We start from the raw sequence: 72,089 nt of genomic DNA on the forward strand, positions 1-72,089 counted from the left end.
CTACATAAGAATTAATAATGGCTTACATCAAGTTTGGGGCAGTGGAATTAAAAACACATGGACATATTCAAGAAATATTTTAGAGGTAGAGTTAGCAGGAATTGATGATGAATTGGTTGTGGGAAGTAAAGGGGAGATATTTATCATTTGACTCACAAGTGTATGGTTTGTTCAGATGGGTCATGCTGGAGAGATGGAGAAGACTAAAGAAAAAGTAACTTTGGAGTGACGAACATAAATTTAATTTCATGTATATTTTAATTTTAATTATGAAAAAAATTATAAAGTGAACTATCTTAATCCTTTTTAAATGTACACCTCAGCAGTATTTACTATATTAACATTTTAGTGCAAAAGATCTCTAGAATCTTTTCATCTTACAAAAATGAAACTCTAAATCCAGTTAACAACTTCCTATATCCCACTCCACCTAGCCCCTGGTAACCACCATTCTATTTTTTTCTATGAATTTGATTACTTCAGATACTTCATATAAGTGGAATAACACAGAATTTTCTTTTCAAAGTCAATATATGTGACAGGATTTCCTTCCTTTTCAAGGCTAAATAATATTCTGTTGCATGTATATACCATAATTTGTTTATCCATTCATTTGTTGATGGGCATGTGGGTTGCTTAACTCAAGATCTTTAAAAAAAGTGTTTTTTTTTTCTAGTTTTATTGACATAAAATTGACATACAGCACTGTATAAGCTTCAGGTGTACAGCACAATCATTGAGTTACATACATGATGAAATGGTTATCACAATAAATTTTGTGAATATCCATCATCTCATGTAGGTACAACATTAAAGAAACAGAAAAAAGTATTTTTCCTTGTAATGAGAACTCTTAGGTTTCTTCACTTAACAACTTTCCTATATAACATGAAGTGGTGTTAATTATATATATCATGTTGTAGATTACATTTATCAAATTACTGGAAGCTTATACGTTTTGAATGTCTTTATCCAATGCCCCCTCCTCCTATACCCTGCCCCTGGTAACCACAAGTCAGATCTCTTTTTCCATGAGTCTGTTTTTGGAATGTTATTGACCTACAAAACTACATTAGTTCCTGTTACACAACATACTGGTTTGATATTTCTATACATTTCAAAATGATCACCACAATGTCTAGTTATGATATAACATATGACACCGTACAAAAATATGACATATTTATTGACTATATTTCCCAAACAGCATTTCATAAACATGGCTCATTTCTTTTGCAACTGAAAGAATATAACTCTTCATATGCTTCACCTATTGCTTCCCCCCACACAATGACACTCCACTCTGGCAAACACCTATTTCTTCTCTGTATCTAAACTTCTGTTTCTATTTTTTATATTTGTTTATTTTATTAGATTCCACATATAAGTGATATCATACAGTATTTGTCTTTCTCTGTCTGAATTATTTCACTTAGCCTAATACTCTCTAAGTCTATACATGTTTTTGCAAATGGCAAGATTTCATTCTTTTTATGGCTGAGTAATATTCCATTGTATATACACTACAACTTCCTTATTCAATCATCTACTGATGAGCACTTAGGAGACTTCCACATCTTGGTTATTGTAAATAATGCTGCAGTGAACATAGAGGTGCATATATCTTTTCTAATTAGTGTTTTTATTTTCTTCAGATAAATACTTAAGGGTGGAACTCCTGGATCATATGGTAGTGTAATTTTTAACATTTTGAGTAACCTCCATATTGTTTTCCATTGTTGCTTTTCTCTTGATGCTTTTAATATTCTCTCTTTATCTTTTTTTATAACATCTTTATTGGAGTATAACTGCTTTACAGTGGTGTGTTAGTTTCTGTTTTATAACAAAGTGAATCAGTTATACATAAACATATATACCCATATCTCTTCCCCCTTGCGTATTCCTCCCTCCCACCCTCCTATCCCACCCCTCTAGGTGTTCACAAAGCACGGAGCTGATTTCCCTGTACTATGAGGCTACTTCCCACTAGCTACCTATTTTATGTTTGGTAGTGTATATATGGCCATGCCACACTCTCATTTTGTCCCAGCTTACCCTTAGCCCTCCCCGTATCCTCAAGTCCATTCTCTAGTAGGTCTGTGCCTTTATTCCCATCTTGCCCCTAGGTTCTTCAAGACCATTTTTTTTCTTTTAATTTTTTTTTAGATTCCATATATATGTGTTAGCATACAGTATTTGTTTTTCTTTTTCTGACTTACTTCACTTTGTTTGACAATCTCTAGGTCCATCCACCTCACTACAAATGACTCAATTTCATCTCTTTTGATGGCTGGGTAATATACCATTGTATATATGTGCCATACCTTCTTTATCCATTCATTGGTTGATGGACACTTTGGTTACTTCCATGTCCTGGCTATTGTAAATAGTGATGCAATGAACATTGTGGTACATGACTCTTTTTGAATTAAGGTTTTCTCAGGGTATATGCTCAGTAGGGGGATTGCTAGGTCGAATGATAGTTCAATTTTTAGCTTTTTAAGGAACATCAATACTGTTCTCCATAGTGGCTGTATCAATTTACATTCCCACCAACAGTGCAAGAGGGTTCCCTTTTTTCCACAGCCTCTCCAGCATTTATTGTTTGTAGATTTTTTGATGATGGCCATTCTGACTGATGTGAGGTGATATCTCATTGTAGTTTTGATTTGCATTTCTCTAATGATTAATGATGTTGAGCATTCTTTCATGCGTTTGTTGGCAATCTGTATACCTTCTTTGGAGAAATGTCTATTTAGGTCTTCTGCCCATTTTTGGATTGGGTTATTTATTTTTCTGATATTAAGCTGCATGAGCTGCTTGTACATTTTGGAGATTAATCCTTTGTCAGTTGCTTCATTTGCAAATATTTTCTCCCATTCTGAGGGTTGTCTTTTGGTCTAGTTTATGTTTCCTTTGTTGTGCAAAAGTTTTGAAGTTTCATTAGGTTTCATTTATTTATTTTGGTTTTTATTTCCATTTCTCTAGGAGGTGGGTCAAAAAGGATCTTGCAGTGATTTATGTCATAGGGTGTTCTGTCTATGTTTTCCTCTAAAAGTTTGATAGTGTCTGGCCTTACATTTAGGTCTTTAATCCATTTTGAGTTTATTTTTGTGTATGGTGTTAGGGAGTGTTCTAATTTCATTCTTTTACATGTAGCTGTCCAGTTTTCCCAGCACCATTTATTGAAGAGGCTGTATTTTCTCCGCTATATATTCTTGCCTCCTTTTTCAAAGATAAGGTGACCATATGTGCATGGGTTTATCTCTGGGCTTTCTATCCTGTTCCATTGATCAATATTTCTTTTTTTGTGTCAGCAGCATACTGTTTTGATTACTGTAGCTTTGTAGTATAGTCTGAAGTCAGGGAGCCTGATTCCTCCAGCTCCATTCTTTCTCAATATTGCTTTGGCTATTTGGGGTCTTTTGTGTTTCCATACTAATTGTGAAAGTTTTTGTTCTAGTTCTGTGAAAAATGCCAGTGGTAGTTTGAAAGGGATTGCATTGAATCTGTAGATTGCTTTGTGTAGTAGAGTCAGTTTCACAATGTTGATTCTTCCAATCCAAGAACATGGTATATCTCTCGATCTATTTGTCTCATCTTTAATTTGTTTCATCAGTGTCTTATAATTTTCTGCATACAGGTCTTTTTTCTCCTTAGGTAGGTTTATTCCTAGATATTTTATTCTTTTTGTTGCCATGGTACATGGGAGTGTTTTCTTAATTTCACTTTCAGATTTTTCATCATTAGTATATAGGAATGCCAGAGATTTCTGTGCATTAATTTTGTATCCTGCTACTTTACCAAATTCATTGATTAGCTCTAGTAGTTTTCTGGCAGCATCTTTAGGATTCTCTATATATAGTATCATGTCATCTGCAAACAGTGACAGTTTTACTTCTTTTCCAAATTGTATTCTTTTTATTCCTTTTTCTTCTCTGATTGCCATGGCTCGGACTTCCAAAGTTATGTAGAAGAGTAGTGGTGAGATCGGACATCCTTGTCTTGTTCCTCATCTTAGGCAAAATGCTTTCAGTTTTTCAACATTGAGAATGTTGTTTGCTGTGAGGTTGTCCTATATGGCCTTTATTATGTTGAAGTAGGTTCCCTGCTGATAGCTGTGGCTCTCGCCTGTCTCTGGAGCTCCTTTAGGTGGAGCTCTGAATCCCCTCTCCTCGTGCATCCCAAAACCGTTGTCTCTTGCCTCTTCAGCAGCTCCAGAGTTTTTCCTGGAGTAACCGTGGTGCACTAGCCCCCTTCGGGCTGTGTTCACTCAGCCGACCCCAGTCCTCTCCCTTGGGTCTGACCTCCAAAGCCCGAGCCTCAGCTCCCAGCCCCCACCCATCCTGGCGTGTGAGCAGACAAGCCTCTCGGCCTTCGGAGTGCTGGTCGGCACAGATCCTCTGTGTAGGAATCTCTCCATTTTGCTCCCCGCACCCCTGTTGCTGTGCTTTCCTCCGTGGCTCTGAAGCTCCCTCCCACCCACGCCCAGTCTTCTCCCGAGAAGGGTCTTCCTAGTGTGTGGAAACCTTTCCTCCTTCACAGCTCCCTCCCACTAGTGCAGGTCCCATCCCTATTCTTTTGTCTCTGTTGTTTTTCTTTTTCCTTTTCCCCTATCCATGTACGTGGGGGAGTTTCTTGCCTTTTGGGAGGTCTGAGGTCTTCTGCCAACATTCAGTAAGTGTTCTGTAGGCGTTGTTCCACATGTAGATGTATTTCTGATGTATTTGTGGGAGGAAGGTGATCTCCACATCTTACTCTTCCACCATCTTGAAGCTCACCCTTCTTTCCTTATCTTTCAGTTGCCATTTTTTTACATACAGTATGTCTTGGTGTGGTCCTTTTTGGGTTGATCCTATTTGAGACTCTCTGGACTTGGATGTCTGTTTCATTTCCCAAGTTAGGGAACTTTTCAGCTTTTATGTCTTCAAATATGTATTTTGCCCCTTTCTCACTCTCTTCTCCTTCTGGGACTCCATAATGAGAAGGTTAGTGTGCTTGATGTTGTCCCAGAGGTCTCTTGAACTGTCCTCATTTTAAAAATTCTCTTTTTCTTTTTTCTCTTCAACTTCGATGGTTTCCAGTACTCTGTCTTTAGTTCACTGTTTTATTCCTCTTTATTACATAGTCTACAGTTGTTCCCTTCTAGTGTATTTTTCATTTCAGCTACTGTATTCTTCATCTCTGTTTTGTTCTTCATATTTTCTAACTCTAATAAACTTCTTTCTTCTCACTCTGTTAATATATTTTTTCCCAAGTTCTTTGAGTATTTTTAGATAAGTACCTTGAAATCTTTATCTGGTAGATTTCTTACCTTCACTTCACTTAGTTCTTCCACTGGAGTTTTATCTTCTTACTTCATTTGGAATGTATTCCTCTGTTTCCTCATTTTGCCTAATTTTTTGTTTTTATTTTTATATATTCAGTTACATTTCCCAACCTTGGAGAAGTGACATTTTGTAGGAGATTCCTGCCGCTAGGACCCTTGTAGGAGGGTCCTAGCCGCATACCCCTCTCTGATAACCAGAGTTATATGCTCTAGGGGTACCCCTTATATGGGCTGCATGTGTCTTTCTGATATGGTGGGCTGACTACTGTGAGCAATCTGGTAGGAGTTGCTGATCCCTGGTCCAGTTGATTGCTAGGCTCTGCCTTGTGGGGCCTGCTAGCCACTGGTAAGTGGAACCAGGTCACAAGGCAGCTGGCTGTGGAGCCCCAGGGTGTCCCATGGCTAGTGTCAGTTCACTGGTGGTTTGAACCTGGTCCCAAGGTCTCTGGCTGCAGGCCTCTGGGGATCCCAGTGCTGGAGTTGACATGCTGGTGTGCAGGACTGGTACCTGACATCACTGGCTACAAAGTCCATGTTGTCCAAAAGCTTGTGTCAGCTTGCTAGTGGCCAGGCCCAGATCCAAGGTCAGCTGGCTGAATGGCCCAATGTGTCCCAGTGTTGGTGTTGGCCCACTGGTGGGTGGTTCAGGGGCTCAGGGGGTCCTCATGTTGGTGCTGGCCTGCTGATGAGTAAGATAGAGTATAGCAGGCTGTGGGACTGCATTGTTTCTGGTGCTGTTAGCCTACCACCATTGGGTGGAGGAGGTGTCCAGGGGATCCTGGGGCTGGTGCACATCCACTGGCGGGTGAGGTCATGTGGGGAGAGAGCTGGCCACTCATTGGTGGAGCCATGTACTGAGTTATCTGGCTAGTTGTTGCAGAGGTACTGGCGCTGGCTCATCGGTCGACAGAGCTGGATCCTAGGGTCCCTGGCTGCAGGGCCCTCGGGGTCCTAGAGTTGGTATTGGCCATTTTATAGATGGGGAAAGATCTCCAAGCCTGGCTGTGGGACCCAGATAGTCCCAGGGCTAGTGCCTGTACATTGGTGTGCAGGTCTGTGTCCTGGGTGCTCTAGTGGACAGGGTTGTATCATGGGGTGGCTGGTGGGACAGGAGATCTCAAGGCAGCTGTCCTGCTGTTGGGTGGGGCTGTTTCATTCCCAGGCTAATCACTTGGCTTGAGGCATCCCAGTAACAGTGTGGGGCTGGTTGTCGGTGCTAATAAGCTACAGGGAGGATTCCAAAGTGGCACTTGCCAGTACCTGTGCTTTGTGGTACAATGAGCTCCAAAAATGGCTGCCACCGGTATCTATGTGAGCTCCTTTCCTCCTGCCTCTGGGAAGGCACTCCAAGATCAGCAGGTGGATCTGACCAAAGCTTCTTTTAAATAACTGCTTTTGCCCTGTGTCGCAGAGCATGTGAGATTTTGTGTGTGGTCTTTAAGTGTGGAGTCTCTATTTCCTACAGCTTTCTGTTTCTCCTGAAAATAAGCCCCACTGACACTTAAAGCCAAATGTTCCAAGGTCTTGTCTTCCTGGTGCAGAACCCCCAGGCTGCGGAGTCTGATGTGAGGCTCAGACTCCTCAATCCTTGGGGAGAACCTCTGCAATTGTAATTATTCTCCTGTTTTTGAATCACACACCAGGGTTTATGGGTCTTATCTATGCCCCTCCTACTTGTGTCATTGTGGTTTAATCTTTATACCTTTAGTTGTAGAAGATATTTTCAATTAAAATTCTTGCATTTCTTATCAATAGTTTCTCTGTAAATAGTTGTAAGTTTAGTGTGCCCATGGGAGAGAGTGAGCTCAAGGTCTTCCTACTCCTTACTCAGTCATCTTGGCCTACTCCACTCCTTCAGATATTTTAAGTTTGAGAATGCCTTGAAACTTTCAAATGGAAACACGAAGAAGGCAACTGTATATTAGAGGATAGATATTTTTGAAGGTACAAAATGAATGACAAAGCTTAAGGAAAACCCAAAGATTAGTTGTTCAGACTCTATTCAACAACAGACTCTATTTTTATTAGATATCTTCTGATAAATTTATTTCTTCTAAACTTAATCATATAGGTGACAGTGGCATGCATAGTTTACTTGTACAGAAATAAATCTTGCTAAAGCAACATTCTATGATGGTGGCAACTTACCTGGTTTTGTTTCCCTGCTTGTGAACATCTTGCCTGCAATAGTCATATAGGATTTAAATGTTACTTGGTGTTCTTCAACTTCAGATTTATTAATGATTAAAAGAGTATTATATATATATATATATATATATATATATATATATATATATACGAGTATAACTGAATCACTTTGCTATACCACTGAAACAAACACAATATTGTAAATCAACTATAGTTCAATTTAAAAAATACATTAACCTACATATTGATATGGAATAATGATATTAAAACTCTAAATGATATGTGATCATTAACATATAACTCATATATAACCATGTTGTACATATATATATATATATATATAATCTTTATATATATATATATATTAAACATATTTACTGGAGTATAATTGCATTAAATCTTGTGTTTGTTTATGCTGTATAACAAAATGAATCAGCTATACATATACATATATCCACATATACCCTCCCTATTGCATCTCCCTCCTACCCTCACTATCCCACCCCTCTAGGTGGTCACAAAGCACTGAGCTGATCTCCCTGTGCTATGTGGCTGCTTCCCACTACATATTTTACATTTGGTAGTGTATATATGTTAATGCCACTCTCTCACTTCGTCCCAGCTTACACTTCACCTTCCCTGTGTCATCAAGTCCAGTCCTTATGGCTGCATCTTTATTCCTGTCCTTCCCCTAGGTTCTTCAGAAACATTTTTTTTCTTTTTTACAATCCATATATATGTGTTAAAATACAGTATTTGTTTTTCTCTTTCTAACTTAATTCACTCTGTATGACAGATTCTAGTTCCATCCACCTCACTAAAAATAACTCAGTACCTTTTCATTTTATGGCTGAGTAATATTCCATTGTATATATGTGACACACCTTCTTTATCCATTCATCTGTCTATGGACACATAGGTTGCTTCCATGTCCTAGCTATTGTAAATAGAACTGCAATGAACACTGTGGTACATGATTTTTTGAAATATGGTTTTCTCAGGCTATATGACCAGTAGTGGCATTGCTGGCTCATATGATAGTTCTATTTTTAGGATTTTAAGGAACCACCGTACTGTTCTCCATAGTGGCTGTATCAATTTACATTCCTGTAAATTGTGCAAGAAGTTCCCTTTTCTCCACACCCTCTCCAGCATTTATTGTTTGTAGATATTTTGATGATGGCCATTCTGACCAGTGAGAGGTGATACTTCATTTTAGTCTTGATTTGCATTTCTCTAGCAATTAGCAATGTTGAGCATACTTTTGTGTGTTTGTTGTCAACCTGTATATCTTCTGTGGAGAAATGTCTATTTAGGTCTTCTGCCCATTATTGGAATGGGTTTTTTTTTTTTTTTTTTTTTTTTTGATATTGAGCTGAATGAGCTGCTTTTACAGTTTGAAGATTAATCCTTTGTCAGTTGCTTCATTTACAAATATTTTCTCCCATTCTGAGGGTTGTCTTTTCATCTTGATTATGGATTCTTTTGCTGGGCAAAAGAATTGAAGTTTCATTAGGTTTCATTTATTTATTTTGGTTTTTATTTCCATTTCTCTAGGAGGTGGATCAAAAAGGATCTTGCTATGATTTACATCATAGAGTGTTCTGCCTATGTTTTCCTCTAAGAGTTTTAATGTGTCTGGCCTTACATTTAAGTCTTTAATCTATTTTGAGTTTATTTTTGTGTATGGTGTTAGAGAGTGTTCTAATTTCATTCTTTTCAATGTAGCTGTCCAGTTTTCTCAGCACCACTTTTTGAAGAGGCTGTCTTTTCTATATTGTATATTCTTGCTACCTTTATCAAATATAAGGTAACCATATAAGGTGTGGGTTTATGTCTGGGCTTTCTATCCTGTTCCATTGATCAATATTTCTTTTTTTGTGTCAGCAGCATACTGTTTTGATTACTGTAGCTTTGTAGTATAGTCTGAAGACAAAGAACCTGATTCCTCCAGCTCCATTTTTCTTTCTCAAGATTGTTTTGGCTATTCAGGGTCTTTTTTGTTTCTACAGAACTTGTGAAAAAATTTTTTTCTAGTTCTGTGAAAAATGCCATTAGTAATTTGATAGGGATGCATTGAATCTGTAGATTGTTTTGGGTAGTATAAATATTTTCACAATGTCGATTCTTCCAATCCAAGAACATGGTATATCTCTCCATCTGTTTGTATCATCTTTAATTTCTTTGATTAGTGTCTTATACTTTTCTACATACAGATCTTTTGTCGTCTGAGGTGGGGTTTTTCCTAGGTATTTTATTCTTTTTGTTGCAATAGTAAATGGGTGTGTTTTCTTAATTTCACTTTTAGATTTTTCATCATTAGTGTATAGGAATGCAAGAGATTTCTGTGCATTCATTTTGTATCCTGCTGCTTTACAAAATTCATTGATTAGCTCACGTGTTGTGATAGCATCTATAGAATTCTCTATGTGTTGTATCATGTCATCTGCAGTGACAGTTCTGCTTCTTTTTTCATTTAAATTCCTTTCATTTCTTTTTCCTCTCTGATTGCTGTGGCTAAAACTTCCAAAGCTATGTTGAACAATAGTGGGGAAAGTGGGCAACCTTGTCTTTTTCCTTTCTTAGTGGAAATGGTTTCAGTTTTTCACCATTGAGAATCATGTTGGCTGTGGGCTTATCTATATTATGTTGAGGTAGGTTCTCTCTATGCCTACTTTCTGGAGGGTTTTTATCATAAATTGGTGCTGAATTTTGTTGAAAGCTTTTTCTACATACATTGAGATTATCATATGGTTTTGTCCTTCAAATTTTTAAAATGCTATATAGCATTGATTGAGTTGAATATATTGAAGAATCCTTGCATTACTGGGATAAGCCCCATTTGATCATGCTCTGTGATCCTTTTAATGTGCTGTTGGTTTTTGTTTGCTAGTATTTTTTTGAGGATTTTTGCATCTATGTTCATCAGTGATATTGGCTTGTAGTTTTCTTTCTTTGTGACATGTTTGTCTAGTTTTGGTATCAGGGTGCTGGTGGCCTCGTATAATGAGTTTAGGAGTGTTCCTCTCTCTGCTATATTTTAGAAGAGCTTGAAAAGGACAGGTGTTAGTTCTTCTCTAAACGTTTGATAGAATTCACCTCTGAATCCATCTGGTCCTGGGTTTTTGTTTGTTGGAAGAATTTAAATTTCAATTTCAGTGCTTGTGATTGGTCTGTTCATATTTTCTATTTCTTGAAGGTTCAGTTTCAGAACGTTGTGCTTTTCTAAGAATTTGTCCATTTCTTCTAGGTTGTCCAATTTATTGGCTTATAGTTCTTTGTAGTAATCTCTCATGATACTTTGTATTTCTGCAGTGTCATTTGTTACTTCTCCTTTTTCATTTCTCATTCTGTTGATTTGAGTCTTCTCCCTTTTTTTCTTGATGAGTCTGGTTAATGGTTTATCAATTTTGTTAATCTTCTCAAAAAGCCTGCTTTTAGTTTTATTCATCTTTGCTATTGTTTCCTTCATTTCTTTTTCATTTATTTCTTATCTGAACTTTATGATTTCTTTCCTTCTGCTAACTTCTGGGTTTTTTTGTTCTTCTTTCTCCAATTGCTTTAGGTGTAATGTTAGATTGTTTATTTGAGATTTGTCTCGTTTCCTGAGGTAGGATTTTATTGTGATAATTTTCCCTCTTAGAACTGCTTTTGCTGCATCCCATAGGTTTTGGGTCATCGTGTTTTCATTCTCTTTTGCTTCTAAGTATTTTTGATTTCCTCTTTGATTTCATCAGTGATCTCTTGCTTATTTAGTAGTGTATTGTTTAGCCTCCATGTTTTTGTAGTTTTAACAGTTCTTTTTTTTCCTGTAATTGATACCTAGTCTCATAGCGTTGTGGTCAGAAAGGATACTTGAAATGATTTCAATTTTCTTAAATTTACCAAGGCTTGACTTGTGACCCATGATATGATGTATACTGTAGAATGTTCCATAAGCACTTGAGAAGAAAGTGTATTTTGTTGTTTTTGGATGGAGTGTCCTATAAATATCAATTAAGTCCATCTTGTTTAATGTGTCATTTAAAGCTTGTGTTTCCTTATTTATTTTCATTTCGGATGATCTGTCCATTGGTGAAAGTGGGATGTTAAAGTCCCCTATTATTATAATGTTTCTGTTGATTTTCCCTTTTATGGCTATTAGCCTTTTTCTTATGTATTGTGGTGCTCCTATGTAGGGTGCTTAAATATTCACAATTGTTATTTATTCTTGGATTGATCCTTTGCTCATTATGCAGTATCATTTTTTGTCTCTTATAATAGTCTTTAGTTTACAGTATATTTTGTCTCATATGAGAATTGCTACTCCAGCTTTTTTTTTTTTTTTTTTTTTTTTTTTGTGGTATGAGAGCCTCTCACTGTTGTGGACTCTCCTTTCGGAGCACAGGCTCCAGACGTGCAGGCTCAGCAGCCATGGCTCAAGGGCCTAGCTGCTCCGTGGCAAGTGGGATCTTCCCGGACTGGGGCACAAACCTATGTCCCCTGCATCGGCAGGTGGACTCTCAACCACTGCACCTCCAGGGAAGCCCTTCAGCTTTCTTTTTTTTTTTTTTAACATCTTTATTGGGGCATAATTGCTTTACAATGGTGTGTTAGTTTCTGCTTTATAACAAACTGAATCAGTTATTCATATACTTATGTTCCCATATCTCTTCCCTCTTGCGTCTCCCTCCCTCCCACCCTCCCTATCCCACCCCTCCAGGCGGTCACAAAGCACCGAGCCGATATCCCTGTGCCATGCGGCTGCTTCCCACTAGCTATCTACCTTAAGTTTGTTAGTGTGTATATGTCCATGACTCTCTTTCGCCCTGTCACAGCTCACCCTTCCCCCTCCCCATATCCTCAAGTCTGTTCTCCAGTAGGTCTGTGTCTTTATTCCTGTCTTACCCCTGGGTTCTTCATGACATTTTTTTTTCTTCTTAAATTCCATATATATATGTGTTAGCATACGGTATTTGTCTTTTTCTTTCTGACTTACTTCACTCTGTATGACAGACTCTAGTTCTATCCACCTCATTACAAATAGCTCAATTTCCAGCTTTCTTTTGATTTCCATTTGCATGGAATATCTTTTTCTATCCCCTCACTTTCAGAAGTATGTTTTGTCCCTAGGTCTGAGGTGGGTCTCTTGTGGACAGCATATGTACAGGTCTTGTTTTTGTATCCATTCCGCCAGTGTATGTCTTTTGGATGGAGCATTTAGTTCATTTACATTTCAGGTAAGAATTGATATGTATGTTACTATTAACATTTTCTTAATTGTTTTGGATTTGTTTTTGTAGCTGTTTTCATTCTCTTGTTTTTCCTGCCTACAGTAGTTTGTTTACCATTTGTTGTAAAGCTAGTTTGGTGGTGCTGGATTCTCTTAGCTTTTGCTTTTCTCTTAAGGTTTTAATTTCTCCATTGAATCTGAATGAGATCCTTCAGATTGGGTAGGATGCTAGGTAGAATAATCTTGGTTGTAGGTTTTGCCCTTTTGTCCCTTTAAATATGTCCTGCTACTCTCTTGGGGCTTGCAGAGTTAATGCTGAAAGATTTGCCATTAACCTTATGGAGAGTCTCTTTTATGTTATTTGTTGATTTTCCATTGCTGTTTTTAAGATTTTTTTCTTTGTATTCAATTTTTGATAGTTTGATTAATATGTGTCTTTCCCTGTTTCTCCTTGGATTTATCCTGTATGGGACTCTCTGTGGACCCTGGACTTGATTGACTATTTCCTTTCCCATATTAGGCAAGTTTTCAACTATAATCTCTTCAAATATTTTCTCAGTCCCTTCCTTTTTCTCTTCTTCTTCTTGGAACCCTATAATTCAAATGCTGGTGCATTTAGTGTTTTCCAAGAGGTCTCTGAGACTGTCCTCAATTCTTTTCATTCTTTTTTCTTTATTCTGCTCATTCTGCTCTGCTGTAGTTTTTCCCCTTATTTTATATTCTGGGTCACTTATCCCTCCTTCTGCCTCAGTTATTCTGCTATAGATTCCTTCTAGAGAATTTTTAATTTCATTTTTTGTGTTTTTCATCGTTGTTAGTTTGCTCTTTCATTCTTCTAGTTCCTTGTTAAATGTTTCTTGTATTTTCTCGATTCTATTTCCAAGATTTTGGATCATCTTTACTACCATTATTCTGAATTATTTTTCAGGTACACTGCCTATTTCCACTTCATTTTTTTGGCCTGGTGGGGTTTTTCTTTGCTCCTTCATCTGTTGTGTATTTCTCTGTCTTCTCATTTTGCTTAACTTACTGTGTTTGGGGTCTCTTTTTCACAGGATACAGGTTCATAGTTCCTGTTGTTTTTGGTGTCTGCCCCCAGTAGATAAATAGTTCAATGGGTTGTGTAGCCTTCCTGGTGGAGGTGAGTGGTGTCTGTGTTCTTGTGGATAAGCCTGGATCTTGTTTATTTCTGATGGGCAGGACTGTGTCCAGCGGTGTGTTTTGGAGTGTCTGTGACATTATTATTATTTTAGGCAGCCTCTCTGTTAATGGGTGGTGTTGTGTCCCTGTCTTACTAGTTGTTTGGCATTGGGTGTCCAGCACTGGAGCTTTCTGGTTGTTGAGTGGACCTGATTCTTAGTGTTGAGATGGAGATCTCTGGGAGATTTTTGCCATTTGATATTATGTGGAGCTGGGAGGTCTCTTGTGGACTAGTGTCCTGAAGTTGGCTCTCCCACCTCAGAGGCACAGCACTGACTCCTGGCTGCCGCACCAAGAGCCTTTCATCCACACGGCTCAGAAGAAAAGGAAGAAAAAGTAGAAAGGAAACAAAATTTTAAAATAAACTAAAATAAAGTTATTAAAATAAAAATATACATATTTTTGGAATAAAAAAGTAATTTAAAAAGACAGAGAGCAACCAAACCAGTAAACAAATCCACCAATGATTACAAGCACTAAAAACTATACTAAGATAAACATAAAAGTCCGAAACTAGTCAGTCGCATGCAGTAAACCCCAAGTCTACATATGCTCCCAAAATCCACAGCTTCAATTTTGGGATGATTCATTGTCTATTCAGGTATTCCTCAGATGCAGGGTACATCAAGTTGATTGTGGAGATTTAATCCGCTGCTCTTGAGGCTGTATGGAAAGATTTCCCTTTCTCTTCTTTGGTTGCATAGCTCCTGGGTTTCAGCTTTGGTTTTAACCCTGCTTCTGCATGCATGTCCCCCTCTGGCATCTATTCTTTGCCCAGAGAGGAGGGGGTTAAAGGAGCAGCTGATTAGGGGGTTCTGGCTCACTCAGGCCAGGGGGAGTGAGGGGTACGGAATGCAGGGTGAGCTTAGAGGGGCGAGCTTGGAGGGGCAGAGGCCTTTTTGATACTGCAACAGCCTGAGGCATGCCGTGTGTTCTCCCAAGGTTGTTGTCACTTGATCACAGGACCTTGGCAGTGGCAGGCTGCACAGGCTCCCGGGAGGGGATGTGTGGATAGTGACCTGTGCTTGCACACAGGATTCTTGGTGGTTGCAGAAGCAGCCTTAGCATTTCATGCCTGTCTCTGGTGTCTACGTTTATAGCTGCAGCTATCGCCTTTCTCTGAAGCTTGTTTAGGCATTGTTCTGAATCTCCTCTCTTTGTGCACCTCGAAACAATGGTCTCTTTACTCTTAGGCAGGTCCAGACATTTTCTCAGACTCCCTGATGGCTAGCTTTGATGCACTAGCCTCCTTCAGGCTGTGTTCACGCAGCCAACTCCAGTCCTCTCCCTGCGATATGAACTCCGAAACCCAAGCCTCAGCTCCAAGCCCCCACCCGACCTGGCAGGTGAGCTGACAAGCCTCTCAGGCTGGTGAGTGCTGGTTGATACCAATCCTCTGTGTGGGAATCACTCTGCTTTTCCCTCTGCACCCCTGCTGTTGTCCTCTCCTCTGTGGCTCTGAAGCTTCCCCCCTCACCCCCCGTTTCCACCAGTGAAAGGGCTTCCTAGTGTGTGGAAACCTTTCCTCCTTCACAGCTCCCTCCCAGAGGTGTTGGTCCCATCCCTATTCTTTTGTGTCTGTTTTTTTCTTCTTTCTTTTGCCCTACCCAGGTGTGTGGGGTGTTTCTTGACTTTTGGGAAGTCTGAGGTCTTCTGCCAACATTCAGTAGGTGTTCTGTATGATTTGTTCCACATGTAGATGTATTTTTGATGTAGTTTTGGGGAGGAAGGTGATCTCCACGTCTTACTCTTCTGCCATCTAAGGTCCTCCCTCTATCATATATATTTAACTGTCATATATTAGTTATATTTAACCATTGTATATTATACATGTAACTTATGTTTTCATTTTAAAATAGAATGTGAACTCTACTTTAATTGTATAAACATAACTGATGAGATTCCATGGAATGATTTCCCTATAGTAGTGGGTGGAAATTTGGCCAAAAATTTAATGCATAAAGAGAAAAAATTAGAAAAGGAACCATAACAACAAGAAATTTGAAAAGTAGAGAAATGGAATAAACAACAATAGAAGAAGCTAAGCGAGGATTAAAGAAAGCATTTTTCTAGATCAGGAATATTGGAAGATGCTTCAAGTATGAAGTAAACTACCAAGATTACTGCTTAATAACAGGGTTACTCATTAGTCAACTTTTTATAAGCACATGGAAGAACATTTCCTTGATTCTGTAACTGATTTCTTATAAGTCTAAATCAGTGCATGACCATCAAGAAGAATGTGCTCTGAACTGAAAGTCTGTTCTAGGTAAAATTTGGGGCTTAGAAATTCTTTGCAAAGCCATGTTCCCCGGTAGGGTCAACAGAATTTTCAAATGTTTTTGGGAAACTTAGACTAAAGAAACAAAAGAAGTTTGTTTGTTTGTTTTTCTGTGGCTGGGGGAGAGCATATTTGAATCGCAAAGTTTTTATTAAAGGCTGCTGGATATGTTTGTAGCAGACTTTCAGAAGGATTCTAAAATTGAAAACTTTAGAGTTTTTCAAGTTAAATGTCTTTAAAGTCATTTCAAATTCTTTCTACTCTATCCATTCCTAAAATTATAATATGATATTGCATTGAGATAGGATGACGATAAAACAGTACCACTGAGAGTGCAAATCTGAGGCAACTATTTGCCACTTTTGTAGCAGTATTGCATGTGCAATGATTTACAATAATGGCATTAGTTTTCTAAATAGTAATGTGACCATCTCAGTCAGTTTTGTTATATTTATTGATGAGATTATTTTCCATATTGCTTTTCTTACTAATTCACATACATATATGGAGATTATTACAGCACAGCATTTATTATTTACTTTTTTATCAAGACTTCAAGAAAAATGTTGTTATATAGATGCACTTTTTAAATAAGGAAAATGTGTAATCTCCAAGATAGTTATTTTTCTTGTTATCTTTGCTGCATCTGAACTGAACTGAACACACATGCAATTCCAGTTTATAGTCAAGGTTTGTTTGAATATGTATTCTTCTGTGTTATATGATTTTACAGTGGAAATAAAACATGACTTTTGTCCCAACAGACTATGAATGTGCTCACATCATGCTAAGCATCTGGATAAAATGAAACAATTTCATCAGTTGTCTGGCTATATTGCAATATTTACATGTTGGCTGCTGGGCAGATGAAGCATCAGTGTAACAATAGATACTAAACGAGAAAAAGAGGTATATCTTCCTTTAAAAATTAATAAAAATTAGGTCTAAAGCAATTAAATTTTGTTAATAACTCAGTTCAAATAATAATTCAATTAGAAAGGGTTTTATAAATCCTCTAGTATACATTTAATACTATGGTAAGTATCATGGGAAACCAAAAGAAATATGAAAATATTAACACTAATTGTGTGCCGGGCCCTGTGTTAAGCTTATTACATGAATTATATCCTTTTATTTTCAAGCAACTCTATGAAGTAGAACCAAATATTATATTGATTTTAAAGATGAACAATTTAAGGCATAAAAAAGTACTTTTTTCAAGATCATACAGCTAGTAAGTAGCAGAGCCTGGATTCAAACTCAGTTAGTCTGACTTTAAAGTTTGAGTTATGATCTACTATATTCTTGTATCTTCAATCCTAAAAGCAACTAGTCAAAAATATGGGACTAGAGACCCACCCAGCAGAATATAATCAAGTGGAATATAATGTAGAACAAGCAGATATTCCTATGAGAGATTGAGTAGAGAATAGACCCTGAAATTCCCCAGCAGTCCAGTGATTAGGACTCCTAGCTCTCACTGCCAGGGGTCCGGGTTCAATCCCTGGTCAGGGAACTAAGATCCTGCAAGCTGTTCAGCACAGCCAAAAAATAAAAAAAATAATAATAGATCCTGTTTCTTGCTTTAATGGAACTGAAAGTCATGGGGGCAGTCTTTGGCTCCCTCAGAATTACTTTTGTGGCTTGTTTTGATTTATTTGTGAGAAATCTCATGATCAATGAATTTTTGGTTGTCAATGGAGGATGGAATTATCTCATCTCTTGTGTTTTATCTTCCCTCTCTCCTTGTACTAACATCTAACACAGAGCTGGTTTCTTTCCAAAGACCTATTTCCTCTCTTATTACCCAGAAACCAATGATAAACCTGGATTTAAAATGTATTATCCTGGTCCACCTTCATAACCAATCAGTTTCCAAATAATGATGCTTAATTTTTCCTCACATACCTATTCTTTACATTACATTCCTACTGTCACAGCACTGATTTGGGTCCTTTATAAGATGGGACCTTCTAATATTCCTTAATAGGTTTTCCTATGTATAGTATAGTCCATATCTTTCCTTCTTCCCATCCCATCTTATCTAAACTCCATAAATGACCATTCCTAAATACTCCTTATGAATGCCATTTTCCAAGATAAAAATCTTTCTGTGCAGAATTACACTTACTGTACTAAAGGTAAAAATTCTAAAATTTCAGTTAAAGAATTCTCAACTCTCAAAGTGTATCTTTGCATCAACAAAACTCTGGCGTAAACTGATGAACTCCCTTTGGTCAAATTATTGCACTCTAATAAAATGAATTTCTACAATACTATCCACTTCTCTAAAATTTTATCCTTCTCAAGGACAGTTTTAAATTCTACCTGTTCCATGACCAACCGAATACCACAGTTTTCAAATCCTATTCTGAACATATACAGTGTTTTACTGACTTTTTAATCAGTCACAGAATCACGTGGTTAGGTTGGAATTTAAAAGTCATCTAGTCTAACAATCTATTTGATGATCATGAAATTCTATAGCATGCTTAAATTTGGTCAGTCATCCAACTTTTATTTGACACCATCAGTAATAGGGAACTCACTACTTTGTGAGGCAGTCAATTTCATCTTTGTGTAGCACAACAGAGTTATTTCCCATATTAAGTTACAGTAAGCATCTCTGATGATCTTACTTACCCATGATCCTTGTTCTATCTTATGTTATCAACCATTAAAAGAGTCCACGAGATCACAGGTACTATGGATAAAACAGAAATTGTAAGTGTAAGATAGAAGTTAGCCTGTAGTGGAAGATGAAGTAAAATCAGAGACAGGCATAAGCTGAATCACTAAGTATGGTGATTTTCTAATATAGAAAGCAATGGATTCTCATTTCTAATTTTTAAGTGGATCATTTCTAAAAGAATGACTTTATTGGCTATTGCTGGCTCAAAGACCTGTTTTCAGACAAGGAGACTACTGTTGTAGCTTGAATAGCATTCCCATCTTTATGAAGCCTGCCTGTGTGACTGCTGAGAATTTTGTTGCTGTTGAAGAAATGAATAACCAATGATGTCATGTCTCCTTATTTTTCTTGTGTATCCATACAGTGAACACCTGCCAAATGATGTAATCTGAATGTGTAACTATCTGTTAGACATTTCAAATTGAATAGTAAAATCCAAAACCAAATAAAATATATTTTAGATTATAAACATTTACAATCACTTTGCAATGCTATTTCTGATTTCTGGTATATTTATTTTTTCTTCCAGATTTGTGCCTTCAACAGATTGAAAAACTATGCTTGTTACATCTTCTTTTTGTGACTGATAAAAAATATTGAGACCAAAAGATACCTTGAGAAACCTAATTCCTTGGTGATAGGAATCCATTTATGAATATTATGTAAGTCTGATAGAAAGACTATTAAAAAAAAAAACCTTCATAATTGAACTGTCATCCAGAGTGTATTTCTCCATCTTGATCAGCATCTTATATTAAAACTTGTTAAATGTCTTTCTGAATATGCTTAAAGCAAAAACAAGACAGTGCATGACTATTCTATGTAGGCATATCTTACATCATGTTAAAATACAATAAAGAGAGAAGTATGGGTTCTAAACTTAGATTTTTATGGGTTTAAATGCCAGCTGTGATACTTACCAGATGTGTGATCTCAGACATATTAATTACTTTCTCTGTGCTTTGATGTCTTCATCCATCAAAGAAAATAATAGATTCTACCTTATGAGATTGTTTTGATTATTAAAATAGTTAATGCATATAAAACCCTTACAAATACACTAGAAACATAATGGTTTTTCAATGTTAGCTATTAACTACTACTTCAATTAATCTGTTAGCTCTATGAAAGTGAAAGGGTATAAATTGTAAACCTCTTCATTCACTGTTCCAACTTGAATAGTGTTGGTACTTAAATAGTGACTGATTGATTTCTATTCAATGAACATTTGTTCAACAACTAATGCATGTAAAACACATACAGAGGGGATTTCATTAGTAATTAGCATGAATCCACTAGGGAGTAAGTCAATTTAGGTTTACCTATAAACATGAGGTAGAAGGAAAGAACACAGGAGGATTAGAAGAGGAAATAATGTTATCCAAGAGTCTTTATGAAATAGACGTTGTTCAAGACAATTGAGAAAAAGAAAAGGATAATATCCTACAAATAAAAATTTCTGGTAAATAAGGAAACCATGAAGAAAGTTTTGGAAACTTTTGTTAATAAGCTTAAGCTAATTAAATATCAAATAGTATTTAGTGAAACAGCTATCAGGTTCAGAGTGTTTGGTATGGTTTCAATAATATTGTATAGTAGTATATGGTAGTGAAAACCTAGAAACAACCTTAAAGCTTAACAACATAGTATTTATTCAATAATAATATTAATAGTAATAAAATATCCACAATCTGTCGGGAATACATATGTAAATATGGTTATAGCTATTGAAAATTGGTCTCATAGTTAAATTAAAAAATAGGTAAAAGGGGCTTCCCTGGTGGCACAGTGGTTGAGAGTCCACCTGCTGATTCAGGGGACACAGGTTCATGTCCCGGTCCGGGAAGATCCCCCATGCCGAGCATCTGGGCCTGTGAGCCATGGCCGATGAGCCTGCGCTTCCAGAGCCTGTGCTCTGCAACGGGAGAGGCCACAACAGTGAGAGGTCCGCATACCACACACACACACAAAAAAGTAAAAGAATAGCATGCATAGTATGATTTCAGTTTCCTTGTGCAGTATACATGTGAAAGGGTCTGATGGACACAAAAAAAAAGGGATTGCAGTGAGTTAATACTTTCTTCTGTTTGCCCGTCCATGTATTATAATGTTTTATAGTAAATATCTATTATTATTTATGATTCGAAAATTATTAATTTTATTTTTTAGATAGTTACAGTTATAGAACAATTTTTATTATTCATATATATATTGTATATGTATATATATACATATATATACAGAGAGAGAGAGAGACAGAGAGAAAACATGTTGGAGTTAATTACATCAATGATAAGCAGAATGATTATATGATTTTTTGTAAATATTCCAGGATGCACATACTTTTATTCTAGTACTGTTTCTCATGCTTTTTTCCCATTTCCTAATTACCCTGCAGTAAGAAAATGTATGTTTCACAGAACAGTTAGCCTGCAAGTGAACTTATAATTTACCTTTAGTCACCTTTCTTTCATTTTTATTCAATGAGAACATCTTACAGCCTCACGTAATTCTAAAGAGTAAATTAAGATGCTTAAAGGAACATTAATTTTTTTCTAACAATAATTTGGTGCAACAGGCAAGCAATTTTCTAAGTGATACTATAGTAAAAATGATTTTCTTCCAGAAATAATCTGTCTATTCAGACACACAACACTTTTCAGTGCATATATTTGGAAAGCAAAGGAAAAATGGGTTATATAAAAATTGTATCCTTGTGACTGAGTTTAGTCTTGTATTTAATAAATAATTAGATATTTTGAGCCAACAGGTTATAGACAAGATGGAGTATACATACTTCTTATTTCTCTCTTCAAGTACAGTTATAAAAAACCCTGGATATTATATATAAAAGAGATATGAGGAGACTCTTAAAAGATAAGAGAAACAGTTAAAGTAGCTAGGGAACTATGAATACAAAGGATAAGACTATTGTTATACCCTTGGGTTTTCTTTTTCACCTCATATAACCCAGACTGTATGCTAGAGATTGCAGCAGCCCAGGAACACCAATATATGTGACAAAAATAGTCCCAACAAAAGTCTATTCTCAATAGCTAAAGTACCATGGTGGAGAATTTAATAAGAAAACTTTGAGACCACATTCATCCTACTGTAGCCAAACAATATAGAAAAAACAAAACAAACACACAAACAAAAAACAGTAGTCTTACCCCTACTTAATCAGAAAAAACAAAGAAGGGGACTAGAATTACACCTTTGCCCTGCTACAAGGAGGCAAACCTCTCCCTCACCATACAATCCACCAGGGTTGTGTCAGAGAAGAACTAGTGGTAAACTGGAACTTTCATCTCTGCCAGATGGTAATGGGGCACCTCCGCCACCTGGACCATGGCATCAGTGGAGAAGATGTGGAGAACCTGGATTTCCACACCATGATTGGCAGTAATGAGGCACCACTCTACACCACTGTGTTGTCAGAAGGGGCATAATGAAGAGCTATAACATGTACCACTGTTAAGCAGTAATGAGATTCACCTCTTTGCAATGACAATGGAGGCCATGTGGAGAGCAGTAAAGAAGTATCTCTCCCTCAACAAGACAGGGTAGTGTCATCAGAGGCCTAATACAGTGCCTGAACCTTCAACCCCACCCAGGAGTAATGCGGTGCTCCTCCCACCCTGAAGTATCAATGAAGGCTGAACGAGGAATCCGGACTTTTCACTCCCACTTGAAAGTAAAGAGACAACATTCCTTCTTTCCTTTCTTAGCCAGTGTTATTTTAGAAGATGCCTGCTAACACAGAGGATTTATATTAAGTGTTTCATGGTATAATATCCAAAATATCCAGGATACAATCAAACTCAATTGTCATACAAAGAATCAGTCACAACTTGAATGAGAAAAGCAATTAAAAAGATGCTTTGAACTATAAAGATAATACAAATATTGAAATTATCTGACAAATTTAAAACAGTTATAAAAATGCTTCAATATGTATTTGAGCAAGACTGAAATTAAGTGACAAAGTAAATCTCAACAATGAAACACATCTCAGCAAAGAAAAAGGAGATATAAAGAAAAACCAAATGTATATTGCAAAAACTGAAAAATACTTTAACCAAACTAAAACAACTCAACAACAGACTAGAGAAGACACAGGAAAGAGTAAACTTAAAGATAGAACAATAGAAATTACACAATCTGAACAACAGAGAGAAAATTATGTCAGAGAATACACAGTTGCAACGAGAAGATGAATAAGTTCTGGAAATCTAATGCACAGCATAATAATTATAGTCAAAAAATGGTATCATATACTTTAAAATTGCTAAGAGACTAAATCTTAAATGTTCCCACCATGAACATGTGCTAGATGTGTTAGCTAACACTATAGTCAAAGTCATACTGCAATATATAAATTTGTCAAATCAACATGTTGTACATGTTAAAGTTACACAATGTTATATATCAAGTATATCTCAATTAAAAAAGAATGAATAAATAAATAAATGAATGTGTAAATCAGACATCAGAATAATTTAACACCCTCCAGAAAAGAATCAATCAATCTTGAAGACCTAACAATTATAAACATCTTTGTACCAGACAAAAAAGAACCAGTGTCATTTGCAGAGATGTGGATGGACCTAGAGACTGTCATAGAGAGTGAAGCCAGAAAGAGAAAAACAAATATCACATATTAATACATATATGTGGAATCTAGAAAAATGATACAGATGAACTTATTTGCAAAGCAGAAATAGAGTCACAGATGTAGTGAACAAACTTATGGTTACCAAGGGGGGAAGAGAGGTGTGGGATGAATTGGGAGATTCAGACTGACATATATACATTACTATGTATAAAATAGATAACTAATAAAAACCTACTGTTTAGCACAGGGAACCCTACTCAATGATCTGTGGTGACCTAAATGGGAAGGAAATCTAAAAAAGAGTGGAGATATATATATATATATATATATATATATATATATATATATATATATATATATATATATATATATATATATATATATATCTGATTCACTTTCCTGTACAGCAGAAACTAACACAATATAGTAAAGCAACTGTACTCCAATAAACATTTTTTAAAAAATAACCCAAACTTACAACATTGAAGGTGCAAGTAGAACATTCATGAAGAATGTTTGGACATTTTAATACCCCATTTTCAATAATAATTAGAACAACTAGGCAGAAAATCAACAAAGTAATAAAATACTTGAACAATCCTATAACCAACTAGACCTAACAGACCCCTATATACACTCCATCCAACAATAGCAGAAAGCACACACAGGTTATTGTCAAATGCACATATAACATTCTCCAAAATTAACTATATGTTATTCCAGAAAACAAATCTAAATACATTTATAAGAATTGAAATAATGCAAAGTATGAGCTCTAACCACATTGGAATCAACCTAGAAATTAATAACAAAGAATTTTTGGAAATTCACAAATTTGTGGAAATTTAGGAACACATTGTTTAATAACTAGTGGTTTAAAGAAGAAATCACAAAATAAATAAGAGATCATTTTCAGAGATATGAAATAGAAACATCATAGACAAAATGTATGGGATGCAGCAGAGGCTGTGCTCAAAGGAAAATTTGTAGCTTAAATAAATATATTTTAAAAGAACAAATATCTGAAATTAATAACTTAATCTTCTAACATAATACTAGAGAAGAAAGAGCAAGCTAAACACAAATCAAGCAGGTGAAGCAAAGTGATAAAGATTTGGAAGAAATAAAATATGGACAGAATAGGAAAAAAATAAGAAAACCTATAAAACAAAAGTTGATTATTTCAAAAAATTAGAAAAATTGACAAAATGCTACCTAAATACTATGAAAAAATGCATTTCAATATATTAGATAACATAGATGATATGAAGAATCCTTGAAACGTACAAAATAACAAAACTAGCTCAAGAAGAAAAAGAAAATCTGAGTAGATCTATAAGTACAGAAATATTAAATTAGCAATAAAAAATCTCCCACAAAGAAAAGTGAAGGACCAGATGATTTTACTACTGAGTTCTATCAAATGTTTAAGGAAACACTAACAAAAATCTTTCACAAACTCTTCCAAAACTGAAGAAGAGGAACATCTCTCAGCTCATTCTTTGATGACAGTATTACTGATATCAGTATCTGACAGCTATCACAAGAAAACTATAGATCAATATCCCTTATATAGATCAAAAATCTTCAACAAAATATGAGTAAATAATATCTAGAAACATATAAAAAGGATTACACACTGGAACCAAGTAAGATTTACCCTAGGAATGCAAGGTTGCTATCACATTTGAAAATCAATCAATGTAATACAGTATTTAATAGAATGAATGGCAAACCCCCTTTGTCATATCAATAGGAGCAGAAAAAGCATTTGACCATATACAACAAATTTTCCTGATTAAAATGCATTCTACAAACTAGGAATAGAAGACAACTTCTGCAATTTTATGAAAGGCATCTACAAAAAACCCACAGCTAACATCATAGTTAATGATGAATGACAATGCTTTCTTCATTAGTTCAAAAAAAAAGGATATTCATTTTTGCCACTTTTTCTCAGCATTGTACACTCCTCCCTGAGTACCTACAGGGTATTGGTTCCAGGATACCCTCTGGATACCAAATTCCACAGATGCTCAAGTCCCTTACATTCAGTCCTCAATATCCATGGATGCGAAACCCACCGATATGGAGAGCCAACTGTACTAGCAGACCTATCCAGAACAATTAGGCAAGCAAGAAAAAGAAATCACGTTCATCTCTCTCTCTCTCTCTTCCTCTCCCTCCCTCCCTCTGTGTGTGTGTGTGTATAGATAGATAGATACAGATATAGAGATAGAGATATTATACATATTATAACATAATGTATAAATATATAATATATAAAGATTAATGTATATAAAACAATTGTTTTTCTTTACACTAGTGATGAACAATGTAAAAATGAAATTATAATAATCTAAGTTACAGTAACAGAAAATTAGGAATACATTTAATAAAAGAAGTATAAGTGCTGTACCCTTAAAACTACAAAGCATCTTTGAACTAACTTTTAAGAATCTAACTAAATCTAAGAACTCGCCGTGTTCATGCACAGAAACACAAATTGTTAGAACGGCAATACTCTCGATTGATGTAGAGATTCAACATAATCACATGAAAATCTCAGCTGCCTTTTATGCAGGAATTGGCCAGCTGATTCTGAAACACATTTGGAAATTCATTAGATCCAGAATAACCAAGAACAGACTTGGATCCATGCCTCACATCCTATACAAAAATGAACTCAAGATGGATTATACATCTAAATGTAAGAACTAAAACTAAAACTTTTATAAGAAAACACAGAAGTAAATCTTCATGACCTAAGATTAAGCAATAGTTTCTTAGATATAATACAGTAAGCACAAATGAAAAAGGAAAAAACATAAATTAGACTTCATCAAAATTTAAAACTTTTGTGTTTTAAAATACCTCATCAAGAAAGTGAAAAGAAAACCCACAGAATGGGAGAAAATATTTGCAAATTTTATGTCTAAGGGATTTATATTCAGAATATATAAAGAACACTTACAACTCAACAATAAAAATATAACAAGTTTAAATAATAGGCAAATCATTTGAGGAGGCATTTCTCTAAAGAAGATATACAAGTGGCCAAACAGCACATGAAAAGATGTTCAGTATCATTAGTCAATGGGAAACAGGTTAAAACATGATGAAATACCACTTCACATCCACTAGGATGGCTAAAATAAAAAAGGCAGACAATAAGAAGTATTGGCAAAATTGTAGAATTGGAACCCTCATACATTGCTGACGGGAATGCAAAATGGTGGAAAACAGATTGATGGTTACTCAAATAGTTTAACTGATTAACTAAACAACCCAACAATTCTGCTCCTATGTATATAAACCACGGGTCCACACAAAAACATGTACACTGATATCTGTAGCAGCATTTTTCATAACATCCGAAAGGCAGAAGCAAGCTAAATATCAACTGATGACTGGGTACACAAAATGTGGTGAATCAATACAATGGAATACTATTTAGCAATTTAAAACATGAAGCTCTGAAACATGTTGCAATACGAATAACCCCTGTAAACAGTATGCTCAGTGAAAGAAGTCAGAAGGAAAAAGGCACATATTGTACAATTCCATTTATATGAAATGTCCAGAATAAGCCAATTCAGAGACAGAAAGTAAATTATTGGTTGCCAGGGCCTGGGTTAAGGCGTGAATAAGGAGTGGTCCATGCCTCTCATGGGCCAGACTGTACATTAATGAATGTAGCTGGGCATACACTATCTTAACCAGCATCTCACCCCAAGAAAATTATCTGCCACAGTGTAATGAACCCAACAGACAGATCTGATCTGAATTTACTGCCAGAACCAGGATCTAAGGGGGGTTAGGAGCAGTAAACAAAGAGCAAATTGCCTTTTCAAATAATATGAGACGCTCCCACAGGTTTTCGCTAATGAACTCACTACATAAACAAAAGGCCAGAGTCCAGGCATCTGTCCTGCAGAGAGCATCAATTCCAGATCACAACATAATACAAGCATACCTTGAAGATATTGCAGGTCTGGTTCCAGACTACTACAATACAGCAAGTATTGCAATAAAGCAAGTCACATGCAAGTGTTTTGATTTCACTGTGCATATAAAAGTTATGTTTACACTATACTGTAACATATTAGGTGTGAAATAGCATTGTATCTAAAAATACTTAATTAAAAATACTTTGCTAAAAATACACTAACCATCAACTGAGCCTTTAGTGAGACATAATCTTTTTGGTGGTGGAGGGTTTTACCTCAATATTGGTGACTACTGACTGATCAGGGCTGTAGTTGCTGAATGTTGGGGTGGCTGTGGCAATTTCTTAAAATAAGACAACGATGAAGTTTTCCACATTGGTTGACTCTTCCTTTCACAAAAGACTTCTCTGTAGAATGCAATGCTGTTTGATAGCATTTAACCCACAATAGAACTTCTTTCAAAGTTGGAGTCAGTCCTCTCACACCTTTATCAACTTTATCAACCGAGTTTATGTAAAATTCTAAGTCTTTGCTATCAACTCAACAGTCTTCACAGCATCTTCCTCTGGAGTAGCTTCCATCTCAAGAAAACACTTTCTTTGCTCATCCGTAAGAAGCAACTCCACATCCATTCAAGTTTTATCATGAGATTGCAGAAATTCAGTCCCTTCTTCAGGCTCCACTTCTGATTCTAGTTCTCTTGCTATTTTTACCATATCTGCAATTACTTCCTCCACTGAAGTCTTAAACCCCTCAACATTATCCATGAGAGTTAGAATCAACTTCCTCCAAACTCATGTGGATGTGGATATTTTGACTTCTTCCCTTGAATCACGAATGTTCTTAATAGCATCTAGGATGGTGAATTGTATCCAGAGAAGGTTTTCAATTTACTTCACCCAGATCCATTGAGGAATCACTATCTATGGCAGTTGTAGCCTTACAAAATGTATTTCTTAAGTAATAAGACTCGAAAGTTGAAATTACTCCTTGATCCATGGGCTGCCAAATGGATGTGTTAACAGGCATGAAAACAACATTAACCTCATTGTACATCTTCACCAGAGCTCTTAAGTGACTGGTTGGGATTGTCAATGAGCAGTAATATTTTGAAAGAAATTTTTTTTTTTCTGAGCAGTAGGTTTCAACAGTGGGCTTAAAATAAACCATGTTGTAAACAGATGTGCTGTTGTCCAGGCTTTGTTGTTCAATTTATAGAGCATAGGCAGAGTAGATTTAGCATAATTATTAAGGGCCCTAGGGTTTTCAGAATAAGCATTGTCTTCAACTTAGTCACCAGGTGCATCAGCCCCTAACAAGACAGTTATCCTGTTCTTTGAAGTTTTGAAGCCAGGCATTGACTTCTCTCTGTCTGTGAAGTCCTAGATAGCATCTTCTTTCAATATAACACTGTTTAAACTACCTTGAAAATTTGTTGTTTAGTTTAACCACCTTCCTTAATTGTTCTAGCTAGATCTTCTAGATAACTTGCTGAAGCTTCTACATTAGCACTTGTTGCTTCCTCTTGCACATTTATGCTATGGAGATGGCTTCTGTCCTTCAAATTTATGCACCAAGCTCTGCTAATTTCAAACTTTTCTTCTTCAGTTCCCTCACTTCTCTCAACCTTTACAGAATTGAAGAGAGGTAGGGCCTTGCTCTGAATTGGCTTACGGGAATGCTGTGGCTAGCTTGATCTTATATCCAGACTACGAAAACTTTCTCTATAACAGCAATAAGGCTTTTTTGCTTTCTTAACATTTGTGAGTTCATAGAATAACACTTTTACTTTTCTTCAATAATTTTTCCTTTAGTTTCATAACTTGGGTAAATGTTAACACAGGAAGCCTGGCTTTGGGTCTATCTCAGCTTTCCACCTGCCTTCTTCACTAAGCTTAATTATATCTAGCTTTTAATTTAAAGTGAGAGATGTGTGATTATTCCTTTTGCTTGAACAATTAGAGGCCATGGTAGGGTTATTAAATGGCCTAATTTCAATTTTTTTTTTTTGTCTCAGGGAATAGGGAGGCCTGAGAGTAGGGAGAGAGATGTGGAACAGCCAGTTGGTGGAGCAGTCAGAACACAAACATTTATCAGTTAAGTTAGCTGTCTTATATGGGCACGCTTTGTTGTGCCCCAAAACAATTACAATAGTAATACCAAAGATCAATGACCACAGATCACCATAACAAATGTAATAATAATGAATCACATTAGAATATTGTAAGAATTATCAAAATGTGAGTGACACAGAGACACGAAGTGAGCAAATGATGTTGGAAAAATGGTTCCATAGATTTGCCCAATACAGTGTTGCCACAAACCTTCAGTTTGTAAAAAGAAAAGTCTATGTGAAGCACAATAAAGTGAAGTTCAATATAAAATGAGGTATGCCTGTAATCACAAATATAGATTACAGTTAGTCAGATAATACTTTTTCAATTTTTCCACTTCCTTTTCCTCTCCACCCTGAACCTGGAGGAAACAGAAATAGCAGATCAAGTTGTAGAAGGGGTATAGCAGGATGATTAGATACAGGCCATTCTCTCTTTTTACTTTAAGTTGTTGAACCTGATTCGGGGCAATATCTCTCACTGTAGGAATACAGTATGAAATTATTTTGAGATTTAAGCTTTTTATTCAGATTAAGCCTGACTTAATATACGTGAAATTTACCATGTAAGCTAGGAGATCATCTGAAGAAATTGTTCAAGGAGGATGATCTTCTTGAATGGACCTTATTCAATTAATTATTCTACTGTTATGTTTTTTAAATATTTCAAAATTGTAAAAAATTGTTTTTAAAGAAAACTATAAGGCACTACATCTATTCAACTATTATTTGTTTCTTTTCGAATATGGCAAAGTGGCATATATATAGAAAAGCTCTTCTGTGGGTTATTATAAACACTTAGAAGTAGATTTTACTGAATTAATATGATATCATTATGCCAAATGTGTACTAACTATATTTTTGGAGAAATATTTATCCCCTTTATAGTCTAAGTCAGAATAAATAAAAAAGATTGTTAAAGATAAGGCTATTTGGGAGCAAAATTAGATGTGGTCCATGTGAAGCCAATCATGAGGATTTTATCTGGACTTACTCCAAATAAAATATCAGAATGTATCTATTTTTAAACTGTCATTTTTTCTCTTCAGAATTCAATCTGATAAGAAGAAAATAACACACACATTGAATGATCTAGTTAATTTATTTATGAAGAAGTCAATATATAATGGATAGCATATTCTCTGATCAAATATACATGCAAATGTTTATGTATATAATGTGTTCTGAAGTTTAATACATTGTATTAAATACTGAGTATCTTTAGAACAGTGCCTGTGCTTCTCATTCCCAGCACATCACTGAGACCCTGGAACACGATGGGTGCTACAGAAATGATTTAGAGTGAATGAATATATGGATAGATGACTGAAATCATTCACTGAATATTTCTGCTTGAAGACAAGAGCCAGAGTGAGATAAATATCAGAAAAGCATTATTCTAAGATGATCCCAAATCTTTAACTTACACAGAAGTCAGTATTCCTGTAGGATCAAGGGCCATTTTTCACTGATCATCGTACCTACCTCAATATCTAGTACTGTGCTGTGAACCCAGAAATTCCTCCATAACAGTCTGTGAGTTGTGTTAAATTTAATGGAGTAAATACAGTACAGTGCTCTTATCTCTATGGCTCATATTGCTCTTCAAATAGACTGTTCGGGGCTTCCCTGGTGGCGCAGTGGTTGAGAGTCTGTCTGCCGATGCAGAGGACACGGGTTCGTGCCCCGGCCTGGGAGGATCCCACATGCCGCGGAGCAGCTGGGACCATGGGCCATGGCCGCTGAGCCTGTGCGTCCGGAGCCTGTGCTCTGCAACGGAAGAGGCCACAGCAGTGAGAGGCCCGCGTACCGCAACTGCTCTATTGTACATTAGCTGGAGCTCTTCCAGGGTTCACCCAAGTATGCACACCAGGGAGAAAGAAAAATAAATAATATAAACCAATGTCATCGTGATCAGCAGGATTCAGGTTATGATCCTTTTCAACTCTTGTTCCTTTTCATTTCATAGCCCAGTCAGAGGCTATAAATTGCATCCAAAATGTTTTAATGTGAATATTGTCACTAGAGTAAATCAGGTGCTCTCAGATTCCTTCATTATTCCCAAGTTACTCAGCCTAGCCACAGAGGTTCAGATTGAGAAATAAATGGCATGAATTCTACCCCTGCATTTGTCACTAAGTCATGGGGAGACAATCTTCTATTGTCTCTGTGCATCTGCTTTTCAGCTCACAAAGTAGGGAAGCACTGCTTTCTACTCATTTCTTTCATAAATATGTAAGGAGGATTAACACATTTGGAAGCCAGATGCTAGCCATTGAAATATCTTTTCACACATCACCTTTTTATTAGCTTGATTCTACATTGTTCTAAATACTTCCCTAGTAGCCCAATGTGCCCCCTGAGTATCCTTGGAGTAGCTTCCTCATCTAGCAGATTCTTGCTCAATTTTTGTGGTATATAATTAGTGAATGATTTGCATTCAGCATTAATAATTGTCATTCTTGGACCAGTACAAACCTGAGGGAAGTTTTTCTTGGGTTTATGCAGCAATATATGAAATGAAAGGAAGCTGGTAACGAAAGAAGAACCCGACTTAAATTTCACTGATCACAGGGCTTTTGAAAGCCATACACATTTTCTGAATATTTTTCGGTGGTGATATGACAGTCCTCCAAGCCACTTATATGAGAAATATTCAGATTGGCACTGAAAATAAGTGTTGGTTGAATGGCAATATATCTCTATTTGTGTTCCTGTTTTACATGTAAAGTCCAGGCTGGAAGAGCTAGGGTGTGTTTGTAAGAGTGTGAATTCTTTCTTCCATGCCCCTTGGAATGTATCATTCTATTTTGCAAATCTAAAATAAATGAGATTAATAAAATTTTTATAATTTTTTAAAATTGTTTAAGATTTCACCTATGGTACAAAAATTGATTTAAATATTGCCATTTGAAAACAATGAGCCAAAATTCATTCTTCAGTAATCACAAGTGGTACTTGGGGGAATAATTTGGCCCTATAAAGCATTCTATATTACTTTTAATTTAATTAGGTACAATGATGTATATATTTAGTTGTCATCTGAAAATTAAGTGTTAAACACAAAGAAGTATATATCTCTCTTTGACCTTTCATACCATTTAGTGTTGGGCTTCTGTTAACTTACAAATCAATTAAAGGGACTACACTTTTATATCCTGATATCTCTTGAGATTCTGCCTTTTAAGACTAGCTTATCCTCAATGTTTGTGGAGTTCCTTTTTCTCTGAAGACTCACATTCTGGCAGATTAGGACTCAGATGAATTACTTCATTTTTAGTTCTTGGCAGAATTATACAAATATTATAGACCTTTCAATCTATATAAATAGACAGATGATAGATAGATAGATAGAAAGAAAGAAAGGAAGAAAAAGATGAATATATTTAACATTATCCATTGATGCCACTCAAATATAAAGACTTCTCACATTTCTGACCAAGGGAAGTTTAAATATGGGTGCTTTAAAGAATGCCATAACCACAAACCACTACTTGTAACACAGCTTTCAGTAAACCTCAATGCATGAAAAAGTGTTTCTTTATTCAACATTTTAATTTCCTGCTGTTTTTCGTGTCTTAGAGGTTAATATCCAGTAATTTGATATGAAACGTCTAGTAAAAGTAACTGTTATCTGAATCAAAGAACACAAAATAATCCTAAGTGACTAACATTTTTCTCTCTGAAATTTAATCAAGAATTTATGGAATGTTGCTATTAATAGTAAAATCATGCTGGATTGACTAATACTAAAACGTACCAAAGTTAACTAAGTTGAATGGTGGGTTGCTGGAGTAATATCCATGCAGATTGTCATGACTTTTCAAGTTCAGATTCCTTATAAAAAAACACATAAAAACATAAACACTTAAGAATACTATCCAGCCTATCCAATCTCTTCCTTTCCATCCCTACGCTTTATGTATTGGACTCAAATAAAAGCCCAGGAATAAAAAACAATTAAAATACCAGAAACTATTGGAAGTAACAGTACATTATGTTACATGATTTCTAAAATTCTCAAAACTTGTTCTGTACTATATTAAAGTGCAACCTATATAGGTGTGCTACAGTACCTTACCCTGGATATAGGTGTGTGCAAATTGCATTCTTTGTGGCCAGTTTGGATGAATTTCTAGAGGAGATATTGAGTTAATTCTTTAACATTAATATTATGTTCTGAGCTATTATAAACTCAAAAAATATCCCTGAAGGTTATTATGGGAAAGAGAAAGAATAATAGTGGACGCCTGATTTTGTTTGAAAGCTCGTATGAGGTCTCTTATGAAGATGTGATATGTAAACTGAAACTAGTAAAAATAAGTAAGATTTATCCAGCCAAACAGTGAGAGAAAGTATGCTGTAGACATTTGGCATAAATAAAGGTACAAAGGTGGAAAAGCATCTGGCATACTCTGGAAATTGAAAGATTATTAATATGACTGAAGGGCAGAGCATGAAGATGAACAGTAGTTTTAGATAAAGTCAGAGAAGTAGGTTACAGCCAGATCCTTAAGCATCTTGTGTAGGTCATATTAAGGATTTTATATTGTATTCCTAGATGTAATGGGAAACAATGAACAGGTATTAAACAGGGACTTGGCATTAAAATACTTTTTCTGGCCACAGTGGTAGGATGGACTGGGGAGGGCACACAGAAGGATTGTGGGGGCAAGCAATAAGAGTACACTGCTGTCTTCCAGGCCAGAGATTCTGATTACTTGAATTAGAGTTTTGATAGAAGATGTAGAGAAAATTAAAGTAATACAAGAAATACTATGAACAAATAGTCATCAGGATTTGGTGATAGATTAGGTAAGTGGAGATAAGAATGCGGGGTGGGGCATTTAAAAAAAAAGGCTCCAGTGGACAGCACAGGGAACAGCAAATTAAGGACCTCTGAAAATCCTCTCCATAAAAAAAAAATAACATTGGCAAAATGTATGAGTCAACATTTTTAGAATTCTGGATACTAACCAAAGACGTAACAATCCATGAAATATTTACTCAAGAAAACTGGCTTAATCCTGATAAGAACAGTGAGATATGTGGCATTTTAACTTGCTCTATGTTCATCCCCACTAGCCCAGCTACACAGAAGACTTGAAAATCGGCCCTGTGATGGACATATAATAAAGATAACAGAATAGAGAATCTATGAATAGCTCACATATTGATGAGCCCATTGATGTTGACAAAGGCTTCAAGGAAAACCAATATGAAAAAAATATATTTTCAATAATTAATAGCAGAATTTATATGTCCACACACTAGAAATGAATTTGACCTTTACAACACATACAAAAAGTAACTCAAAATGTATCATAGACATAAACATAAAAGCTAAAACTATAAGACTCCTAGAGGGAAACATGGATAAATTCCTAATAACTTTGGGTCAAGAAAAAAGGTTTTATTTATTTATAAAAATTTTATTGGAGTATATATATTTGCCTTACAATGTTGTGTTAGTTTCTACTGTACAGCAAAGTGAAACAGGTATATGTATACATCTATCCCCTTTTCTTGGATTTCCTTCCCATTTGGGTCAACACAGAGCAATGACTAGAGTTCCCTGTGCTAAACAGTAGGGTCTCACTAGCTATCTATTCCATACATAGTATCAATAGTGTTTATATGTCAATCCCAATCTCTCCATTTATCCCACACCCCCTTTCCCCCTTGGTATCCATACATTTGTTCTCTATATTTGTGTCTCTATTTATGCTTTGTAAATAAGATGGTCTATACCAAATTTTTTTCAAATTCCACACATATGCATTAATATACAATATTTGTTTCTCTCCTTCTGACTTACTTCACTCTATATGACAGTCTCTAGGCCCATCCACATCTCTACAAATGACCCAATTTTCTTCCCTTTTATGGTTGAGGAATATTCCTTTGTATATATGGACAACATCTTCTTTATCCATTCCTCTGCTGATGGGTACTTAGGTTGATTCCATGTCCTGGCTATTGTAAATAGTGCTGCAATGAACATTGGGATGCATGTGTATTTTTGAATTATGGTTTTCTATGGGTATATGCCCAGTAGTGGGATTGCTGGGTCACATAGTAGTTCTATTTTTAGTTTTTTAAGGAACCTCCATATTGTTCTCCACAGTGGCTCTATCAATTTACATTTCCACCAACAGTGCAAGAGGGTTCCCTTTTCTCTACACCCTCTTCAGCATTTATTGTTTGTTGATTTTGTGATGATGGCCATTCTGACCAGAGTGAGGTGACACCTCATTGCAGTTTTGACTTGCATTTCTCTACTAATTAGTGACATTGAGCATCTTTTTATGAATTTGTTGACCATCTGTATGTCTTCTTTGGAGAAATGTCTAGGTCTTCCATCCATTTTTTGATTGGGTTGTTTGTTTTTTTGAAATTGAGCAGCATGGGCTGTTTCTATATTTTGGAGATTAATCCTTTGTCAGTTGCTTCATTTGCAGATATTTTCTCCCATTCTGAGGATTGTGTTTTCATCTTGTTTATGGTTTCCTTTGCTGTGTAAAAGCATTTACGTTCCATTAGGTCCCATTTTTAATTTTTGTTTTTATTCTCATTACTCTAGGAGGTGGGTCAAAAAAGATCTTGCTGAGAATTATGTCAAAGAGTGTTCTGCCTCTAAGAGTTTTATAGTGTCTGGCCTTACATTTAGGTCTTTAATCCATTTTGAGTTTATTTTTGTGTATTGTTTTAGGGAGCATTCTAATTTCATCCTTTTACATGTAGCTGTCCAGTTTTCCCAGCACCACTTATTGAAGAGGCTGTCTCTGCTCAATTGTAAATTCTGGCTTCCTTGGTTATAGATTAGGTGACCATAGGTGTGTAGGTTTATGTCTGGGCTTTCTATCCTGTTCCATTGATCTATATTTCTGTTTTTGTGCCAGTACCATACTGTCTTGATTACTGCAGCTTTGTATTATAGTCTGAAGTCAGGGAGCCTGATCCTTCCAGCTCTTCCGGTTTATTTTTCTCAAGGTTGCTTTTGCGATTCTAGGTCTTCTGTTATTCCATACCAATTGTAAATATTTTGTTCTAGTTCTGTGAAAAAAATCATTGATAATTTGATAGGGATTGCATTGAGTCTGTAGATTGCTTTGGGTAGTATGGTCATTTTCACAATATTGATTCTTCCAATTCAAGAACATGTTATATCTCTGCATCTGTTTGTGTTGTCTTTGATTTCTTTTATCAGTATCTTATAGTTTTTTCATACAGGCCTTTTACCTCATTATATAGGATTTTTCCTAGGTATTTTATTCTTTTTGTTGCAATGGTTAATGACATTGATTCCTGAATTTTTCTTTCTGAACATTTGTTGTTAGTGTATAGGAATGCAAGAGATTTCTGTGTATTAATTTTGTAACCTGCAATTTACTATAATCTTTGTTTAGCTCTTGTAGTTTTCTGGTGGCATCATTAGGATTTTCTATGTATAGTATCATGTGATATTCTAACAGTTACAGTTTTAATAGTTCTTTACCAATTTGGATTCCTTTTATTTATTTTTCTTATCTGATTGCCATGGCTAGGACTTCCAAAATTATGTTGAATAATAGTGGTGAGAGTGGCCACCCTTGTCTTGTCCCTGATCTTAAAAGAAATGCTTTTAGTTTTTTGCATTGATAATGATGTTTGCTGTGGGTTTTTCAGACATGGCCTTTATTATGTTGAGGTAGGTTCCCTCTATGCCCACTTTCTGGAGAGTTTTTATCATAAATCGTTGTGGAAATTTATTGAAAGCTTTTTCTGTATCTATGGAGATGATCATATGTATTTTATTCTTTAATTTGTTAATATGGTGTATCATATTGATGGATTTGTATATATTGAATAATCCTTGCATCCCTGGTATAAATCCCACTTGATCATGGTGTATGATCCTTTTAATGTGTTGTTGGATTCAGTTTGCTAGTATTTTGTTGAGGATTTTTGCATCTATGTTCATCCGAGATATTGGCCTGTGAATTTCTTTTTTGAGATATCTTTGTCTGGTTTTGGCATCAGGGTGATAGTGGCCTCATAGAATGAGGTTGGGGGTGTTCCTCCCTCTACAATTTTTGGAAGAACTTGAGAAGTATAGGTGTTAGCTCTTCTCTGAATGTTTGATAGAATTCACATGTGAATCCATATGATCCTGGACTTTTGTTTGTTGGAAGATTTTTAATCACAGTTTCAATTTCATTACTTGTGATTGTTCTGTTCATATTTTCTACTTCTTCCTGGTTCAATGTTGGAAGCTTGTACTTTTCTAAGAATTTTTCAATTTCTTTCAGGTTGTCCGTTTTATTGGAATATAGTTGCTTGTAGTAATCTCTTATGGTCCTTTGTATTTCTGCTGTGTCAGTTGTAACTTCTCTCTTTTCATTACTAATTTTATTGATTTGAGTCCTCTTCCTATTTTTTTTCGGATGTGTCTGGCTAAAGGTTTATAAATTTTGTTTATCTTCTGAAATAACAAGATTTTAGTTTCACTGATCTTTTCTTTTCTTTTTTTCATTTCTATTTCATTTATTTCTGCTCTGAATTTTATGATTACTTTTTTTCTAGTAACTGTTGGTTTTGTTTGTTCTTCTTTCTCTAGTTGCTTTAGGTGTAAGGTTGTTTATTTGACATTTTTCTTGTTTCTTGAGGTAGGGTTTTATTGCTATAAACTTCCCTTTTATAACTGCTTTTGCTGTAACCCCTCGTTTTGTGGTCATTGGGTTTTCATTGTCATTTTTTCTAGGTATTTTTAAATTTCATTTTTGATCTCTTCAGTGACCTCTTGATTATTTAGTAGCATATTGTTTAGCCTCCATTTCTTTGTATTTTTTAGAGGTTTTTTCCCCATAATTGATATCTAGTCTCATAACATTGTGGTCAGAAAAGATGCATGATATGATTTCAATTTTCTTAAATTTACTGAGGCTTGATTTGTGACCCAAGGTGTGATCTAACCTGGAGAATATTCCATGTGCATTTGAGAAGAAAGTGTATTCTGCTGCCTACGGATGGAATGTCCTATAAATATGAATTAAGTCTTTCTGGTCTAATGTGTCTTTTAAGGCTTGTGTTTCCTTAATAATTTTTGTTCTGGATGATCTATCCATTGGTGTACGTGGAGTGCTAAATTCCCCCACTATTATTCCATTATTGTTGATTTCCCCTTTTATGGTTCTTAGCATTTGCCTTATGTATTGAGGTGCTCCTATGTTGGGTACATAAGTATTTTTAATTGTTATATCTTCTTCTTGGATTGATCTCTTGATCATTATGGAGTGTCCCTCTTTGTCTCTTGTGACAGACTTTATTTTAAAGCCTACTTTGTCTGATATGAGTATTGCTACTCCAGTTCTCTTTTGATTTCCATTTGCATGGAATATCTTATTCTATCCTCTCACTTTCAATCTCTATGTGTCCCTAGGTCTGAAGCAGGTCTCTTGTAGACAACGTGTATATGGGTCTTGTTTTTTATCCATTCAACTACTCTCTATCTTTTAGTTGGAACATTTATCCAGTTACATTCAAGGTAATTATCAATATGTAGGTTCCTATTACCATTTTCTTAATTGTTTTGGTTTGTGTTTCTAAGTCTCTTCCCTTGTGTTTCCTGCCTACAGAGGTTCTTTTAGCATTTGTTGCAAAGCTGGTTTGGTGGTGCTGAATTCTCTTAGCTTTGGTTGTCTGTAAAGGGTTTTACTTCTCTGTGAAATCTGAATGAGAGCCTTGCAGGGTAGAGTAACCTTGGTTGTAGTTTTTTTACTTTCATCACTTTACATTTATCCTGCCACTCCCTTCTTGCCTGTAGAGTTTCTGTTGAAAGATAAGCTGATAACCTTAATGGGATTGCATTGTATGTTATTTGTTGCTTTTCCCTTGCTGTTTTAATATTTTTTATTTGTAGTTAATTTTTGATAGTTTGATTAATATATGTCTCTGCATGTTTTTCCTTAGGTTTATTCTATATGGGACTCTGTGCTTCCTGGACTTGACTGACAATTTCTTTACCCATGTTAGGTAATTTTCCACTATAATCTCTTTAAATCTTTTCTCAGTGCCTTTCTTTTTCTCTTCTCCTTCTGAGACCCCTATAATTCGAATGTCCATGTGTTTAACGTTGTTCCAGGGCTCTCTGAGACTGTCCTCAATTCTTTTCATTCTTTTTTATTTATTCTTCTCTGTGAGAGTTATTTCTACCTTTCTACTTTCCAGCTCACTTATCCGTTCTTCTGTCTCAGTTATTCTGCTATTAATTGCTTCTAGTGTATTTTTCATACAGCTATTGTGTTTTTTATTACTGTTTTTTCTATAGTTCTTCTACATCCTTGTTACATGTTTCTTTTATTTTCTCCATTCTATTTCTGGGATTTTGGATCATCCTTACTACCATTACTCTGAATTCTTTTTCAGGTACATTGTCTATTTTATCTTTATTTATTTGGTCTTATGAGTTTTACCTTGCTCCTTCATCTGCAACGTATTTCTCTGTCTTCTCTTTCTATCTAGCTTACTAGGTTTGAGGTCTCCTTTCCACAGTCTGCAGTGTCATAGTTCCTCTTGCTTCTTGTGTCTGCTCCCAGTGGGTGAGGTTGGTCCCGTGGCTTGTGTAGGATTCCTGGTGAGAGGGACTGGTGCCTGCATTCTGGTGGATGGTGCTGGATATTTTCCCTCTGATGGGCAGGGCTGTGTCAGGTGGTGTGTTTTGGGGAATCTGTGGGCTTAGTATGACTTTAGGCAGCCTGCTTGCTGATGGGTGGGTTTGTGTTCCTGTTTTGCTTGTTGTTTGGCATTGGGCTTTCAACACTGGAGCCTACAGGCAGTTGTGTAGAGCCGGGTCTTGGAGTTAAAATGGAGACCTCCAGGAGAGCTCTTGACCATTAATAGTCTCTGGGGCCAGGAATTTGCTGGTGTTCCAGTGTCCTGGGCTCATTACTCCTAAACGGGGCTCAGTCTGACCCCCGGCCTGGGAACCAAGACCCTGCAAGCCACACAGCTCGGCCAAAAAATGGGAAAAAAAGGGAAAGATAAAAGAAAATGATGGGTGGAAAAAAACAAATGAAAACATACAGTTATACAAAACTCAAGACAAGCAGAAAGATGAGCAAACTGCAGCAGCAACAATTAAAAACAAACAAACAAACAAATGAACAGAAAAACAAAACCCCAGCCAAATGGCAACAGCAAAAAAAATAAAATAAAATAAAATACCCCAAGGAAACAGGCATACAAAATAAGAAAGAAAAATAAAAATAGAAAACAAAAAACAAGAAAATAACCAGCCTAAGAAAAATCCAAAAATAAAATAAAACAATTAAACACAAAAGTAATAGAAATAAAAAAAAACAGTAGGAGCTTCAAAATGATGGAAGAGTAGGACATGGGGACCACCTTCCTCCTCACAAATACATCAGAAATACATCTACATGTGGAACAATGCTTACATAACACCTACTGAACACTGGCAGAAGACCTCATGCCTCCCAAAAGGCAAGAAACTCCCCACATACCTGGGTAGGGAAAAAGAGAAAAGCAAACATAGAGACAAAAGAATAGGGATGGGACCTGCACCAGTGCGAGGGAGCTGTGAAGGAGGAAAGGTTTCCACACACTAGGAAGACCCTTTGCAGGCGGAGACTGTGGGTGATGGAGGGAGGAAGATTCGGAACCATGGAGGAGAGCACAGTAACAGGGGTTCAGATGGCAAAATGGAGAGATTACCACACAGAGGATCAGTGCTGACCAGCACTCACCAGCCCAAAAGACTTGTCTGCTCACCCACAGGGATGGGTGGGGGCTGGGAGCTGAGGCTTCAGCTTCTGTTGGATCCCAGGGAGAGGACTGGGGTTGGCTGCATGAACACAGCCTGAAGAGGGCTAGTGCACCATGGCTAGCTGGGAAAATGTCTAGAACTGCTGAAGAGGCAAGAGATTTTTCTTGCCTCATTGTTTGCTGGTGCTCGAGGAGAGGGGATTAAGAGCATGGCTTAAAGGAACTCCAGAGATGGGAGTGAGCCACGGCTATCAGCATGGTCCCCAGAGACGGGCATCAGATGCTAAGGCTGCTGATACAACCAACAAGAAGCCTGTGTGCAAGCACAGGTCATTATCCACACCTCCCCTCCCAGGAGCCTGTGCAGCCCACCATTGCCAGGGTCCCATGATCCAGGGACAACTTCCACAGGAGAACACATGGCATGCCTCAGGCAGTTCAAACATCACACTGGCCTCTGCCACCGCTGAAGGCTCACCCCACACTCTGTACCCCTCTGTCCCTCCAGCATGTGTGAGCCAGAGCCCCTGAAACAGCTGCTTTTTTAACCCCCTTGTCTAAGCAAAGAACATATGCCCTCAGGAGACCTACATGCAGAGGCAGGGTCAAATCCAAAGCTGAATCCCAGGAGCTGTGCAAAGAAAGAAGAGAAAGGGAAATCTCTCCCAGCAGCCTCAGGTGCAGCGGATTAAATCACCACAGTCAACTTGATGTACCCTGCATCTGTGAGATACAAGAATAGACAATGAATCATCCCAAATTGAAGAGGTGGACTTTGGGAGCAATGATATATTTTTTTCCCTTTTTCTCTTCTTGTGAGTGTGTATGTGCATGGTTCTGTGTGTGATTTTGTCTGTATAGCTTTGCCTTTACCATTTGTCCTAGGGTTCTGTCTCTCCATGTTTTTTTCTTGTTGTTTTTTTATTAATATAGTTTTCAGTGCTTGTTATCATTGGTGGATTTGTTTTTTGGGTTGTTCTCTTCTTTCTTTTTAATTACTTTAAATTTTTTTTAATAATTATTTTTTGTTTTAATAACTTTTTTATTTTATTGTATTTTATTTTATCTTTTTCTTTCTTTCCTCATTTTTACTCCTTTTATTCTGAGCTGCATGGATGACAGGTTCCTGGTGCTCCAGCCAGGCGTCAGGGCTGTGGCTCTGAGGTGGGAGAGCCAAGTTCAAGACATTGGTCCACCAGAGACCTCCCAGCTCCATGTAAAATCAAATTGTGAAAATCTCCCAGAGATCTCTATCTCAATGACAAGACCCAGCTCCACTGAACGACCAGCAAGTTACAGTTCTGGCCACCCTATGCCAAAAAACTAGCAATACACGAACACATCTCCAGCCATTAGCAAAGAGGTTGCCTAAAATCATAATAGGGTCACAGAGACACCAAAACACACCACCAGACATGGAAATGCCCACCAGAAAGACAAGATATAGCCTCATCCACCAGTACACAGGCACTAGTCCCCTCCACCAGGAAGCATACATAACCCACTGAACCAACATTAGCCACTGGGAGCTGACACCATAAAAAACAGGAACTATGAACCTGCAGCCTGAGAAAAGGAGATGCCAAGCCCAGTAAGTTAAGTAAAATGAGAAGACAGAGAAACACACAGCAGAAGAAGGAGAAAGGTAAAAACAAACCAGACCTAACAAATGAAGGGGAATTAAGCAGCCTACCTGAAAAATAATTCAGAATAATGATACTAAAGATGATCCAAAATCTTGGAAATAAAATGGAGAAAAAGCAAGAAATGTTTAACAAGGACCTAGAAAAGCTAAAGAGCAAAAAAACAACCATGAACACCACAATAAATAAAATTAAAAATTCTCTAGAAGGGATCAATAGCAGAGTAACTAAGGCAGAAGGATGGATAAATGACCTGGAAGATAAAATAGTAGAAATAAATACTGCATTGAAGAATAAAGAATGAAAAGAATTGAGCACAGTTTCATTCTTTTGGAACACTTCTGGAACAATATTAAACACACCAACATTCAAATTATAGGGGTCCCAGAAGAAGAAGAGAAAAACAAAGGGACTGAGAAAATATTTGAAGAGATTATAGTTGAAAACTCCCCTAATATGGGTAAGGAAACAGTTAATCAAGTCCAAGAAGCACAGAGAGTCCCATACAGGATAAATCCAAGGAGAAACATGCCAAGACACGTATTAATCAAACTATCAAAAATTAAATACAAAGAAAAAATATTAAAAGCAGCAAGGAAAAATAACAAATAACATACAAGGGAATCCCCATAAGGTTAACAGCTGATCTTTCACCAGAAAATCTGCAAGCCAGAAGGGAGTGGCAGGACATATTTAAAGTGATGAAAGGGAAAAACCTACAACAAAGATTACTCTATCCAGCAAGGATGTCTTTCAAATTTGATGGAGAAATTAAAACCTTTACAGAAAAGCAAAAGCAAAAGAAAATTCAGCACAACCAAACACCATGGTCAAGTGGGGTTTATCCCAGGAATGCAAGGATTCTTCCATATACCCAAATCAATCAGTGTGATACATCATATTAACAAACTGAAGAAGAAAAAAACATATGATTATCTCAATAGATGCAGAAAAATCTTTTGACAAAATTCAATACCCATCATAAGAACCCTCCAGAAAGTAGGCATAGAATGAAATGACCTCAACATAATAAAGGCAATATGTTACAAACCTACAGACAATATCGTCCTCAATGGTGAAAAACTGAAAACTTTTCTGCTAAGATGAGGAGCAAGACAAGGTTGCCCACTCTCACCACTATTATTCAACATAGTTATGGAAGTTTTAGCCACAGCAATCAGATAAGAAAAAGAAATAAAAGGAATCCAAATCAGAAAAGAAGAAGTAAATCTGTCACTGTGTGCAGATGACATGATACTATACACAGAGAATCCTAAAGATGCTACCAAAAAACTAATAGAGCTAATCAGTGAATTTGGCAAAGTAGCAGGATACAATATTAATGAACAGAAATCTCTTGCATTCTGATACACTAATTATGAAAAATCTGAAAGTGAAATTAAGAAAACACTCCCATTTACCAGTGCAATGAAAAGAATAAAATACCTAGGAATAAACCTACCTAAGGAAACAAAAGACCTCTATGCAGAAAATTATAAGACAATGATGAAAGAAATTAAAGATGATACAAATAGATGGAGAGATATACCATGTTCTTGGATTGGAAGAATCAACATTGTGAAAATGTCTCTGCTATCCAAAGCAATCTACAGATTCAATGCAATCCCTATTAGACTACACTGGCTTTTGTCACAGAACTAGAACAATAAATTTCACAAAATGTATGGAAAAACAAAAGACCCTGTATAACCAAAGCAGTCTTGAGAAAGAAAAATGGAGCTGGAGGAAGCAGGCTCCCTGAGGTGAGATTATACTACAAACCTTCTGTAATAAAAACATTATGGTACTGGCACAAACCCAAAAATATAGATCAATGGAACAGGATAGAATGCCCAGAGATAAACCCATGCACATATCGTCACCTTATCTTTGATAAAGGAGGCAAGAATATACAATGTAGAAAAGACAGCCTCTTCAATAAGTGGTGCTGGGAAAACTGGACAGCTACATGTAAAAGAATGAAATTAGAACACTCTCTAACACCATACACAAAAATAAACAGAAAATGGATTAAAGACCTAAATGTAAGGCCAGACACTATCAAACTCTTAGAAGAAAACATAAGCAGAACACTCTATGACATAAATCACAGCAAGATTCTTTTTGACCCACCTCCTATAGAAATGGAAATAAAATCAAAAATAAACAAATGGTACCTAATGGAACGTAAACACTTTTGCACAGCAAAGGAAACCATAAACAAGATGAAAACACAACCCTCAGAATGGGAGAAAATATTTGCAAATGAAGCACCTGACAAAGGACTAATCTCCAAAATTTACAAGCAGGTCATGCAGCTCAATATCAAAAAAAAAAAAAAACAATCCAAAAATGGGCAGAAGCCCTAAATATATATTTCTTCATAGAAGATATATAGATTGCCAAAAAACACATGAAAGAATGCTCAACATCATTAATCAGTAGAAAAATGCAAATCAAAACTACAATGCGATATCACCTCACACCTGTCAGAATGGCCATTATCCAAAAATCTACAAACAATAAATGCTGGAGAGGGTGTGGAGAAAAGGGAACCCTCATACACTGTTGGTGAGAATGTAAATTGATACAGCCACTATGGAGAACAGTATGGAGGCTCCTTAAAAAACTAAAAATGGAACCACCATATGACCCAGCAATCTCACTACTTGACATATATCCTGAGAAAGCCATAATTCAAGAAGAGTCATGTACCAGAATATTCATTGCAGCTTTATTTACATTAGCCAGGACATGGAAGCAACGTAACTGTACATCAACAGATGAATGGATAAAGAAGATGTGGCACATGTATACAAGGGAATATTACTCAGCCATACAAATGAAGAAAACTGAGTTATTTGTAGTTAGGTGGATGGTCCTAGAGTCTGTCATACAGAGTGAAGTAAGTCAGAAAGAGAAAAATGAATACCTTATGCTAAAAAAAAAAAAACAGTCATGAAGAACATAGTGGCTAGATGGGAATAATGATGCAGATCTACTAGAGAATGACCTTGAGGACATGGGGAGGAGGAAGGGTAAGCTGGGACAAAGTGAAAGAGTGGTAGTGTATATATGGACATATATACACTACCAAATGTAAAATTGGTAGCTAGTGGGAAGCAGTCGCATAACACAGGGAGATCAGCTTGGTGCTTTGTGACCAGCTAGAAGGGTGTCTGGGAGGGAGGGAGACAGAAGAGGGAAGATATATGGGGACATATGTATATGTTTAACTGATTCACTTTGTTATAAAGCAGAAACTAACACACCATTGTAAAGCAATTATACTGCAATAAAAACGTTAAAAAAAAAAGACAAAAGCAGACTGCAAACTTAAGGAAAAAAGAAGAGAAAACAAACACACAAAAATGATTAGAAAGAGATAAAAAATGATAAGGTCAAATAGAACAGTCAAAAAATATATATAAACAAAATATAACAAAGGAAAAACGACAAGGTAAAAACACAGAACAACACAAAAGTAATGTAAAAATAGAAACATAAAAAATATTAAAAATTTAACAAAACCAAATAAAAATAATACAAACAAATAATACTAAAAAACAGGAATAGAATAAAAGAAAACATTAAAAAAATAGTAATAATTTTATTTTCCTGGAGTCTCAGCTGTCAGTGTCCTTGCCCCTGCTGTGAGTCACAGCCAACTTCCTCTTCCTCAGGAGTCCCTCCAAAAGCTCTAGGTAGGTTTCTGGTCCCTCTGTGGGCAATGTGAGGGCAGCTCAGACTCTGACCTGTCCAAAATCCAGTGTGTACTAGTCCCCAAAGTCCAAAGCCACTAGAGGTTGACCAGTTTCTGTTTTGGGAACACTCATTTTCCATTCAGATATTCCATAGATGCGGGATTTAATCACCATCGCGGGGATTTTTGCCCTTTGTGCAGCTGCATAAAAGATTTTTGTTCCTGTTCTTAGTTCTCCTGCCCCTGAGACTCAGCTGTGGTTTTATCCTCACCTCTGCATGTGGGCCACCCACAGGAGTCTGCTCCTGAGGCTTCCCTGGGGCACTTGGGTCTGCCCCAGTGAGGACAGGGAGCAGATGTGACATGACTGCCTGGGTTGTGAGGTCACAGGCAGCGATAGGTCTGCAGGAAAGCCAGAGGCCATGGGCACAAGAGATCCGGCCTTAGTGGCAGCCTTTCCTAGTGCCTGGCAGCTGTCACGAGAAGGTCAGCCCCAGTGGGGGCTTTTCATAATGCCTGGTGGCAGACGTGAGAAAGTTAGCTTTGGTGGGGACTTTTCTTAGTTACTGGCTGCAGGTGCAAGGAGGCCTTCCCTGGTGAGGGCTCTTCCTAGCACCTGGTAGCAGGCACAAGAAAGTCATCCTTAGTTGGATCTTTTCCTATTGCCTGGCAGCAGGTGCAAAAAAGCCAGCCCTGGTTGGGGCTATTCCTAGCACCCGGCAGGGCAGGGGGGCAGCATGTGAGGAGAGAGAGTCTTCAATGTTGGCTCTACCCCATGTGTGTCACTCAACAGTGGCGCCTTGCTTCTATGGCTGTCTGGATTTCCTCCACAAGCATTCCCGATTGGGGATTTCCTCCCTCCCGTCCCCTCAGGCTGTCTCCTCACAGCCAACAGCAGTCCTCACTCCGGGTTTGCTCTCTAATCCCCACATTCCAGCTCTCAACCCCCGTGGACACATGTCCCAGTCTGGGGTGTACAGGGCTGTGGCACAGACCGTCTGTGTAAGTCTCACTCTATCCTGTCTGCCACAGACCGGCCTTTTCACCCTCCTCTGACAGCCTCAGATGCTCCACTTCTGTCCAGACTGATTTCCCCATCAGTGAAGGTGCTTCCCTGGATGGAGGAACCTCTCCTCTGCTTCAACTTCCCCTCAGGTGTGCAGATCCTGTCCCACTTCCTCTCCTCTTCTTTTTCCCTTTTCTCTTTCATCCTACCCAGTTATGCAGGTATCTTTCTTGTCCTTTCTGGTGTCCAAGTTCTTCTGCTAATGTTTAGTGGGTGTTCTGTGAGAATTGTTCCATCTGTAGATGTATCCTTGATGCATTTGTGGATAGAGGTGAACTCCACATCCTCCTACTCCTCTGCCATCTTGGTTTCTTTAAGAAAAAAGATTTGAAGATTTGAAGTTAGACACAAAATTTACAAATAATGAAAATATATATGAATTAGACTTCATCAAAATTGCTTTATAAAAGAGATTGCTAAGAAAGTGCCAAGGCAAGCCACAGACTGTGAAAATGATTCTGAAAAAATATATCAGACATAAGATTTGTACTTGGAATATAGAGGTAGATAGATAGATAGATATACTTAAAACTCAATAATAAGAAGACAATCCAATTTTAGAATAATTGGTATAATATGTGAATAGACGTTTTATGAAAAATACATAGATAACAGGTAAGCATGATAAAAGATGATCAACATTACTGTTCATTGGTGAAGTTAAATTAAATCCATAACATGGTACAGTGCATTTTCACTAGAATACCTAAAGCTAAAAATACTAAGAATGTCAAGTATTTGGATCAACAGGAAGTCTAACACATTTCTGGAAGGAAGGCAAAACTTTCGAGTTACTTTTGAAAACAGTTTGGCAGTTTTTAAAAAGTTAACCATACACTTATCATATAGCATAGCAATTCTAATACTAGGTGTTTAGCCAAGAACATTGAGAACATAACATAAAGAGTTGTGTACAAATATTCTTAGCAAATTTATTGGCTTTACTCATAAAAACCAAAAAATGGAAACCAAAATGGTTATCAACTGGTGAGTGGATAAACAAAGTATTGTAAATGTGTACAATGGAATGCTACTCAGCAATTAAGTGGGACAAACTACTGACACATGCAATTAATGTGGATGAATCTCACAAGTGTTAAGCTAACTGAAAGAAGCCAGGCACAAAATACTACATACTATACAATTTCATTTATATGCAGTTCTAGAAAAGGTAACATGATAGAGATAGAAAGTATACAGTTGTTGTGAGGGGCCAAGAGGTGATTGAGGGAATTGACTGAAATAAAATATTGAGTTACCCATCAGATATCCACATGTAAAAGTCAACTAGTTAGCTATATTAATTCATAGCTCAGAAAGTGGATTTAGGTTGGAGATATGATTTGGGAGGTACCAGTATATAAGTGCTTTTTGAAACCATAAGAGTGTATAAGACTACTATGAATAGGAATGCAGACCCAAAAAGAAGAGAGCTTAAGACAGAATCTTGAGGCACTTCAGCATTTGGAAGGTATGTGGAGTACCCACAGTGAGTTATACCATCAGTGAATGAACTAGAAACAATCTATCCAAGCATATGGTGGGAACGTATGCCCATCTCTGCCTTAGCTCAAGGTAAAGACAGAAATAAATTAATGAATAATTAAGAAAAAGAAAAGTATTTTTTGACAATTCCTAATCAAATGTACTATATTGGAGTGTCCTACTACCCACACCCCCCAAAAATAATTAATTTCCTTTCCAAAATATAAGAACGTGAACTTATTTAGTAATAGAGCATTGTTGCAGATGCAATTAGTTAAGATATGGTCATACTAGAATAGGGTGGACCCTAAATCCAATATGACTAGTGTCCTTATAAAAGAAGGCAAGATATACAGAGGGAGAACCCCATGCAGCAATGGAAACAGAGGTTTGAGTGATGTGTCCACAAACCAAGGAACACCAAGTATTACTGCCAACCACTGAAAGCTAAGAAGAGCCAAGGAAGCATCTTCCCCTAGAGCCTTCATAAGGAGAATAGCCCTGGTGACACCTTTATTTCAGACTTCTAGCCTCTAGAACTATGAGACAATAAATTTCTCTAGTTTTAAGCTATGTAGTGTGTGGCAATATATTACGACAGTCCTAGGAAACCAATCTTCTCTAGGCAGGCTGATTGGGGGCTGAACTTCTCAAACCAACATACCCCTTTCCCATAAAAATATAGACACTGACATTTTAGTTTTCAAGTGGTAACACAAATGCTAACCTTCTTTGAAGGAAGTTGCCTTAAATAAAGGCTTTAATTATTTAGCACAGATAAAGATGTAAGGAACATGAACTTAATATTAAAAGTCACTAAACACAAGAAAAATCCATTATATTGCAAATACATGCATGGATAAGCCACTAAACTACAACACTGATTAATAAATTTTAATAAAACAGAGTATGAGAATTTCATTGATGTGGCTTCTGATTCCACATTGTGATTAACCTTTTGGAAACTTTCTAGAAGAATAACAACATTCTGAAATGTCTATTAATATTCCCTTTCCCAGCTACATATCTGTGTAAGCATATTTTATTCATAGTCTCCAACCACCAGAACACAATGTAGTGGATTCAACATAAAAGTAGATCTTACTGTCTATCCAGCTATCTTCAGTAAGCCAGGTATTAAAGAGATTTGCAAAAATGAATAAAGATGTTATGTTGTTTACTATATTTTTGTTTTGTATAATATAGTTATAAAATGTTATTTAACTCAATACATAATGGGTTTATTATCATATCTAAATTAAAATTAATAAATATTTTTTAAATTTCTCAGGTTTAAGTTCTAGTATACTAAATATCAAAAGATATAACTAAAGTAAACAGAAAGCTCTTTGAGTTCCTCAATAATTTTATGAGTGTAAAGATATCCTGAAAACCTTGAGAATGTGGACTTAAACAATAGATAGAGGGAAATATAGTTAGATGGTGAGTACCTGGGAACACATTTATTTAATGACATAAAATCTCAGATTCTCAATGAGGCTATAAATGTAGCACTTTTCTCAGGACATTGTACTCATAATTACTCAAGAAGTTATTTACTATTATCAATGGGCCAAAATACAATTTATTTCTTCCTTATTCCCTCAGAAAATCACTTCATATTCAGTAATGATATGATTACCTTGTTATAATTGTGTTGTTTTCTATCATCATAATTCCAGTGTTGAACTCTGATTTTCAAACTTTGGTATACATCAGACTAACCTATGCAACTTATGAAAAAGTAGAAGTTCAGGTTCTATCTCTAAAGGCATTGATTGAGCAGATTTGGGGTAGGCCTAGACCTAAGCATTGTAGATAAGTACCCAAGACCACAAATCACACTTTGAAAATTGGCATTCTCATAAGATATCCAAATGTTTAATCATACTTTCTGTAATCATTGGACTGAATTATAGTCACCAGTATCCATTCATACTCTTCTAGTGATAGAGAACTCCTCTCACAAGACAGACCATTGATATTTTAAGTTATTCTTGTTTTAAGTAGTCTTATATTTGTAATGTCAATTACTAATAGGGTGACCAACTGTCTAGGTTTGCCCAGGACTGAATGGATTCTGGAAATATGGGACTTTCAGTCATAAAACTGAGAAAATCTCAGGAAAACAAGGATAAGTTGTTCACAAACTTCTAAATTCTAAACTCTTTCTTTGAAATAATCCCTCTGAAAAATAGAATAAAAAGATAAAGAGATAAAATTTGTTTCACCAAATACTAAACATATGATATGCACCAGGAACTATTCATGTGACAGACATAACAATGAACAAGATAGACTATTGCTTTTCCCTCACTGTGTTTCCACTCTTTTGGGATAGAAATATGTAAACACTCACTATAATTAAGTGATGTGAAAGTGAGAGTAGAGATTGTTATAAGAGTATATATCACAGGTACCTAAATCAGACTGGGGAGGTCACTGCAAACCTACTGAGGAACTAGTCATCACTTAGTGTCAAGTACAACAAATTGCTCAATCCTGTAAGACTGTCTTGGATGGAGTCACTTGAACTGCAATATCTAAGGACATTTTGTCTGAGTGGGGGTATGCCTTTTTACTTCTGCTGCATCTGTGACTTAAAACAATAAGAATTTATTTCCTCATGATTCTATAGGTTGACAATTTGAGCTGTACTGAACCAAGTCAGCTTATCACTGCTCCATGTGGGCTCCACTGGTTTTACACTTAGAATAGACAGACTCTTCATATGGGATGGTTAGAAGGCCTGGTACAGCTGACATTATTGGGCGACTGTTCCTCTGTCAGCACATGGTCTCCCATCCTCAAAGAGGCTTATGATGATTTTCACATGGCAACAGTATTCCAAGAGAGTAAGAGTGAAGGCTACAAGCTTCTTGAGAACTTACACAAGCTCAATTCTGTGGCATTCAGTTGGTGAAGGCAAGTCACAAGGCCAGAACAGATTCAAGGGATAGAAAATAGACTGTTATTTATGGAAAGAGCTGAAATATTGGCTATCTGTAAGCCACTTCATGTAGGAAAGGAAATTTAATTTATCCATAAACTCATGTTTGCATTTGTCAAAGTTTTCCCTAAGGACATTTAACTAACTCAAAACACACATAAAAGTCTCATATACTTGTAAATCTGTGACCACAGTTTCCTAATCTATTCACTCATCTAGATGTCTGTTTTCACACTTTCTTTTCACCTGAAACCTTCAAATCCCTATGTCCCATTTTTACTCCCAGCTAATGATTGTGTTTTCTAATTCATACACACACACACACACACACACACACACACATACATGTATAAACACCACATAGGTTCTACCACCACCATCTACTACCAACAACTATACTATATATTTGTTGTTTTACCTCCTTTCACAATGTATGACATGTCTCTATTCTTATCAAAAGTAAAATACTCCACTTATGAATAATATTCCACTCCCTCTTGACTAATCAAGGGCATTGATCAATACTCAGTCCTCATCTTACTCAATATGTAAGCAGGATTTGGTATAACTAATACATTCTTTTCCTTGAAACACTTTTTGAAAATCCAGAACTTTTCACTCTTATGGTTTTCTTTCTACATTTTAGGCCTGTGCTGTTCTGTCTCCTTTACTAATTTCTCATCTCCTCAACCACTTCATGCTGAAATACCTTGGCATCAGTCCTTGAACCTCTTATCTTCTTGATGCCCACATGCTCTCTTGAAGATATCATAACGATCAGATTTATACATCTAGTCCAGATGTCTTCAAACATAAGTTTCTAATATCCTTAGACTCATATATTTTAGTTGAATATCTAATAGACACATTAAGCATAAGATGCCTGCTCAAAAAACTTCTCCTAGATTTTCCCCAAAACCAATTCTTTTCATAGGTTTACCTATTTCAAGAAATGTCAATTTTATTATTTTACTTGCTCAAAATCAAATCTTAAAAAAAACATCCTTTACTACTCCCTTTCTCTCTCACCCCTTATCCAATAAATGAGAAAATCCTATTGATTCTACCTTCAATATATATACAGAATCTGTCCAATTTTATCACCTCTATCACAACAATTTTTGTCCATATCAGCATAGTTTCTTGTCTATATTTCTGCAATAAATTTCTAACTACACTCCCTGCTTCCACTTCGCTGCCCTATAGTTTAGTCTTAACACAGTGACCACAATGATCCTTTAAAAATGGAAGTCAGGACTTCTGGTTTTGGATGTTTATTGAAATCTGGAAACAGAATCATTCCCAAATTAACAACCACAAAATAAAATGGAAGACCGAAAAATCATAACTTTTCTTGAATTCCTCAGAGAACTGAAGTAACCTAAGGAAATAAAGGTGTCTCCAAGGAAATATGGGATTCATGCATTTGTGTCCTGGGAGCAACACATGGGAGGAAGATGGGGACCACCACAAAAACAGGGAAGAAGATTTAAAAATTAAATCTTAAATTAATCACTAAAGGCTTAGTTTTGGTTAATGTGACAGAATACATACTCTGAGAGCTGGAGATACAAGGGAGTTTGCACCCAACTGCTGTCTCGATGGACCGTAATGAGTCCTAAGGATAAACATGAAAGCCAGGGTGAGATATTAGAGAGAACTCACCTGATCGGTACAAGCCTGGGTGAAAAGATCAGTGTCAGCTGCAGGAAAGGCAAAAAGCTTTGACTAGATCCTATTCCTCTGTTTCTACAGAACGTAAACCTTAAGTCACTGAGGGGAAGGGCAGAAAAATGCCCCAGGGCACACTTGAAGTTCCATTCCTAGATGAAAGGAAAAAAAATAATCCTCTACACTGCAAAAAGGTGCAGGAAATCATCCTGGGCTCAGACCATTAGAAATCCACATCTGCTGAGGAGGAAGCCAGAAACTATCTCTTGTACAAGTTCTATTAAAAATACAAGATACAAGGCAGAGTTTGGCTGTCACAGGTAGGAGGAGCCACCTAAGACTGTTACGGAACCAGAACAACAGAGAATGCCCCAAACAGCATCTTCCAAATAGGCCAACAGGCACTGAGTAACAAGTGATAACAGACTTCTGGAGGATGAGGGAGAGTTGAGAGAAATTGAATGGTGGGGGAAGAGAAGGAGAGAGGTCCTCTTTAAGGCTGTGGCTCACAGGTAAAACTTAAAATCTTATGGTGGAAATGGAAGAGTAAAGGAAACAAACAAACAAACTTCCAGCATCCCAATTCACATACTAAGCACAAAGTAAAACTAGAGGAATTTAAAGATTGTGATACACTGTAAATAAATAACAAAAGAAAAACCCAGCTCAACTCCTGACTAGATTGGTTCAATCAATCACAATAAAGACTTAACAGAAGTGTGCCCAGGCATAAATACTATTTACCTCAGTCTCTACTGTTCTACACATAATGTCTAGCTTTAACAAAAAATTAGTCAACAAAAGAAAAAAAATGCTTGAGAAATAAACAATCAATAAAACGAGATGGGTATGACTCAGAAGTTGGTACTAACAGAGAGGAATTTTAAGATAACTATAATTAATGTTAAAAGCTATACATGAATGAACAGATGCGAAATTTCAGCACAAAGATGGAAAAAATAGGAAAGAATCAATGGAAATACTGAGGAAAAACACAGTAACAAAGATAAAGAGTACTTTTGATGGGCTCATCACCGGGTTTCAGAAAGCAGAAAGAACACTGAACTTTAAGATAGGTAAATAGAAATCATCCAAACTGCAACACACAAAAAAGGTTATCCAAGATTTTAAACAACAGAACAACATCAAACAGTTTAACCTGTGTGTAGTTGAATTCCAAGAAAAAGAAGAGAGAGAGAATTTGACAGAACAAACATTTGAAAAGGTAAGAGCTAGGCACTTTCTAAGGCAAATAAAGACATTAAATGAAAAATCCAAGAATGTCAGAGAACACCAAGCATAATAAATAATTATTTCTCTCTTTTTTCTCTCTCTCACTCCTTTTCTTTCTCAAACATATACACACAAACACTCACATAGTTATACACATACATACACACATATATCATATTTAAGATGCTAAAAATGAAAATAAAAAGAAAAATCTTGAAGGTATTGTAGGTTAAGAGAGTGAGAGAGATCACATCACATACAGAGGAACAAAGACAAGAGTAATAGCAGACATACTGTCACTAACTACACAAAAGTCAATGAACTAGAATCATTAGAGTATTAAAGGAAAAAGAATAATAACTATCAACCAATAATTCCGTATTCTGTAAAAATATATTTGAAAAATATATAAGGACTTTTTCAAGCAATCTAAAGTCAAAACCATTCATAGTAAACAGACCTGGACTGTTAAAAATTTAGCTTAAGATAAAAGGTGTATGACATGAGAAAGAAACTTAGATCTCCCCAAAGAAATCAAGAGTGCTAGAAATGGTAAAAATAGGAATAAACAAAAAATTAATTTAGTTATTTATAATCACAATAAAAATAATTGATTACTTAAAGCAAAAAAAGATAATGTAATGTACGTTTATAGTATATGTAAAAAAACATAAGAGAAAAATATCACAAAAGATGGGAAGGTGGAATTGGGAATATATTATTACAAACCTCAGACACTATAAATGAACAGGTATAATATTATTTGCAGGTAGACTGCAATTAAATAAAGATTTATGTTATAAATCTTTTATATATAAACAATAATTAAAATTTTCAATTTAATCAATATTAAAATAATAAAGCGAAAGTGGAGATAAGTAGAAATATATAATAATTTATTAATCTAAAGATTAAAGAAGGAAGAGTAAAAAATGAAACAAATAGAAAATGACTGGCAAATGATATATTTTAACCCAACCATACCCACATATATATTAAATGTTAATAGTTATATACACAAGCCACGGCTATCAGTGCAGACCCCAGAGACGGGCATGAGACACAAAGGCTGCTGCTGCTGCCACCAAGAAGCCTGTGTGCAAACACAGGTCACTATCCACACCACCCTTCCCTGGAGCCTGTGCAGCCCGTCACTGCCAGGGTCCCGAGATCCAGGAAAAAGTTCCCCGGGAGAACGCACAGTGGGCCACAGGCTGCTGATATGTGACACCAGCCTCTGCTGCTGCACGCTGGCCCGGTATCCGTAACAATCCCCACCCCCGGCCTGAGTGAGCCAGAGCTGCCGAAACAGCCAATCCTTTAACCCTGTCCTGTCTGAGCGAAGAACAGAGGCTGGCAGGCGACCTACACGCAGAGGTGGGGCGAAATCCAAAGCTGAACACTGGGAGCTGTGCGAACAAACAAGAGAAAGGGAAATCCATCCCACCAGCCTCAGGAGCAGTGGATTAAATCTCCACAATCAACCTGATGTACCCTGCATCGGTGGAATACTTGAATAGACAACGAATCATCCCAAATTGAGGAGGTAGACTTTGGGAGCAAGATATATTAGTTTTTCCCCTTTTCCTCTTTTTGTGAGTGTGTATGTGTATGCTTCTGTGTGAGATTTTGTCTGTATAGCTTTGCTTCCACCATTTATCTTAGGGTTCTGTCCATCCATTTTTATATTGTTTTGTTTTTTACATTAAAAATTTTTTTTCTTAATAATTATTTTGTATTTTAATTATTTTATTTTATCTTGCTTTATTTTATTTAATCCTCTTTCTTTCTTCCTACTTTTTCTCCCTTTTATTCTGAGCTGTGTGGAGCAAAGGATTTTGGTGCTCCAGAAAGGTGTCAGGGCTGTGCCACTGAGGTGGGAGAGCCACCATTAGGACACTGGTCCACAAGAGACCTCCCAGCTCCATGTAATATCAAACGGCAGAAATCTCCCAGAAATCTGCATCTCAACACAAAGACCCAGCTTCGCTCAACGATGAGCAAGCTACAGTGCTGGAATCCCTATGCCAAACAACTAGCAAAACAGGAACACAAACTCACCCATTAGCAGAGAGGCTGCCTAAAATCATAAGTCCACAGACACCACAAAACATACCACCAGACGTGGACCTGCCCACCAGAAAGACAAGACCCAGCCTCATCCACCAGAACACAGGCATCAGCCCCTCCACCAGGAAGTCTACACAACCCACTGAACCAAATTTAGCCACTGGGGACAGACACCAAAAACAACAAGAACTATGAAACGGGAGCCTGCAAAAAAAGACCCTAAACACAGTAAGATAAGCAAAATGAGAAGACATAAAAACACACAGCAGATGAAGGAGCAAGATAAAAACCCGCCAGACCTAACAAATGAAGAGGAAATAGGCAGTCTACCTGAAAAAGAATTCAGAATAATGATAGTAAAGATGATCCAAAATCTTGGAAATAGAATAGAGAAAATGCAAGAAACATTTAACAAGGACCTAGAAGAACTAAAGAGGAAACAAGCAATGATGAACAACACAATAAATGAAATTAAAAATACTCTAGAAGGGATCAATAGAAGAATAACTGAGCCAGAAGAATGGATAAGTGACCTGAACGGAAATAACTACCACAGAGCAGAATAAAGAAAAAAGAATGAACAGAATTGAGAACAGTCTCAGACACCTCTGGGGCAATATTAAACACACCAACATTCGAATTATAGGGTTCCCAGAAGAAGAAGAGAAAAAGAAAGGGACTGAGAAAATATTTGAAGAGATTATAGTTGAAAACTTCCTTAATATGGGAAAGGAAATAGTTAATCAAGTCCAGGAAGCACAGAGAGTCCCATACAGGTTAAATCCAAGGAGAAACACGCCAAGACTATATTAATCAAATTATCAAAACTTAAATACTAAGGAAACATATTAAAAGCAGCAAGGGAAAAGCAACAAATAACACACAAGGGAATCCCCATAAGGTTAACAGCTGATCTTTCAGCAGAAACTATGCAAGGCAGAAGGGAGTGGCAAACATATTTAAAGTGATGAAGGAGAAAAAGCTACAACCAAGATTAGTCTACCCAGCAAGGGTGTCATTCAGATATGATGGAGAAATTAAAACATTTACAGACAAGGAAAAGCTGATAGATGTCAGCACCAACTTTACAACAAATGCTAAAGGAACTTCTCTAGGTAAGAAACACAAGAGAAGGAAAAGACCTACCATAACAAACCCAAAACAATTATGAAAATGGGAATAGGAACATACATATTGATAATTACCTTAAAAGTAAATGGATTAAATGCTCCCACCAAAAGACACAGATTAGCTGAATGGATACAAAAACAAGACCCATATATATGCTGTCTACAAGACACCCACTTCAGACCTAGGCACACATACAGACAGAAAATGAGGGCATGGAAAACGATATTCCATGCAAATGGAAATCAAAAGAAAGCTAGTGTAGCAATTCTCATATCAGACAAAATAGACTTTAAAATAAAGATTATTACAAGAGACAAAGAAGGACACTACATAATGATCAAGGGATTGATCAAAGAAGAAGATATAACAATTGTAAATATTTATGCACCCAACATAGGAGCACCTCAATACATAAGGCAAATACTAACAGCCATATGAGGGGAAATTGACAGTAACAGAATCAGAGTAGGGGACTTTAAGACCCAATTTTCACCAATGCACAGATCATCCAAAACGAAAATAAAGAAGGAAACACAAGCTTTATATGATACATTAATCAAGATGGACTTAATTGATATTTATAGGACATTCCATCAAGAAACAACAAACTACACATTTTTCTCAAGGGCTCATGGAACATTCTCCAGGATAGATTATACCTCGGGTCACAAATCAAGCCTTGGTAAATTTAAGAAAATTGAAATCGTATCACGTATCTTTTCTGACCACAACGCTATGAGACTAGATATCAATTACAGGAAAAGATCTGTAAAAAATACAAACACATGGAGTCTAAACAATACACTACTTAACAACCAAGTGATCACTGAGGAAATCAAAGAGGAAATCAAAAATACCTAGAAACAAATGACAATGGAGACAGAACAACCAAAAACCTATGGGATGAAGCAAAAGCAGTTCTAAGAGTGAAGTTTATAGCAATACAATCCTACCATAAGAAACAGGAAACATCTCAATTAAACATCCTAAATTTTCACCTAAAGCAATTAGAGAAAGAAGATGAAAAAATCCCCAAAGTTAGCAGAAGGAAAGAAACCATAAAGATCAGATCAGAAATAAATGAAAAAGAAATGATGGAAACGATAGCAAAGATCAATAAAATGAAAACCTGATTCTTTGAGAAGATAAAGAAAATTGATAAACCATTAGCTAGACTCATCAAGAAAAAAAGGGAGAAGACTGAAATCAACCGAATTAGAAATCAAAAAGGAGAAGTAACAACTGACACTGCAGAAATACAAAGGATCATGAGAGATTACTACAAGCAACTCTATGCCAATAAAATGGACAACCTGGAAGAAACGGACAAGTTCTTAGAAATGCATAACCTGCACAGACTGAACCAGGAAGAAATAAAAAAAAAATATGAACAGACAAATTACAAGGTCTGAAATTGAAACTGTGATTAAAAATCTTCCAACAAACAAAAGCCCAGTACCAGATGGCTTCACAGGCGAATTCTACCAAATATATAGAGAAGAGCTAACAACTATCCTTCTCAAACTCTTCCAAAATATAGCAGAGGGAGGAACACTCCCAAACTCATTCTACGAGGCCACCATCACCCTGATACCCAAAACAGAGAAAGATGTCACAAAGAAAGAAAACTACAAGCCAATATCACTGATGAACATAGATGCACAAATCCTCAACAAAATACTAACAAACAGAATCCAACAGCACATTAAAAGGATCATACAGCATGATCAAGTGGGGGTTATTCCAGGAATGCAAGGATTCTTTAATATATGCAAATCAATCAACATGATACACCATATTAACATATTGAAGGAGGAAAAACATATGATCCTCTCAATAGTTGCAGAGAAAGCTTTCAACAAAATTCAACACCCATTAATCATAAAAACCCTCCAGAAAGTAAATATAGAGGGAACTTTCCTCCACATAATAAAGACCATGTATGACAAACCCACAGCCAACATCGTCCTCAATGGTGAAAAATTGAAATCATTTCCACTAAGATCAGGAACAAGACAAGGTTGCCCACTCTCAACACTCTTATTCAACATAGTTTTGGAAGTTTTAGCCACAGCAATCAGAGAACAAAAATAAACAAAAGGAATCCAAATCAGAAAAGAAGAAGTACAGCAGTCACTGTGTGCAAATGACATGATACAATACAGAGAGAATCCTAAAGATGCTACCAGAAAACTACTAGAGCTAATCAATGAATTTGGTAAAGTAGCAGGATACAAAATTAATGCACAGAAGTCTCTGGCATTCCTATACACTAATGATGAAAAATCTGAAAGTGAAATTAAGAAAACACTCCCATTTATCACTGAAACAAAAAGAATAAAATATCTATGAATAAACCTACCTAAGGAGACAAAAACCTGTATGCAGAAAATTATAAGACACTGATGAAAGAAATTAAAGATGATAAAAATAGGTGGAGAGATATACCATGTTCTTGGATTGAAAGAATCAACATTCTGAAAATGACTATACTACCCAAAGCAATCTACAGATTCACTGCAATGCAATCACTATCAAACTACCACTGGCATATTTCACAGAACTAGAACAAAAAAATTCACAATTTCTATGGAAACACAAAAGACCCCGAATAGCCAAAATAATCTTGAGAATGAAATATTCAGCTGGAGGAATCAGGCTCCCTGACTTCAGACTATACTACAAAGCTACTCTAAACAAGACAGTATAGTACTGGCACAAAAACAGAAATATAGATCAATGGAAAAGGATAGAAATGCCAGAGATAAACCCACGCACATATGGTCACCTTATCTTTGATAAAAGAGGCAAGATTATACTGTGGAGTAAAGACAGCCTTTTCAATAAGTGGATCTGGGAAAACTGGACAGCTACATGTAAAAATATGAAATTAGAACACTCTCTAACACCATACACAAAAATAAAATCAAAATGGATTAAAAAACTAAACGTGAGGCCAGGCACTATCAAACTCTTAGAAGAAAACTTAGGCAGAACACTCTATGACAATAATCACAGCAAGATCCTTTGTGACAAACCTCCTATAGAAATGGAAATAAAAACAAAAATAAACAAATAGAACCTAATGAAACTTCAAAGCTTTTGCACAGCAAAGGAAACCATAAACATGACCAAAAGACAATCCTCAGACTGGAAGAAAATATTTGCCAATCAACCAACTGAAAAAGGATTAATCTCCAAAATTTACAAGCAGCTCATGCAGCTCAATAACAAAAAAACAAACAACCCAATCCAAAAATGGGCAGAAGACCTAAATAGACATTTCTCCAAAGAAGATATACAGATTGCCAACAAACACATGAAAGAATGCTCAACCTCATTAATCATTAGAGAAATGCAGATCAAAACTACAATGAGTTATAATCTCACACTGGTCAGAATGGCCATAATCAAAAAATCTAGAAACAATAAATGCTGGAGAGGGTGTGGAGAAAAGGGAACCCTCTTGCACTGTTGGTGAGAATGTAAATTGATACAGCCACTATGGATAACAGTATGGAGGTTCCTCAAAAAACTAAAAATAGAACTACCGTGTGACCCATCAATCCCTCTACTGGGCATATACCCTGAGAAATCCATAATTCAGAAAGAGTCATGTACCAAAATGTTCATTGCAGCTCTATTTACAATAGCCAGGACATGGAAGCAGCCTAACTGTCCATCATCATATGAATGGATAAAGAAGATGTGGCACATAAATACAATGGAATATTACTCAACCATAAAAAAAAATGAAATTGAGATATTTGTAATGAAGTGGATGGACCTAGAGTCTGTCATACAGAGTCAAGTAAGTCAGAAAAAGAAAATCAAATACCGTACGGTAACACATATATATGGAATATAAGAAAAATAAAAGTCATGAAGAACCTAGGGTTAATACAGGAATAAAGGCACAGAGCTACTAGAGAATGGACTTGAGGATATGGGGAAGGGGATGGGTAAGGTGTGACAAAGCGAGAGTGGCATGGACATATATACACTACCAAATGTAAAATAGATAGCTAGTGGGAAGCAGCCGCATAGCACAGGGAGATCAGCTTGGTGTTTTGTGACCACCTAGAGGGGTGGGATAAGGAGTGTGTGCAGGAGTGAGATGCAAGAGGAAAGAGATATGGGAACATAAGTATATGTATAACAGATTCACTTTGTTATAAAGCAGAAACTAACACACCAATGTAAAGTAATTATACTCCAATAAAGATGTTAAAAATAATAAAATAGGAAATAAAAAAATAAAAACAATAAAAATGATATTTATGTGACATAATAGTGAATTAATTAATACTATGATGATATATATTCCAATATATAAGTTTATGAAATCAATACATTGTACATCTTTAACTGACACAATGTTATATGTCAGTTATACCTCAATAAAAATAAACTTAAAAAATGAAGTGAAAGCATTGAGAGTATGTTCTCTAACCATAAGGACATTAAAATAGACATAAATCACAGTAAATTTCTGAAAATAACCCAAGAATTTAGAAGTTAAGAAAAAAAAAAAAACTTCTAAATAACTCAATGGTAAAAGAGGGAGTCACAATGGAAATTAGAAAATATTTTTAATTCAATGTAAATGTAAACACAATAATTTTTTTTTTTTTTGGTATGCGGGCCTCTCCCTGCTGTGGCCTCTCCTGTTGTGGAGCACAGGCTCCGGACACGCAGGCTCAACAGCAAAGGCTCAAGAGCCCAGCCGTTCTGCAGCATGTGGGATCCCCCCGGAACAGGTCATGAACCCATGTCCCCTGCATCAGCAGGTGGACTCTCAACCACTGCACCACCAGGGAAGCCCCTAAACACAATAAATTTAAATCTCTGGGATATAAGCTAAATAATTGCTTAGAGAGCAATTTATAATATTAAATGCTGATATTAGAAAAGGAGAAAGGTCTAAAGTCAATGATACAGATTCCACTTTAAGAAACTAGAAAAGGAAGTGCAAAATAAACTCAAAGCAAGCAGAAAGAAGGAAATAAAAATAATAACAGAAATCAATAAAATCAAGAACAGAAAAACAATAACTCAAATGACTCTTTGAAAGATTAATACAATTCATAAACTTAACTATGCTAACAAAGAAAAAAAGGGAAAGGATACAAATTTCCAAAATCATAAATAGAAGAGGGAAAATTACTATAGACCATTCTGGCATATAATAAATACAAGTGTAATATTAACAATTGTGTGTGAATTAATTCCACAACTTAAAACAAACAGACCAGTTCCTTGAAAGAAACAAACTATCAATACTGACTCCAGAAAAAATAACCTGAATATTTTTTATCAGTTAAAGAAATTGTACATACAAAATTTTCAACAAAAAAGTCAAATTTTTTATCACTAAATTTTATTTTTGAGCAGTTTTAGATTCACAAGAAAATTGAGAAAATTGTCATATATCCTGTCCCCACACATGCATAACCTTGTCGATTATCAGTGAACACCACCAGAGTGGTTCATTTATTAAAATTGATGAATCTACAATGACACATCATAATCACCCAAAATCCATGGTTTACACTATGGTTTACCTTTGGTGTTGTACATTCTATGGGTTCAGACAACAGTATAAAGACATGAACTTATCAATATGTTATCATACAGAGTATTTTTGCTTTCCTAAATATCCTCTGTGCTCTGCCTATTATTCTCTCTCCACATTCCTCACTCCAGGAAACCACTGATACTTTTACTGTCTCCATGGTTTTGCCTCTTCCAGGTGTCATACAGTTGGAATCATACAGTATGTATTCTTTTCAGATTGGCTCATTACACTTACTAATACTATTTAAGGTTTCTCCATGTCTTTTCATGGCTTCACAGCTCATTTTTTATAGTGCTGAATAATATTCCATTGGTATAATTAGATATACCACGTTCATTTATCCATTCACTTACTGAAGAACATCTTGGTTTCTTTGAGTTTTGGAAATTATGAATAAAGCTACTCTAAGCATCATTGTTCAGGATTTTTGATGGACATAAGTTTTCTTTTTTTTTTTAACATCCTTATTGGAGTATAATTGCTTTACAATGACGTGTTAGTTTCTGCTGTATAACAAAGTGAATCAGCTATACGTATATATATATTGCCATATATCCTCCCTCTTGTATCTCCCTCCCATCCTCCCTATCCCACCCATCTAGGTGGGCAAAAAGCACCAAGCCGATCTCCCTGTGTATTGCGGCTGCTTCCCACTAGCTATCTATTCTACATTTGGTAGTGTATATATGTTCATGCCACTCTCTCACTTCATCCCAACTTATCCTTCCCCCTCCCCATGTCCTCAAGTCCATTCTCTATGTCTTCATCTTTATTCCTGTCCAGGCTCTACGTTCTTCAGAATCAACTATTTTTTTTTTTTAGATTCCATATATATGTGTTGGCATACAGTATTTGTTTTTCTCTTTATGACTTACTTTACTCAGTATGACACCTCACTACAAATAACTCAATTTCATTTCTTTTTATGGCTGAGTAATGTTCCATTGTATATATGTGCCACTTCTTCTTTATCCATTCATCTGTCAATGGAAACTTAGGTTGCTTCCATGTCTTGGCTATTATAAATAATGCTGCAATGAACATTGTGGTACATGACTCCTTTTGAATTATGGTTTTCTCAGGATATATGCCCAGTAGTGGGATTGCTGGGTCATATGGTACTTCTAATTTTGTTTTTTGAGGAAACTCCATGCTGTTACTCATAGTGGCTGTATCAATTTACATTCACACCAACAGTGCAAGAGTGTTCCCTTTTCTCCACACCCTCTCCAGTATTTATTGTTTGTAGATGTTTTGAGGATGGCCATTCTGACAAGTGTGAGATGATACCTCATTGTAGTTTTGATTTGCATTTCTCTAATGATTAGTGATGTTGAGCAACCTTTCATGTGTTTGTTGGCAATGTGTATAACTTCCTTGGAGAAATGTCTAGTTAGCTCTTGTGCCCAATTTTGGATTGGGTTGTTTGTTTGATATTGAGCTGCATGAGGTACTTGTATATTTTTGAGATTAATGCTTTGTCAGTTGCTTCATTTGCAAATATTTTCTCCCATTCTGAGGGTTGTCTTTTCGTCTTGTTTATGGTTTCCTTTGCAGTACAAAAGCTTTGAAGCTTCATTAGGTCCCTTTTGTTTATTTCCATTTTTATTTCCATTTCTCTAGGATGTGGGTCAAAAAGGATCTTGCTGTGGTTTATATCATAGAGTTCTGCTTATGTTTTCCTCTAAGAGTTTGATAGTGTCTGGCTTTATATTTCAATCTTTAATTCATTTTGAGTTTATTTTTGTTTATTGTGTCAGGAGTGTTCTAATTTCATTCTTTTACATGTAGCTGTCCAGTTTTCCCAGCACCACTTACTGAAGAGGCTGTCTTTACTCCACTGTATATTCTTGCCTCCTTTATCAAAGATAAGGTGACCATATGTGCGTGGGTTTATCTCTGGGCTTTCTATCCTGTTTCATTGATCTATATTTCTGTTTTTGTGCCAGTACCATACTGTGTTGATTACTGTAGTTTTGTAGTCTAGTCTGAAGTCAGGGAGTCTGATTCCTCCTCCTCCATTTTGCTTTCTCAAGATTGCTTTGGCTATTCAGCATCTTCTGTGGTTCCATATAAATTGTGATTTCTTTTGTTCTAGTTCTGTGAAAAATGCCATTGGTAGTTTGATAGGGATTTTATTGTATCTACAGATTGATTTGGGTAGTATAGTCATTTTCACAATGTTGATTCTTCCAGTCCAAGGACATAGCATACCTCTCCATCTGTTTGTATCATTTTTTAATTTATTTTATCAGTGTCTAATAGTTTTCTATATACAGGTCTTTTGTCTCCTTAGGTAGGTTTATTCCTAGGTATTATGTTCTTTTTGTTGCAGTGGTAAATGGGAGTGTTTCCTTAATTTCTCTTTCAGGTATTTCATCATTAGTGTATAGGAATGCAAGATATTTCTGTGTATTAATTTTGTGTCCTCTTACTTTACCAAAATCATTGAATAGCTCTAGCAGTTTTCTGCTAGCATCTTTAAGTTTCTCTATGTATAGTATCGTGTCCTCTGCAAACAGTGACAGTTTTACTTCTTCTTTTCCGATTTGGATTCCTTTATTTCTTTTTCTTCTCTGATTTCTGTGGCTAAAACTTCCAAAACTATGTTGAATAAGAGTGGTGAGAGTGGGCGACCTTGTCTTGTTCCTGAACTTAGTGGAAATTGTTTCAGTTTTTCACCATTGAGAACGATATTGGCTGTGGGTTTTGTCATATATGGCCTTTATGAAGTTGAGGTAAGTTCCCTCTATGTTTACTTTCTGGAGGGTTTTTATCATAAATGGGTGTTGACTTTTGTCAAAAGCTTTTTCTGCATCTAACAAGATGATCATATGGTTTTTATCCTTCAATTTGTTAACATGGTTTATCACATTGATTGAAATGCATATATTGAAGAATCCTTGCATTCCTGGGATAAACCTCACTTCATCATGATGTATGATCCTTTTGACATGTTGTTGCATTCTGTTTGCTAGAATTTTGTTGAGGATGGGTAAGTAGCAAGGAGCATGATTGCCAAATTGTATTGTAAGAGTATGTTTAGTCTTATAAGAAACCACCAAACTGTCTTCCAAAATGGCTGTATCATTTTGAATTACTACCAACAATGCTTGAGAGCTTTTTGCTACACATTCTCAACAGCAGTTAGTGTTATATTGTTCTGGATTTTGGCCATTCTATTATGTGTGTTGTGGTGACTCAGTTTTTCAATGAACATTTCTCTGATGACATATGATGTTGACCATCTTTTCATATGCTTATTTGCCATCTTTGTATCTTCTTTGATTAAGTGTATGTTAAAAGCTTTGGCTCATTTTTAAATTAAGGTTGTTCATTTTCTTATTGTTAAATTTTAAGAGTTCTTTGTATATTTGAATAACAGTCCTTTACCAGATGTGTCTTTTGGAAATAATTCCCCTCTTTGTGTGCCATGTCTTCTCATTCTCTTGACACTGTCTTTCACAGAGAGTTTTTTAATTGTAATGAAGTCAAGCTTGTCAATAATCTCTTTGATGGATTCTATCTTTGGTGTTGTATATAAAATGACATCACCACACCCAAGAACATTTAAGTTTTCTCCTGTTATCTTGTAGGAGTCTTATTGTTTTGTGTTTTGCATTTATGTCTGTGATCCATTTTGAATTCATTTTTGTGAAGGGTGTAAGGTCTATGTCTAGATTCTATTTTTTTCATGTCCAGTGGTTCTGGCACCATTTGTTGAAAAGATTATCTTTGCTTTATCATATTGCCTTCTCTCCTTTGTCAAAGATCAATTGACTATATTTATGTGAGTTTACTCTGGGGCTTTCTATTCTGTTCCATTGATCTATTGATATTTTATTATTTTGTCAATACCAAACTCTCTTGATTAATATAGCTTTATAATAAATCTTGAAGTCCTCCAAGTTTGTTCTTCTCCTTCAATATTGTGTTGATTACTATGGGTATATTACCTCTTACTATAAACTTTAGAATCTTTTGATATCCACAAAACAACCTGTTGAAATCTTAATTGGAATTGCATTATCTATAGATTAAATTGGGAAGAACTGACATTTTGACAGTATTGAGTCTTCCTATCTATGAGCATGGAATATTTATCCATTTATTTAGTTTTTTTATATCATTCATCAGAGTTTTGTAATTTTCCTCATATAGATCTTGTACATATTTTGTTAGATCTACATCTAAGTATTTCATTTTTTTTGAGGGCTAATATAAATGGTAATGAAATTTTATTTCAAATTTTACTTGTTCATTTCTGGTATACAGGAAGAAATTTACTTTTGTATATTAACTTCGTATCCTGCAACCTTGCTATAATCACTCATTGGTTTAAGTAGTTATTTGGTCTATTCTTGCTAATTTTCTACATAGATGATCATATTGTCTTTGAAAAGATACAGTTTTATGTCTTCCTTCCTTATATGTACACCTTTTTGTTCCTTTTCTTGTTTTATTGCATTAGGTAGAACTTCTAGTATGATGTTGAAAAGGAGTGGGGGAAGGGAAATCTTTGTGGAAGATCCTAGTGGAAGAGCTTTGAGTTTCTCATCATTAAGTATGATGTATTTCTTCAAGGGCAAAATCTACCAACCATTTCAGAAAAAAATAATACCAAATTTAGACAAAATTTTCAAGAAATTAGAGTATGAGTAAACACTTTTTTGTTTATTCATTTATAGTGACTTTATTTATAATAGCTAAAAACTGGACACAACCTAGATGCCACTCAGTGGATGAATGGTCAAACAAACTGTTTCATATACATACCATGGAATACTACTTAGCAATAAAATGAAATTTACTATTAACAGATTCAACAACTTGGACAAATCTCCAGGAAATTAAACACTTTGTAACACTTTTTTTTTCAATCCAGTCTTACTCTGAAACCAAAATGAGAGAAAGACATTACAAAACAGAAAAACAGAGAATAATGTGTCTCATGAACACAGACTTAAAAATATCAAAATAATATTAGCACATTAAATCCAGAAATAGGGAATTCTCTGGTGGTCCAGTGGTTAGGATTCGGTCCAGTGGTTAGTTCCCTGACCAGACTCGATTTCTGGTCAGGGAACTAAGACTCCGCAAGCCATGCAGTGCAGCCAATAAATAAATAAATAAATCCAGAAATATATAAGTGAGATAATATCTCCTGAACAAGGAAGGTTTATCTCTGAAATAAATTCAAAATTTCAAAATTCAAAGTGATTCACCATATTAAAAGACTAAAGAAGAAAATCTATATGATAATCTCAGTAGATGGAGAAGAAACTTTTTCCAAATTTCAATATTCAGTCATCACAAAAATTCTCATTAAACAAAGAATAGAAGGGAACTTCAATATAATGGGCATCTATGAAAATCTTACATCTAACATACTTAATAGTGAAAGATTGAATGTTTCTCTGGAGCTAGGATCACAAACAAAACAGGGATGCCCACTCTCATGACCTCTATTCAACATTGTAGTGGAAGTCCTGACTAATGTAATAAACAATGAAAAGAAATAAAAGACATTCAAATTAGAAAGGAAGAAATAAGACTGTCTTTATTCTCATGTAACATGATAATTTAAGTAGAAAATCTTAAGAGTCTATTGAAAAGGCAAGAACTAATAAATTAGTTTAACAAAGTTACAGGATAAAAGGCCAATATTTAAAAATCAATTGTATTTCTAAATACTAGCAATAAACAATTGGAAATTAAAATTTAAAATATAGTGCCATTTATGATAGCACAAAAAAAAACGTGAGTTATTTTGGTGTAAATTTTTTTAAATGTTTGTAATATCTGTATGTTGAATAACACAAACCACTGAGGAGAAAATCAATGAAGACCTAAATATATGGAGAGATATACTATATACTGTGTTCATGGTTTGGAAAACTCAATATTTTTAATATGTCAATTTTCCCCAAATCGATCTATAGATTTAACACAATTTCTAGAAATAACTACACTGGTTATAAAATTCATATAGAAAAACAAAGTATCTAAAATATTCAAAACAATTTTGGAGAAGAAAAACAAAATCAGAAGACTCACACTACTCAATGCAGTTTTGTATTGGTCATTTGAGTTTCAACAAAGATGCAAAGAAATTTAAGTGAGGAAAACATATTATTCAACAAATGGAGGTGACATAATGGGAAATTCACATGCAAAATATAATAACCTGAATCCATATCTTGCTTCATATACAAGCATGACTTATAGTTATTAAATATAAAATCAAAAACTATTAAACTTATAAAACAAAATGTGAGAGAATGTATTTATAACCTTGTAGCAGTCAACAATTACTTAGATAAAAAACAAAATATAAAATCCCTAAAATACACTAAAAGTAAGTTGAACTTCTTCAAAATTTGAAAGTTTGCTCTTCAAAAGATACTGTTAAGAATCTAAATGTTTATCAATAGATGACTAGCTAAATTACTGTATATACATATAATAAAATAAAACTAATAAAAAGCAGTGAAATACTGATACACAGAATAAAAGGGATGAAGGTCAAAATAATTATATGAGTCAAAGTGGACACAAAATTTAAAAAGTAAATATTGTATGATTTCATTTTATAACATTCTACAACTCACACACTAATGAAGAATGACAGAAAGTGGCTCAGTGGTTGCCTGGGAATGAGGAGCAAGTAGAGATGATGGGATGAATTAAAAAGGGGCATGAAGAAAAATTTGGGGTAATGGATATATTCATCGTCTTAAATGTGGTAATAATTTTATGCATGTATGTATATATCAAAACTTACCAAGTTGTTTGCTTCAAATAGGTGCAGTTTATCGGATGAAAATTATATGTCAGTAACTGCAAAATGGAAAGATACTGTTAAGAAATAAAAGGGTAAACTACAGAGTGGGAGAAAGCAGTTTCAAAATTCATATCTGGTGAAGGACTTGTACCTAGAATATATAAAGGACTCTCAAAACTCAATACTGTAAAGCAAACAACCCAATAAAACAAATTAGGCTGAAGATCTGAATAGAACCTTCACCAAAAAAAAGGATATATGTGGCAAATAAACACATGGAAAGGTACTCAATATCATTATTCATTAGAGAAAAGCAAAATAAATCCACAGAGATAACACTATGTGCATATTAAAGTGGAAAAAGAAGCTGACAAATTTTGTCAAGGATGATAAACAACTCTAAAACATTGCTGGTGGTAATGTAAAATGCAATAGCCACTTAGGAAAACAATTTGCCACTTTGGAAAACACTTATCATAAGACCCAATAATCCCACTTCTTGGTATTTATCAAAGAGAATGGAAACATATATCCACAGAAAGACTTTTATGTGAATGTTCATAGCATTATTCATTGTTCACAATAGCCAAAAATTGGACACAACACAAAAGTCTTTCAAAACATGAATTGATAAACAAACTGGTGCATATCTACAATGGAATTCTACTCATCAATAAACAGGAATGCATTACTGATACACATGCAATGACATGAATGAATATCAAATGCATTTACTAAGTAAAAGAATATATACACAAAAGGTCTATATGCTATAATTCCACTTACACAACACATGGAAAAGGCAAAATTATAAGGTAGAAAACTGATCAGTGATTACCAGTTGCTATGCATAGGAGTAGGTGTTGACTACAAAGGGGCTCCAGAGAATTTTGGGAAGTGATAAAATTCTTCCACATCTTGATGGTCATGGTAGTTATATGACTGTATGCATTTGTCAAACTCAGGGCTGTGCATTAAAAAGTGTGAATTTTAATGAATATAGATCACATCTCAATTTTAAAAAGGAAAACAACAGGAGATCAAGGAATTTGCATATTTTGAAAAGCAAGTCAGACCACATCATTCCTCTGCTCAAAACGTTCAGTGGCTCCCCAGTACACTAGGAATAAATGCTGAGTCTTTATAATGGTCCACAGGGCTTTACACATACTTCCCCTTCTCTGAATGTGTCACCTACTACTTTCCCCTTCACTCACACACCTCCAACCACACTGGCCCCTTGCTTTTTCTTCAACACATCAAAAAAGCTTCTGCCTCAGAGATTTTCACTTGTGGTTCCCTGTGCCTGGAACATACTTTGCCTAGATAACTGCAAGTCTCTTTCCATTACCTCTTTTAAGTGTTTCCTAAAATGTTATCTCTTCAGTGGTGCTTTCTTTTTAATTGTAACCCGTCTTTGTTGATGCTTCCTATGCTTTTTCTGCACAGAATTTATCACTATCTGG

Source organism: Delphinus delphis, chromosome X (genome assembly GCF_949987515.2).
Source record: "Delphinus delphis chromosome X, mDelDel1.2, whole genome shotgun sequence".
Lineage (NCBI taxonomy): Eukaryota > Metazoa > Chordata > Mammalia > Artiodactyla > Delphinidae > Delphinus > Delphinus delphis.